The sequence below is a fragment of the Ipomoea nil genome, unplaced genomic scaffold (genome assembly GCF_001879475.1).
Source record: "Ipomoea nil cultivar Tokyo-kokei standard unplaced genomic scaffold, Asagao_1.1 scaffold2792, whole genome shotgun sequence".
NCBI lineage: Eukaryota > Viridiplantae > Streptophyta > Magnoliopsida > Solanales > Convolvulaceae > Ipomoea > Ipomoea nil.
The window spans coordinates 1,569,439-1,641,527 of NW_017619220.1; the positions used below are offsets into that span (position 1 = coordinate 1,569,439).

Consider the following 72,089-nt stretch of genomic DNA (forward strand, 5'->3'; position numbering starts at 1 on the left):
TGCTATGTTATTTGGATTTATTGAGTTAGTTCCATCCTCTATGCAATCACCGTGGAGATGTGGTTGTGGCGGTGACATTTCCCACTAGTTTATTATTTAAGTTATTTACCCGCTGCTTAGTTTATGTTAATTTTGGTATTAGAACTGTAATTAGGTATAAGAAAAGTGGGGTGTTACAATCATGCCTTAACTCATCAAGGAAATGTAGAATACAAGATTGGCATAATAACACAACAAGATACTCAAGATTCAACATCAAACCAAGCATTTAAACAACAAAATATGCTCAGAGAATCACAACAACATAGTGAACTTTATAAATGGAGTGAAAATAGGTTTTAAGGACATGGAGTTACCTTTTAGCTAGCAAAACACTTCCAAAACCTCACTATATCATCCTATCAAGCCCCATCTTCATGATCACCTTCAAAACCCCCCAAAACCCACATCCACTTAAGATTAGACTTAGAGAAAAGCAAGAATAGAGGATAGAAGAGGTGTTAGGGCTTAGAGTTTACCTCTTCCTAGCTTAGAAATTAGGAAAGTTACTAACTTGACTTGATTTCTTGAATAGGAGTTGAAGAGTAATTTTGGTAGGGAGAAGGGATGAAGTTGGCGTGAAATGCAAGAGAGTAGGAGTAGGGTTTTGATGTTGTCATGCTAAGGGAAATGAAGATAATATGCTGATATATACATTATACAAGAATAAGGGTATTATATGGGCTATGGGCTTTTATTTAATTCAAGGGATCCAATTGGGCTTTTAAAATTATAAGGAACATTAGTATATAACATGTATTATAAATTAGGCACACCTTTTAATATTTATAACAAGAGAAGGCTTGTATAAGTATAATAATGAATTTAGGAGATTTTGGGCTCGTAAGGGTTTATCATACTTAGACTTTTAAAAATAGGATTGGGTTTTTGTAAAATAATTTTTTCTTTACCAAAATATAAGTAGAAATTAGTTTAGGAAAATAAGGGTAATTTTCGGGGTGTCACAATCACCTTCACTAGCGATGACCTCTCTGAGGGACTATTGCCCCATCGGGATGTACTAGTGATCAATATGGACATCAATGACATGATAGTACATTGCGTACTAGTGGACACGTGGAACTCGGTTAATGTGTTGTACTACAACGCTTTCACAAACTTAGGGTTGGCAAGGAGCTAATTGAATTGAAAGATGAATGTATGCCCCTTTCTGGGTTTATTGGGGACTCGATAGAAACAATGGGGTATGTGGTCTTGCTGGTAGAGATGGACACCTACCCCAATGTCTGCAAGTTAGATGTGGAGTTTATCATTGTAAGGTTAACTTGTGCTCATAATGTCATTTTGGGATAACTGGTACTAGAGGACCTTAAAGCAATAGTGTCAATAGAGCACATGTGCATGAAGTTTCCCACTCTAAATGGGACATGTGTTGTTAGAGGAGACCAGAGAGCAGCCTGTAGATGTTAACTAACGGGGTGCAAGAGGATCAACAAGAAAGACTCCACACCATAGTAGAAAAATGTTTAAGGATTAAGAAGCTTGGCCACGCACCGAGCCCATGGCAGAGACGGAAAACATAACACTAGACCCCGCCTGCCCGAACTGAGTGGTAAAAATTGGCACTGGCTTAGCTCCCGAGTTGAGATCTTAGATAATGGATGTCATCTGTAGCTTTAGCATGGTGTTTGCATGGAAACCTGAGGACATATTGGGCAGAGATATCATAACCCACAAACTAGTCATAGATCCCACCAAGAAGCCAATACATCAAAGAAGAGTTACCTCTCGGCAGAACGACGAGACTTATGAAGAAGAAGGTGGTCGCACTGCTGCAGGTGAGACATATCAAAGAGATTTACTACCCCCAGTGGATGAGCAACGTAGTCCTAGCTCCTAAGGGTTTTACTTGTATGATGTGCTAAAAGTTGTAGTTTACGTGGGATGGAAAGAAAATATAAGGAAGATGGAACTTCCCCGGGATGTCGTTCTCTAAGGATGGCTAATGGGAATTGAACAATGCGCGGCTAAGTACAAGTGCGTAAGAGCCGTAGGAAGGAAGGTCTCAAGACTTAAACAAAGTACATTATCAAAGCATCAAGTAATTTTAAAGAAGCAATTAAGTGAATGGAGGGGACTAGGACTAGGTGTTCCTTGATTGGGTGTAATAGAATGACCCTAAGTATAGGAAGTAGTGTAATGCTTTGGTCATGATTCTTGGAAGATGTTTCCATTGCCAAGCCACTCTCGTGGTCTAATTGGCCTATCAAGTAGTAAAATCCTACTCTCATAACAACCTTACTACTTTAGACATTTAATTGAACATTTAGAGTCTATATCTTCTTCCGAGCTCTACCTCTTGGTACAAGGTGGGAAATGCAAGTGGATTAGGCTATAGTGTAGTCCCAATCTCTTGGCAACTACACATGTCCAATACCTATTCCATGATGTGGCCATCACCAAACAATAGTCTATACGAAGTCCACTTCCAACAAGGATCAAGTCAATACATCAAGTCATTTCCTACTTGCAATCAAAACATTCTAGCATCACATCAAGTAAACCTAATCTTAATTCCCTAAGAATTAGCTAAACATTGTCACAATTGAATAGCCAAGATGAAGAATCAATGGAAGCATTAAAAAAGGAAAAGTAAATTGCAATTAAATGACACTTAACTTTGATCATGGAAATTGAAGATTGAAAAGCAATTACAAGGCGAATTCTTCATCTAGATCTTCAACGATGTTGATGGATTATAATGTATAAGTGTTTGGGAGAGTTTCTATGGAAGAAGACCTAGAGGGAGGAACTCCGGGAACCAAAGATGAGTCAAAACAACCAATCCCAGCAATCTAAAGTCGAAGTTCGCCCCAAAATAACCGCCTCGGATTTGCTACAGGGCTTGTGGTCACGCTGGGGTTCACGCCTTGACCTTGACTGTGACCACCAACTCTGAACAGCAGCTCTGGTTTCTAAACCATTTTTCACCTTGTAGACGTCCGAAATAGCCTTTGTGGTTTGCATGAAAGTTGTAGCTCTTTGAGTTGTCATTCCAATTCCACTTAAATCACTTTATTTTGACACTCCTAACTAAAGATAGGCCCAACATACAGAGACATCGCCTGGCAGAGAAAAAAAGCGCAAAGCAGAATGGTGTCACGCTGGCAGTCACGGCATGACCAGCAGCTTGACCCATGTTCTTCACTTCAAAATGCATATTTCTTCATCTCCTTTGTTCAATTGGGTCCCCAGGTTATGTCATGATACTTCCACTTGCTCTTTTTCACTTTCTTGACCTCTCAAGACTCCCGGAACCCGACTTTGTGCCAAGATAACTTCAAAACACGTCCAATTGAGCTCCAATTTACATGATGTTACAATCAATGTCTCCAAATCACCTAAATAACACAAAGGAATCAAATATGCACATAATTAGCTTCCAGTTAACATGAAATAATATGAGTTTGATATCAATTATGCATATAAAAATACTAAGAATTAGCACTTATCAAATGCGTAGACTACACAAACCTTAACTGAGCTTGCCCCAACTGGTGGATGAGACAACAAACTGCGAGTTAATGAGTTTCATGGATGCCTGTTGTGGGTATCATCAGATATCCATGCATGAAGAGGACGTCGTGAAGACTGTTTTCACCACTCTAGAGGGAGTATTCTGCTACTTGGTCATGCCATTTGGCCTAAAATACTATAGGGCCACCTACACTCGCATGGTGGCAAAATTATTCAAGACGGTGCTTGGCTGGAACATAGAAGCTTATGTGAAAGACATGATCGTCAAGAGCCGCAAGACCATCTCTCAAGTCGAGGATCTCAATGAGGTATTTTCCATCATGAAAAAGTTTAACTTACATTTGAACCCAAAAAAGTGCACCTTTGCAGTCCAAGGGGGTAAGCTCTTGGGTTTTATGGTTACTAGGAATGAGATAGAGTCGAACCCGAAAAGGGTGAAAGTCATCCTTAACATGGAGGCCCCGCAGTCCATAAAGGAAGTCCAGAAGCTCAATGATCGACTAGCGGTCCTAGGTCAATTCTTATCTAAATCGGCCGAGCGATCCCTCCCTTTCTTCCAAACCTTAAAGAAAAGCAAGGGGTTCGAGTGGACCCTAGACTACTAGATGGTGTTCAAGGAGTTGAAGAAGTATTTGTTATCCCTGTCATTGCTTGCAAAGCCTAAGGTGGGCAATACCTTACTCTTGTATCTGGATGTGTCATAGGGTGTGATTAGCTCCGTGTTAGTCAAAGAGGAAGGAGGGATTCAACATCCAATCTACTATGTAAGCAAAGCCCTACATGAGGCTGAACTCCGGTACACCGCGGTGGAGAAAACTATATTTGCCGTGGTCACTTCATTAAATAGGTTGGCCCACTATTTCCAGGCTCACCCTATCCATGTGTTCTCACATCAGCTGTTAGGAAGCTTCTTGCGGAATATGAACACCTTAGTTAGGATGGCGAGATGGGACATGTACCTCAACCAATTCAACATTAAAGTCAAGCCACAACTAGCCATTAAAGACCAAGCTCTTGTAGACTTTATAGTGAAATGAACGGCCCGAGAAATGGTGGAGCAGGTTGAGATCGAAGACTAAGGGTGGTGGACTTTGTCCATAGATGATTCTTCTAACAACAAGGGCTGCAGTGGTGGGGTAGTGCTCATTACCCTTTAGGGGTTACGGGTCTATCATGCCCTACGGTTCTACTTCAAGTTATCTAATAACGAGGCAGAATACGAGGCCCTTCTCAATGGACTCCAACTAGCAACGGGGCTAAGGGCGGAAAGGATCTGCATATGGTGAAACTCCAAGTTGGTTGTAGGTCATGTAACTGGCGAATACGAAGCTAACGAATGTAACATGTAGAGGTATAGTGACGCGGTGTTGAAAGCTCTATGTACGTTCAAGAGGTACGAAATCCCTCATGTGTCTCATGACTAAAACGCTGACACCAACATGCTTTCCAAATTTAGTACTGGAGCCCCAAGTCACACACTTAAGAAGAGATTACATATTTACTTTGGCACCACCCTATTTAAGAAGAAGCAATTATGGTGAGGCCAGGTGCTCCATTATTATTATAGAGTCCGTTACGTTGAGTAAAGAGACGTTGTACGCATTAGTATAAATAGTAGACCCTGTAGAAACTAACAAGCATGGGACCGACTCAATATTATATTCATAATCATTAGACAATATTACGTGTTATTTATTATCCTTTCCAAATATACTTCGGTAACGTTCTTACCGTCACCCTTTTTTATTAATGGTGAAATTTAAACAAAAACCTAATTGTAACAAGCAAATGAAAGTTAATAATGTATGAAGCAAAATTAAAAGAGTAGAACAAATGCCGCAATGCTACATTAGTCGAAGACTAAATGTGAAATTTGGTCTTACACAAAACATCAACTGTATTTATAATAAAAAGGAGATTTTATAAACTCATTTTGATTGATTGAGGAATTTTTAAAGATAGAAGTATCATGATCCCTTGATGAATTTTTAACTTATTATGAATATTTTTTAACCATCCTATCATGTACACTAATATTTGTAAAAGTAAAAAAAGGAAAAAGTAGAATATATATATATATATATATATATATATATATATATATATATATATCTAAAAACATAATATATCTCAATGAAAGTTATATCCTTGATTTATGTCCCTCTCTTTGTATGCAAATAAATGTGTACATTTTACTTTAAATGTTGTACATTCCAATGTTATTAGACAAAACTACCCTTACACCGTTATGACACCGTTAGTTTTTAATTCTAACTTCAATAACACATCATTATTACCATACACCTATATCTATCATATCTTTTTTCTATTTTTAATTATCATTTTATTAAAATATATATTAATTTAATACTTAATTATATTTTAATTAAATTTCTATGAATGATAAATTATATATGTGTGTGTACAAAATATATATATTATTTGTATATATATATAATTCAAATTATAATTTTTAATTATTTGTATTTATCAATGTTTTAATATTGGGCATGAATTTTCGCGCATCGCGCGTACACAATGCTAGTATATATATATATATATATATATATATATATATATATATATATATATATATATATATATATATATATATATATATATATATATATATATATATATATATATATATATATATATATATATATATATATATGATTATATGAGAACACTTGCTTTGGTGATAACGTGAGAACAAATCGTGTGCATCCATTTAATATTTTTTAATGGTCTAGATTAGTTTGTGCGAACGCGAATTAAATATGTACAAACGCGATTAAGTGCATTTGCACACATTTAATTCGCATTCACACACACTTAATCTAATCTAGACCATTAAAAAATATTAGATGGATGCACACGATTTGTTCTCACGTTCTCACCTAAGCAAGTGTTCTCATTAGAACCTATATATATATATATATATATATATATATATATATATATATATATATATATATATATATATATATATATATATATATATATATTCAATCTTCGTCGTCATATATAAGTATAAATTTATGTTAAGTGGTCCCGAGACACATTTCAACTGATCAACAAACTCAAAATATTCAAAAGCTTAGATTTGTTAGAAATCACAAAGGATAGAGATAAAGGGTGTATAAATATGTACAAATATTTGGAACTATGTAGAAGTGATGATGAAGAGTTGTTAAGTTTGAACTTCAAATTTATAAATTGGTTCATGCTAGTTATTGGGTGATTAACTCCAATAGAGACAAACCGCAAATGCATATGAAACGATGATTACCCACATTTGGACGCAAATGAAAGTTCTTTTTTTTTTTTTTTTTTTTTTGAGTTAATACTCATTTTGGTCCCTCGACTATTAGGTAATGCACAGTTTAGTCCCAAACTATTAAAAGTATCCAATTTAGTCTTCTAACTTGTAAAATATACCCAATTTGGTCTTCCGTTACAATTGTCATCCATCCACTGTTAAAGAAAGGGACAAAAATGTCTTTTATCTAAAATCGAGAGACCAAAATGGGTATTAACTATTACTCCGTATTATCTAATAGTCGAGGGACCAAAATGGATAGTATTATTATTATTATTATTATTATTATTATTATTATTGTTGTTGTTGTTGTTGTTGTTATATTTGACATTGGGACAATGTCTCCCGCCACTATATTATTGCTTTTTTTGTGACGAGAAAAATTCGTAATCATTAGTTTATATGTGCACAAAAATCGAGAGAGTGTTGACAAAAATTGAACTCTATAACCCTAGATCTCGAACAAAAATCGAACTCTATAACAACAATTCGTAATTGCGCATGCTTTTTTTTTGTGTGGTACATTTTAGTTTAATTTTTAAAATAATAGGAAGTAATATAGTGGAGGAGACATTGTACCAATATCAAATATAATAATAATAATAATAATAATAATAATAATAATAATAATAATAATAATAATAATAATAATAATAATAATAATAATAATAATAAAAAAGTTAATACTCATTTTGGTCCCTCGACTATTAGATAATAATTTAATACCCATTTTGGTACCTCGACTTTAGATAAAAGGACATTTTTGCCCATCTTTATGATGGTGGATGAATGGCAATTGTAACGGATGATCAAATTGGGTATGATTTTACAACTTAAAGGACTAAATTAGATACTTTTAATAATTTGTGATTAAATTACGCATTACCTAATAGTCGAGGGATCAAAATGGGTATTAACTCTTTTTTTTTTTTACATAAATAATTTTAAGTGAGGGAAAGCTACAGAGTTTAGGGTTAGAGTATACCATATGCCACAAGTTTCAAAGAAGATTTATTATTCATTTTACATATTATTGTCTTCTAAACTTTAAAGTAATAGTATATATTATAAATCTTTCTAAAGAAAAAAATCCTACTTATTAATTAAATAAATTTCCTCTAATTGAAAACTTACGACAACAAAAAAATATCAAATACGTGAAGATTGGATACTATAAAATTTGAGACAAAATATTATTTATACTCAAATCAAATAAATTAATTTCCCTTTAGTAGTCAACCAATTTTTTATTTTTTATTTTTAAAGCAGCAGAATAAGTAGGACAAAATTAAATTAATAATAATAATAATATAATAATAATATATGGGGATAAGAATAATTAGGTTTGTGCAATAATTATGCATGTGGAATTATGGAACACCATTATTTGAAATAATGTGCTGGGGCGAAATTAGTGGCAACTCTGCTGCTCGCGTGCGCTTCATCTCCCCTCCTCATTATTTTTCTCCACAAATCCAATCCAAAAAAAAGTTTGCACTAATTATATATATATAAAATAAAAATTTATAAATAAAATATCACCCAACATTTAAAAATCTTTAAAACGTTTGAATTGAATACCTTAAATATTTTAAGTCTATAAAAATTTTAATAATTTACAAAAGTCTTGAATACGTACACCCCTTAATTTAACATTTATGTGTTTACGAGAATTTTTTTAATATAAATAAATGAACGATTGCATGTCACAGATCTTGTTTTTTTTTTTTTGAATGCTACTAGCTCTATTACTATGTAGTATCTGTTCATATACTTTCTCAACCTACTAAAACACAAAAAAAAAAAAACCAATAACACCCTTAGTGAGGCTTAAACTCACAATCTTCCACATAGAAGTCCAATCCGGGTACTATTAGACCATATAGTCTTGGTTGTCACAGATCTTGTTAATTTTGCTTAAATTGCACCTACAAATAAACTAATAACATAATATAAATCTTTTATGAGGGATATCGAAGGGAAAAAATTTGAAATAGTTGTAAAAATTTCGCACATTAATTATAATGAAATTGTAGTACCACAATTTAATTTGCAGCTATAAAATAAGCTAATAACATAATATAGATCTCGTTAACATCAAAGTATATATGCAACTTAATCTATGAGTGATTAAGATAAGAAGTAATATAATTCAATTTACACTCTTGGATTTTTATATTAGTGATGATACATTCATTGACATTCTATATTCATTGTTTATCATTTGCTCATTTAATTTGTCACAAATATAGATATCGGATTCTTTTCACAAATATTTTTACTTTCACGTCTATTTTGGGTGTTGATTGTCAAAAAATTTATTATACAATAGTATTAGTATGTATCTCTATATAAAACATTTTAATTCAATTTTCACCTTTCTCAAACTTATTAAAAAACTAGTTTTTTACGTGCATTGCGCGATTGGGATAATGCCCAATGTTTTTTTTTTTAAAATAAGTACTTTAAAGTATATTAAGGTAAGATTATATTGAAATTGTTCATGCATAGATAATTGAAGGTTGAATTTGCGTATTTAAATAGGTAATTCTTCTCGTAAAGGTTGAGTCCCCAACCCCAAGGGCCCCCCACACTCCGACCCGACAGAGCATTGTGGGAAGTTGTAAATCACGGTGACTCAATGGTTCAGCAGACAGGACCAAATGCCGGTGCGAACAAGGAATCTACCCACTTTGGACATAATTCCCGCACTGCCGCCGACGAGGTTCAAATTAAACCCTGGTCTCTTCTCCCAAATACTGCCCACTAAACTATTGAGCTAAGCTCGTGCGGGTTAAATAGGTAATTCTAAGTTTATAAATGCAAGTTAATATAGTCAAGATTGATTATAATTGTCAATAAAATAATTGTATAGGTACGGTTGAAACCAAATACGGGACATAAGGGAGAACAAATAAAAATTAGGGCATAAAATATTAAATATATACTAATATTGTTTGAGGAGATTTCGACATTAGGATTTGTGGTTAAGTTCTATTAAGACTTTAATATTAGAATTAGATTAATGGTGTAATTATAATTCTATATTAGACGTTAATATTAGAATTAGACTAACGGTGAATTAACGGTATTTAACGGAAAAGTTAAATGGATAATCATATAATTAAGGATAAATTAGAAAAACATTAAAAAAAAATTAAAACCTGAACAATTTGAACCATTCATTTGATTTAATAATTTGACGGTCATTTTTTCTACCCAATGTTAATAATTAAATAAATTCGTTGGTCAAATCCGCTAATTACTGATTGTCAAACAAGGACATTGCAAGGTAGTTCTCACTTCAATTTGTTGTGTGATTTGAATACTCTCTTTGTCACAAAATCTCTCAAGTAGTTAATATGGTTGGCTTTAATTAATTATATTTTTTTTTAATTTTTTCATGGTATTAATAAAATACTTGGTAAATAAATATATAGCATTATTTTGTATTATAACTTTGATATTTAATTAGAAAAATAGTGCACAAAAAAGATAATAGACAATGTAGTGAATGTAATCAATTGATGAATTTGAATGTAAAAATTTTTACATTTGAGAAAAATAAAGACAATATAACTAATGAAAATATTTCTCTTAATTAATTTATTGATAATGAATAATTTTTTTTCACTGAATTAAGACATTGTAAGGACAATGTAGCGAATATAATCAATTAATAAATTTGAATATAAAGAATTTTTATATTGTAGAAAAATAAAGACAATATAACTAATACAATTATTTCTCTTATTTAATTTTTTGATAATGAATAATTTTTTTTTGAATAAAGGCATTGTGGACACATAATTCTAAATTAAAGAAATGCATATCTATAATTTTTTGTTGTAGCTACTAAATTATTATTTATATAATTTAATAAGAGTAAAATAGAGTACTAATTATGCCAACTTTGATTGGGATGAGGTTCGAACCTAAGACCTTTTTTTTTTTTTTATTGAAATCAATGAGTAAGTTAACGGTGAACTAACGGCAATTCTTAAAATTTTAACGGAATTAGTAATGGTGTGTGGGTATTTTAGAAAATTTTTGTGTAAAATTTGAATCTTATCAATCTTTTAATCAATCTGAGCCATTCATTTGATTAAAATCTGTGACCGCCATTTTTTCTACCCATTATAGGCCTAACTCACTTGGGCTCTTATTAGTATAGTAGATATCTTACTTAGAAAAAGTTTCTTTGTTATTGTTTAGTTAAGCCTCCCGGACTATCAAAGTACAATGAAAATTGAAGATTGACTTTGAGCACACTGAACACTCACTACTGGAAATTCTAAAATTTCCGACCAACTGAAAATGATCTTAAATCAAGTTGAAAGCCTTGTTTCCGACCACATTTGGTATCCGGAAAAACCTTTGCTGCTATTTCCGACCACTTTTTACTTTCAATTTGATTTAAGATCACTTTCAGGTGGTCGAAAATTCCATAATTTCCAGTAGTGACTAACCTAATCTTTCAAGAAATCAAGCTAATCAAGGATCTTCATCACAAGGGGATTGGCTTAACCAGACCATTTCAATTTACTCGTAGCTAAGCTCTACTGGGCACAAATTACTTGATCGACTATTAGAGCTTGAATTTCATTTATGATATGGATGTAGTCTTATCCTTGTATACGAAACTTATCAAATTATATACTTTATTTCAATTTCAAGTAAGAATATGAAGTAGATTTCATTTAAGTGGATTGTGGTTTGTGGTGTAAAAAAGAAGAATAATTTGTTTGATTAATGTATGTAACATTGTTCCCACCCTAGCTTAACACTTACTAGTTCACGTTTACCCTGACTTAGAAGAATTCAATTCTCATAATAAGGATACCCCCCCCCCTCCCCCCCCCCCCCCTTTTCTTTTCCAATTCCTTCTTTTCATTCTACTTTAGTGGAGCAATCCAAACTCTCAACAGAATATAAAAGAGGTCGCAGGCCTGTGTAAACACCTCAACAAACTCATGTTGACACTCCTCAGTCCGAGGACAATCACTCAAATACACATTTGAATGTTGTTGACCCATTTTTCTTTTCTTTGCTGATTCCTCTCAATTAAATTTGCCATGTTGCACTAAGTTACTTATGGATGTATGTATGCGGTCAGGGAACACTTTGGGGTGAACATCCATCCGAACAAGTAGCGTCAATAGTTCATCATTTAGGTCATAACATGCATTCAGCAACAAAAAAATCTTTAACTCAACAAGTGCTCTCTGAACCAAGCTCGATAGTCTCATATCACTAGGCTCACCAACCAACCTGGACTTTTCGTTTAATTATTCCTACCGTCGGATATTAAAACAAACCATAAGGATTGTTTCCAACCATGAGTTCATGTATGACATAAACGCTCTTGGGTGGGGTGGGCCATCATTCACTAAGTCATTGAGTGCTCGTCGTACCGCGTGGTTGGTGCACTGGGCTGATCGAGGCTCGACTTTTTGGATCTGGAACCTGCGCCCGACCCGGTTTGCCAGCTCTTAGTAACTCTACGTCAAATTGTGCATGGTATGTTCGCGATTCGTACAAATGGAACGCATTGCGTACTATAACCTTCCTTTTTTGGACTGGGTCATTCCATCAAATATTTGAGAAAGGAACCTTATCTCATATTTGATGGTTGGTGTGACGATAGGCTTCGTTTCGTAGACTGTCTTCCCACCCTTTGAAACACTGAGTGAGAACGATAAGGGGCGCACAACCAAACAGTGTTGTTGTGCAGGGATGCGATTCACAAAGCAGGGGCAAACAAAGTCGTCCGACCCTTCCTAATTAGGAATGTGAATACCTCTCTTTCGAAATGAGACCAAGAAAGAAAGAGCTATGTTATTGATTGTACGCTTTATTCTCATTTTGTTTAAAGCCGACCAAATAGAAAATGAAATGAAAAAATAAAATAGGTTCCAATTTTATTTTTTTATTTTATTTTATTTTATTTTATTTTATTTTATTTTATTTTTGTTTAAGGACTGCTCGCCTTACCGAAGTACCAAAGGCTTTCGAGGCTTACATCTCCCTATTACACAACCTAAAAAAGGGCTTTCAGTAGCGCCCTTGGGATATAAGCCTTTTGAAGCGCCAGTAGTTGTAGATGTGGCCACACCAACCCTTTCGTTCTTATCGCTCCGGATTCCGATCTATATGGTGGTATAAAGTAAACCTCTACTGTATAAGCAGGTAGTAACATAACCTTTAAGAATTTGTTCAAGGGAGCCTCTTATCTATCAATGGAAGGTTCTCTATGTGTGTGTGGCGTGATAAGGAATCTTAAAAAAGATCGATTGAGACTCCGTCGACGGTCCCACGAAGATCTCTATGTACTTGTCTAGTCCAGGACAAGCGAGATCTGTTGGTCTACGTGTTTGGGAGTAACTCAAACAAAGAAGAGTCTGGTCCTGTCTGAATTAAGGCACGACCCCCACCCCGTTTGCTGCTAGCTCCGAGAATGGCGCCAGGCAAGGGCATCTCTATGCCCCTTAATGAATCGAATAGCCCTTCGACCTTTGATTGATTCATTAAGGTGAAAATAGGGTTAAATCTTAGCGATTGATTAAGTCCAAATCAATCATCTAGAATGAAAAACATTTAAAAAGAACACGTGGTGTTATGGTAATTTTGGGTAAGTTCATATTCTTTTGTCTGAGTGCATTATTTTTCTTTTTCCAGTGCACATTTTTCCTTCTTTTGAGTGCATATTTTTGTCTCTTTGAGAGCATAATTTCTCCCTTAGAGTGCATATTGTTGTACCTTGTAGTGCACATTGTTGCCTTCTAGTGCGCATTATTGCCTTCTAGTGCACATTGTTGTGTCTTTGCCGTGCATATTGTTGGGTCTTCCAGTACACATTGTTAACAGGCTGGTTTAGCAAGTTCAACAAACACGTTTCTAAGTCCCGTGAAAGAGGAAGGAAAGTGACTAGTTCAAGAAATGGGTTTAATAATCCCGTGAAGAAGAATGAACATTTTGTGTTTTCCAATGGACATTGTTGTGCCTTCTAAGATTTGAACAGAATGCAAAGATAATAGATTAGACGCGTAATTTTTTTTATAGAGCCGTTTATCTGGATTTATCAACGGCTTGAACAAATCAACAACTCAGATTTATCCGCACACACACACACACATTAGTGATCATATGAGAACCACCCTCCCTATGAGTACATGAGATGGAGCATGTGTGTGTGCATATCCTATGTTTGCACACAACTATATATATATATATATATATATATATATATATATATATATATATATATATATATATATATATATATATATATATATATATATATATATAAAATTTCAATTTTGGTCACATGACTATAGGGGCATTGTTAATTTCAACACCTGACTTTTAAAAGTGTCAATTTAGTACCTTGACTATGTAATTTTTGTCAATTTTTGTCACTTCGGCCAAATTGACGGTCAAATTTGGCCGGAAAAATTTAATCAAACATTTAGTCTATAATCTGAGGGGCAAAATCGTCTTTTGATCCTTTCTAGACTAAATGTTGGATTAAATTTTTTTGGCCAAATTTGACCGTCAATTTGGCCGGTGTGACCAAAATTGACAAAAATTACATAGTCAAGGTACTAAATTGACACTTTTAAAAGTCAGTTGTTGAAATTAACAATGCCCCTATAGCATGTGACCAAAATTAAAAATTTCTCTCTCTCTCTCTCTCTCTCTATATATATATATATATATATATATATATATATATATATATATGGTGTACTAAAAAACAGATCTATGAATGAGATTAGTTGGAGGAATTCAACATTCGCGTGTGCATATGGAGCATGTGTCGTGTGCATATCCTATGTTTGCACACAACACATGCTTAATATGCACACATGACTAATTATGCACGCAGGAGGCTCTATATGTACACGCGAATGTTAAATTCCCCAAACTAATCTTATCCATAAATCTGTTTTTTAAATGCACCTTATTGGTTCTCATGTACTCATGAGGAGGGTGATTCTCAAAGGATCATCACCCTATATATATGTGTGTGCGCGCGCACGATTATTTATTAATTTATTTATTTTTATTTTTGGTTATGAAGTTTCTATAGTGCTAAACAATTGCATTTGAATATAAATGTATCATTATATTTCAATCTAAATATTTGTTAAAAATTTGTACCATGATATACTGAACAGAAAAATAATTCCTAGTATATATTGTACACAATGCAAGTATTATAGTGAATTTAATTTGTCACAAGTGGAGTGTAATAGGGGCCCACATCAAACAGGGTATGGAATTTTTGTCTGAAATCTTTAACACCCACTAAGGTAGCATATCTATGCTTTCAGATTGAGATTTGAGTTATCTGATCAACCAAACGCATAGAAAGACAAACCCTAGAGAATACAAAAAAGAGAAAAATTAAAGCCAGAGAGACAAATTTCAAAGCTCATTTTATTCACACCCACACTCATATGTATGTGTATATATATATATATATATATATATATATATATATATATATATATATATATATATATATATATATGTTGTATGCATGCTTTTCTGTATCTAATGATCTAATTCAATACTTTCTACCCGAAAATAAAACTAGCTATCACCTCATATTTTGATTCGTATCAAGTAAATCAAAAGTTTAAGGGTGAACCCTAGACCTCTGTTAAGTTAGAAGAAATTCACGTTATCTGATCTCATCTAAATCTTTATAGATAACATAACAGATTAGTATAATACGAAGTAATCTTGAGTAAAAAGTTAAAATGACATGTAATATAACTTTGAATGTTACATATATAATGTTGATGATGGAGTACACTTTACACTAGTTGGTAAAACAAAAAGAAAAAGTGAGGAAAAAAAGAGTGACTTTAGGGGCTGATTGATGTATTGAATTGAATGGGAAACATTGGTCTACAATTTTCTCATATTTTATCTTTCATTGTATTACTTCGAGGAGATCATATAAGTCCAAAGATTTTTTTTAAAAAGTAAGAATAGAAAGGATGTGAGCTTGCTTCTTTATGTATTACATACAATTCCTTTTAGTCTTACCGTTCTTAATTACTCTACTAATTAATAAACACTATATAAATGTGTATATATAGGTATGTATTTATTTATTTAAAAAAAATGTGCAAAAATCTGAAATATATTATTCATTTTTTTATGCCGTACTCCTTTAATCTCAACCATTCATTCTTTTTTTTTTCTTTTACATGAATAATAAAAACTACTCCTTTCGTCCCACTTTATATGTATTGATTAGCTAACGAGGCTAGACCGAAGTTATTTTTAATTTAATTTTTCATAATATTAAGTTTAGTATTAGTATATAAAATTTATATATTTAGAAACTACATTAAAAGTAATATTAAACACACAAAAAAATACTAAATAAAATAAACAAACAAGAAAGAATTAATTTGATTAGTGAATAGTAAACATTACAGGTAAGATAGGTCAGAGAGAATAATTTTTTTAATAACCGTAAAAATCTGTAATTACTATCCAACTATGTACACTAAGTAATAATCTTTATATATGTGAATTATTCTTCATTTACTCGTTTCTTCGGGACAAAAACATTACTCCATCTGTCCCATTTTAGCTATATTGTTTATTACTATTCATTAATCAAACTAATTCTTTCTTTCTTACTTATTTTCTTTAATAATTTTAATTAATTTTAAATTTGATTTTTTGTGATTAATAGTACTTTTAATGTAGTTTTTAAATATATAATTTTTATATACTAATACTAGATTTAATAATATGAAAAATTGAATTTAAAGTAACTTCAGTCAAGATCCGTTACCCTAATCAGACACATAAAAGAGCTTTTTGCACTTTTGGTCCCACGACTATGTTGTCACTAACAACTTTGATCCATGACTTTTAAAACTTGTAGAATTGGTCCACGACTATAGCTTCTTAGCAATTTTGGTCCTTTCGGTGCATTTTCCGTTCAATTTTTGTCGAAAAATTTTACTCCTATTTTAACACGGATAATATTGTCTTTTCTATCTCAACAGGTTTGGATCTCACCCTTTATTTATTTCATTAGTTTGTGAGATAGAAAAGACAATATTACCCATGTTAAAATGGGGAGTAAAATTTTTAGGCAAAAATTGAACGAAAAATGCACCGAAATGACCAAATTTACTAAGAAAGTCATAATCGTTGACTAATTCTACAAGTTTTAAAAGTTGTGAATCAAAATTGTTAGTGACATCATAGTCGTGGGACCAAAAGTGCAAAAAACTCCACATAAAATGAGACCTATGCTTGAGGGAGTAGTTGTATTCTCTAAAGATTATGTCATTTTCTTTAACGAATCCCAAGAGGGGACACATTTTGGAGTCATAAGACAACCCCTCAAATAATTTTAAGATTTGAGTTTTCTTTCACCAAAATTAAACAAAGGCTGCAATAGCACAGCGTTTGGAAAACCAAAATGGTATGCATTCGTCACGTATCTATACCCCTCAAATAAGGCTGTAAGTTACAGAAAAAGAGAGACAACAATACATTAGAAATAAAAGACCAAAAAGAAAGAAAGAAAAATTAAAGCCAACAAAAGGAAAAGCAAAGAAAACGAAATGAGATGTAAAGATGGTGAAGCATGCGTGGCATCTTTTGCTTTTTATTTATTTATTTACTTGTTTGTTTATTTATTTATTTTTATATCCTCCTAGTCCTGTGGGAATCTTTGAAAATCAATGTGTATTTAAACTAATATTGAAATCAACTGTGCGATTGTGTGAAGCTTCCACACTATTCGACGTTGTGGATTAACTTGTAAGAATAATTATTTGAAAGAGCATTTTGGTTATTCATGAAGTTTAAAGTTTAGAGTGGCCAGACATTGTACTCAGATAACATGTAGTGATTTTTTCATATGGGAGGTCATTAGATCGAGTCTCAGTGGAGACGGTATTGACTTTTGTGATTCAACAGGCTGAGAAAGTATGTATGAACAGATACTACAATGTAACAAAGTCAATATATTTAAAAAAAATAATGAAGTGGTGGGTTTTAATACTATTATTATCATCTCTAATCAAGTGGTGGGTTTTAATACTATTATTATCATCTCTAATCAAATGTACTCTAGTTAATGTCATCTGATCCTTCGAATATAGTGATTTTTTCACATTTTTTCTTAAACTGATAATCACCCATGATCTTTTAACTTTCAAGTTATTAACTACTAGTGGTTCCAAATACTATAATGGACCATTGTGAAGATTCCAAATAATTACTAATCCCTAATGCATCATTTTTTTTTATTGAATAGGTTAATTATTTATTAACTCATGGTAGGATCACTCAATTTACCAGTAATTTATGAAAATAAATGATTTTTTAAAATTTAATTCAGAATTGACTAATTGGGAGTGATAATTGTAGGGGTTGGATGTATTTTACTAGTATAATATGATTGAAATAATGAGAATTGATTTATTAGAAACAAAAAATAGAATTCTTAATGTAGTTAACAATTACTCTACTTTAAAAAAAAAAAAATAGTGTCTCACCTAATAAAGTATTGAAAAATTTTATAATATTGAATTGTAAAAATGCTTACTATTATAAATAAAAAGTCACAATAACATAATTATAAGTAGCTAATGAAATCTTTTTATTTCATTTACAAAATATCACCATTCTTTTTTATTCATAACAACTTATATCCATATATACTTTTACAACTTGTTTTGTTCATTACAAAAGAAGAAGAATTAAGAATGATCTGAATTTAAACTCTATATAAAAAAATTACTTGAAATATTAATTTTATTATTTGGTTGGTGGAACATAGAATAGTTAGTATGAAGATTAAAATACCCTTACATAATAAAGATATGCCAACATAATATAAGAATTCGATCATGTCGTATCTTTGTTTTCGAAAAATGTGAAAATTAATATAAGATATGCGAACATAATATAAGAATTTATGTTGTATCTTTGTTTTCAAAAAGTGTGAAAGCTAAAATACATAGGGGAAACTATGAAATTCATTTCAATGAAATAAATTCTCTAATCAACCAAATGAAATAAAATCTATTTTTATTCAAAATTGAGAAATAAATAAGTTCTCTTAACAACTTATATTTTTCTATATAAGTTGATAATAAAGAAGGATGAGATGTATTAGATATTATTTAAAGTGGATAATACAGGATGAAATATATTTTGAGGGAATAATCTATATTCTCCCACAAAAAGAATATTAGGGTGTGTTCAGGGTAATGCTTGAAAAAATAAAATCATGAAAAATCAATTGTCAAAGGCAATCAGTGGTCGCCTTCTCTGATAAAAAGCGACCAATCGGTCGCGTTCCATCTCTGGTAGAAGATAATCGTCGTCGATTTTGTCTTCGGAGTTAGCAGATAAAATTTAGAATATTTGATCCTTTTCTTTTCTGCTTATTTTTTGAAAAGTGAATCAAATACACCAATATAATTTTTTAAAATACAAAAAAAAAACATTATAAATAAAAATATTTTCTGAAAAATAATTGATTTTTTAAAAAAATATTTTCAAAGTTTCCAAACACGTTCGAATTTGGATGAGCCAAACAATCCCTATGCAGGGCGAAGGTGAGCGTTCATATTTGAGTTGATATGTATGTATATTTCTTCTTTTACTCGCTCTCTACATCATTTATTAGTTTATTCCCTTCTTTCTTTCTTTCTTTCTTGTTCCAAATTTACAAATCCTCTCCAGAATTTGTGAAGCCAGCAAATTCTTGGCTTTCTCTTTGTGTTTTGATTAGTTGATTCATAGGTTGAAGATTGAAGATTGTGAGTGGAACATGAACACACTGGGCATTGCACTTGTTCGTCCTCACCACCGGCGGGTATGAATCCCACCACTGCGGATCCAACTCAACCGCCGCCGCCGCTCCCTCCATCTCAGCCGCCGCGCTCCTCCTTCAGCTGCGACCGCCACCCAGATGAGAAGTTCTCCGGTTTCTGCCCCGAGTGCCTCTGCGAACGCCTCACCACCTTAGACCAATCCTCCTCCTCTAACAACCCTTCCTCCTCTTCTCGCCGCAACTCCACCTCCTCCGCCGCCGCCGCCCTCAAATCCCTCTTCTCCAAACCCTCCTCCGCTGCTCCCCCTCCTCCTCCTCCTCCTAAGCCGTCCAGGCCCTCCTCCACATTCCTCCCGGAGCTCCGCCGTACCAAGTCATTCTCCGCTTCAAAGAACGAGTCTTTGAGCTTCTCCACCGCCGCATTTGAGCCCCAGCGCAAGTCCTGTGACGTTAGGGTCCGTAATACCCTCTTCTCCCTCGACGAGGGGATCAAACCCCCTTGCTCCCAAAACCCTCATTCCAAAGGCATTGCCGATACTTTTACCAGTAGACCCGTTCTTGAATTCGAAGAAGAAGAAGAAGAAGAAAGAGAGGATCCCGGAAACGAGCAATACTCCAGTGGGCACAGAAATGAAGCCGATGTGATTGAAGAAATCACTGAGCTTCCGGAACCCCTAGTTGAAAACGCTGCTAGAAGTGTGGAGATTGTGGGAGAAGATATATTAAAGCCTATGAAGGATCATATAGATCTTGATTCACAGACCAAAAAACCCTCTGGGGGAGGACTTGCAGGGAGCATTTTGTCTAGGAAATGGCAGAAATGGAGGAAAAAGCAGAAGCTGAAGAAGCAAGAAAATGGCAAAACTTCAGCTGCTTTGCCTGCTGAGAAGCCTACCTCAAAGCAAAACAGAGAGATCCAACCGGAGATGACAGATTATGGGTTTGGGAGGAGATCTTGTGACACAGACCCTCGATTCTCGCTCGATGTTGGGAGAATTAGCTTTGATGGTCCGAGGTACTCCCTGGACGAGCCTCGGGCTTCCTGGGATGGGTATTTGATTGGAAGAAGCTTTCCAAGAATGGCACCCATGGTTTCTGTAGTGGAGGATGCTCCGGTGGTGCACGTTACCCGGACCGATACTCAAATCCCTGTCGAGGAGCCTCCTGTTATGATGAATTTCAGCAATGATGATGAGACCGTGCCGGGGGGTTCTGCCCAGACTAGGGAGTACTACTTGGATTCTTCCTCCAGGAGGAGGAAGAGTCTTGATAGGTCTAGCTCTATTAGGAAGGCTGCAGCAGCTGTGGTAGCCGAAATCGATGAGACCAAAACCGTCTCTAATGCTAAAGTGTTGCCCTCTTCGGATTCCTTTCACAGGGCAAAGGATTCAATTTCGCATTCCAATTCTCTGAGGGATGATTTCTCCGAGACTTTCGAATTGACTAGCTTTAAGGATAATGCTTCCATGGTTGGGATTGGGAATGGGAATGTGAATGGGAATGGGAATGGGGAGAGGAAGAATTTGAAGAAGCCAAAGAGATGGGCTTGGAACATTTTTGGTTTTATATCCCGGGGGCGAGGGGGTGGGAGCAAAGACGAGGATGACGATAGGTATAGCAGAGCAAACGGGACAGAGATTTCGTTTTCGGAGTCGTGGCAAGACCTGGGGAGGGATAATAATGGCGATGCGAGAGGGGGGCTTAATAGGAAGCTTTTCCGAAGTAACAGCAGTGTGAGCTGGAGGAATGTGAGCAATAACAATGGACCATTCGAGGCTGCCAGGAAATCTAGTGTCGAGATGAATGGGAATGGAAAAGAGAGGAGGGATGAGTTCGTGTTGGGAAGGAACCGGAGTGCGTGTTATTTCCCTAACCGGATCGACAATGGACTCTTGCGTTTTAGCTTGACACCGGTGAGAGGAAGCCGATGAAAAGCAGGTCACACTCCATTGGAAGCAGCAGAATTCAAGTATAGTGAGATCCCGATCCCCCCGGCCTTGCCTTTTAGTTGTTCTTTGGTTTAACTCTAGTTTCCTGTGCTTACTATGTATTCATACAAAAATGTTTTCTTGATGTTTGGTTGCTGATCCTGATCAGACTTATTGGGTTTCAATCTGCTTGCCTCTTTTAGTTTTCCTAATAACAGGAAACTTCTTTATTTTATCTCTTTATGCCAATTCCTTTCACTCTGGATTCAGTATTTCAATCATGAATTTGTTTCTGTTCTAGGTAAATAGGAGAATTGAAGCACGTACTCCATCTCAACTAAAAGTCTAAACTGATAGTTGGATTGCACATTTATGTTTATGTTATATTATATGCTCAACAAGGAGGACCCCTCTCTCTAGGGTCTAGCTCCCATGAAAACCATGCCTCAGGTGAGAACATGCGAATTACGGAACGAATGCACCGCAACTACTCAAAGAATGCACCGCAACAGACGGAAAAGCTGGAGTAGTTGCAGTGCATTCTTTCAGTTCACAGGTTTTCACCTAAGGAAAGATTCTCAGAACTGGGATAGTTTTTGAGGAGTGGTATGGTTGGGTGTTGGAGTAAAAGAAGTGATTTTTTTGACATAAATGAAGAAGTGAGAGATTGAATAGGGGTGTGCACAAGATTGATGATGTTATGATAAGTGTACCTAAAGCAGTAATGAAGACCCACCATCTAATTTGAGCTTTCTCAGTAGTTGGTATGAAGGGGTTGTAGTTTAGACTGCTAAAGCTGCTTCACATACAACTGCCACAACTTCAATCTTTTTTCCTATACTGACTTTACTGAATCAGAGGGTGTAGACTGTAGTAGTGCCATCATGCCATAATGTTTGCTTGCTAAATGCTATTCATGAAAATATGAGAAATGACATCAGTTTTTCTTCTTTTCTGACTTGGTCTGTGTAGTAAAATGCTTAGAATAATGATTTGGTATCTTAGCAATACTATATGCTTCTTTATTAATTGTGACACACCATTCTTTTTTTTTTTTTTTTTCTTTTGACTTATTGATAGCCGTGAGATAGCCGTGAGCTGACCTTAATGGTAGGAGGCACCTTGGCTCAATTAAGGGATAAAGTGCTAGCTAAATTAGTTTTTGGCTCAATTAAGGAAAATTGACACTTTTGGTTTTTAGTTATACTTTTGCGTTTTCAAAAAAAAAAAAAAAAAAAAAAAAAAAAAAAAAAAAAAAGGTAATACTTTGGTGTAGATTAAATTCTTTAGTAATTTAAGGTGTAGATTTCGTCTCACACATTTTCTCATAGTGACATTTTTAGCCCATCACTAATAGATTTCCTCATTATCTAATAAAATTTTTGAAAGCATTAATTTTGCAAGATTAATTTTTTTTTTAATACTATTAACTCTATTAAAAGATAGTATTTGTTCTATATTTTATCTATTGCAATCTAAAAAGTCAAGATTAATTTGGTTATTTAAGCATAACCTTCTCCTTATCAAGTTTGTCTAAAATTTGTGATCCATTGAGTTGGAAATGGCGTAGTGAATTTATGGGGTACATAGAAGGAAAGTTGATATTTAAATAATAAAAACTAATCTTATAAATTAAGAGCATCTACATTAATATGAGTTTTTTGTTGATTTTTTTTAGATACATGTAGGAGAGAGAATAAAATAGGGAAGAGAAAAAAGAAAAAAATATATAAATTGATATCTAAAAAAGGAAAAAGGGTTAAATTGACCCCCTAAGTCAATCGGATGGTGTAATTGGATGTCTTACGAAAAAAAAGAGTTTTTTGCACTTTTGGTCCCACGACTATAGTGGCACTAGCAGAATTGATCAACGACTTTTGAACCTTGCAATTCTAGTCCACGACTATTGATTTTTTTGCAAAAATGGTCCTTCCGGCCACTTTTCCGTCAAAATTCCATCGGAAAAAAAATTCTCCATTTTTAACAGGGCTAAAATTGACATTTTACTTATCTCAACAAAAAAAAAAATATAAGCGATTGCATTTGAGAATCTCCGCCGCTTCTCTCGCCGAAAATCTATACAGCGAAGCTTTTCCGATGTCTTCGAATGATCCGGCATGCGTGCTGGCTTCGCCTCCAATGCTGCTGCTGGATAACCCAACTAGCCCGGTGAATGCCACTGCCGCTCCGTAGCTTACTGACAGCCCTGCCTGCTCCAAGAACTCCGCCGCCTGGGGCAGTAGTATGTAGCCCAGTAATATTGTATGTAGTCAAAGGTTAATTTTTTTCTTTTATTTTTTGAGATAAGTCAAATGTCAATTTTAACCCTGTTAAAAATGAAGAATTTTTCCTCCGGTGAAATTTTGACAAAAAAGTGCCCGTAAGGACCATTTTTGCAAAAAAAACAATAGTCGTAGACTAAAATTGCAAGGTTAGAAAGTCATGGATCAATTCTGCTAGTGCTACTATAGTCGTGGGACCAAAAGTGCAAAAAACTCCAAAAAAAAACTCTATTCAAATTCTCTAAATCCGTAAAAATTGTTCAATTGAGTTTAAATTGACTTGTATAACAGGTTAATTCTTCCTAAATCTGTCTTTTTTGTTTTTGTTTTTTAAAAAACTTTTTATTTATTTATTAAAATTAATAATTTAAAAAAAAAAAAAAAAAAAAAAAAAAAACAAACAAAAACTACAGCCACCGTTGTTTCTGCCTCTCCGTCATTCCTCTATAATCTACGGTCATGGAAATTTTCTAACTTCAATTTCTTCTTATTTTTATTGTTTTAATTTTCTAGAATCATCCAGTAAGTTAGGCAATTGTTCTTCCATGAATGCCATAGCCCGCTGCAACACTGTCCTGACTTGGTTCCTCGACGACGCAGCAGTCTAACCGCTCGGAAACTATCCTAACGAGTAACGACCTAACGCATTACTCAATCTCGATAACCACCTAATAAAAACTTGAAATTCAATATTGCATTGAATTTATATTTGGATTTTGATCTACTTTAATTTATTGGGTAATTTATAGTTCTGTTTCTTCTTCTTCTTCTTCGCTGTAATCAAAGTCTTTAGTCACATTGTCGAAATACCAGATGTTGTCCGCGTTCAGCTGCGATTGAAGATTTTTCGGTCGCTTTCATCTTCCAGTCTGCAAGTTGTTTGCTATGGTGGTCGGAGATCATGTCTCAAATTTGGGTCATGGGTTAGGGTGTTTGATTTTGAGATTTTTCCTGCAAGTTTTCTCTCAGGTTAGGTTGTATTTTTTAAAATTATTAGTAATTTTTAATAAATAAATAATGTTTTCAAAAATAAATAAATAAAGTTTTTTTTTTTTCTTCTAAAAGACACATGCATGTCTGGGAAGAATTAACCTGCTAAATAAGTTAATTTGAATTTTTTTTTGAAGGAAAGTTAATTTGGATTTAATTGATGAATTTTACCAATTTAGGAGATTTGAATGTAGTTTTATTTTTTTATTTTTTTATTTTTATTTAGATGACCCAATTGCACTATCCGATTGATTTATGAGGCTAATTTAATCATTTTGCCTCTAAAAGAAAAGCATAAATGGATTCCCTGACACGCTGCTGGGCACAGTCATCCCTGCCACGCGATTTTTCTCCATTTGCTTTGTTTTCTTTTCCAATGCAATGGATCCCACAAAAGTTTATCATTTGCAAGAGAAAAAAAAATGAAAAAAAAAAATCCCACTCCACATTAGTTAAAAATCAACACACAAATTTTTTATTAGAGGAAATTTCAATTTTGGTCCTATGACTATAGGAGTCTTGTTAATTTTAGTCAATGACTTTCAAATGTGTCAATTTAGTACCTTGACTATGCAATTTTTTTTTCAATTTTGGTCACCCCGACCAAATTGCCGGTCAAATTTCGCCGGAAAATATTAAGGGTTACAAAATTGAGGGTGTTTTTGTCTTTTTACCTGTATTGTTTTTTTTTTTTTCTCCCCATTTCTTTCCAATATCCGACCTTCAATCTGAACCAACTTGTCGTGGAATCTCTGAAACGCTTCTCGCGGTTCCGCGTCCGAAGTCCAGTAGGGGGTGTCTCTTTGCCCAAGGTAGATTTCGTCACTGGAATGCCGGGATAGTATCTCTATAAGAGAGACGCCCAGAAGGGTCTGCAACTGGGGTGTGATGGTTTTGAGGAAGGCGAGGTCCGGGTTCGAGTGGAGCTCGGCGTGCTCCGATGTGCCTTGCTCCGGCATGAACCGGCGGCTCACGGTGGGGCGATTAGGGAGGTAGCCTGTGTAGGGATATTGGCCGAAGTTAACCGCAGCATGAAAAGCAGAAGCTACCCATATGATGATGGTGCAGGTTTGGATGAGTTGGAGTCGTGTCTGCATTTGCGGCCACCATGCTTCATCTTTCAAGTCGCCATGTCCTACTTGTCGAATCTCCGTCCACCATGACTGGAGCTCATAGTCACATTGGACCATGTAATCTGAGTGGTAATACAAGTGGCAATATTCTTCCACCCAGGCTTCAATTGCAGCCCAGATTTGGATACCTTCAACGGCAAAATAATGGGGAGAAAAAGATAATACATGAAAAAGACTAAAATACCCTCAATTTTTTTATCATTAATATTTTCCGGCGAAATTTGACCGGTAATCTGGCCGGAGTGACCAAAATTGATAAAAATTACATAGTCAAGGTACTAAATTGACACTTTTAAAAGTTAGGAACTGAAATTAACAAGACCCCTATAGTCATAGGACCAAAATTGAAATTTTCTCTTTTTTATTATTTTAAAAACCAAGAAATTAAAAAACTTCTAGTGTAAGGGACTAAAAATGTCATTTCAAAAAAATAAAATAAAAAAAAAATCGAGAAACAAATTTACACTTCTAGAAAAGATTAGTTATGGTGTTATTTTAATAATACAAAAGAAAAAAGGGAGAAGTGTCAAATAGGCCCATGTACTATTGTCAAGTGCTCAATTCCCACCCTGAACTAAATTAAAGGTTAATTAACCACACTTACCTACTAAATTTGTTCAATTAGCTTTTTTTGCAGGTAATTGACTTTTTTTTTTTGCAGGTTACCAATTCAATTATTAAAAAAAATAATTTCAAAATAATTTAAAAATTATTAAAAAAAAAAAAAAGAATACAGCCTTCCCCTTTTCAACTTGTTTCCTTTCCCTTTTCCATCCATAGTTTCGTGGAGAAATAGTGGTTCTCGCTTTCTGTTTCCAGATCCTGTTGCAAATCCTGTTTTTAATTGTGCCATTATTTAAAACTGACTAGTAACCTTAAAAAAATAAACACTTGCAAAAATATTTGAGCAGGAATTTTTGAGGGGTTAATGTTCTGTCTAGGCTGTTTGTGATTTGAAGTTATTTGGTGTGATTGAATTTTTATGTCAATGTTTTGTTTAACATAGTTGTGTGCTCATATATGACTCTGTTGTGGTTTGGATAACATGCAGCAGCTTGTGCCAAGCTTACCAGACTGGATGAGTGGAGGTTGTGGCATCAATAGGGTACTGGAATTGGTAACTTTGAAATTTACGAGCCTGTACCTGGTTGAATTGTTATGCACAAGGGATCAGATGAGATTTTGATGGATAGCTGGTTGGCAGCCACCGGTTGTCCGGCGAGGACAGCCCGTGGCTGTATTCTTTTTTCTTTTTTTTTTTTTATTTTTTATTTTTATTTTATTTTATTTATTTATTTTAATAATTAAATTGGTAACTTGTTATTAACCTGTAAAAAAAGTCAATTGAACAAATTTAACTTGTAGATGGATCTATTTGACACTTAATTTAGTTCGTGGTGGAAATTGAGCACTTCGCAGTAGTAGGTGGGCCTATTTGACACTTGTGCCAAGAAAAAATAAAAAAAATCAAAATAATAATCTTAAAATATAACATGACATTAACCTGTAAATAACTTGCAAAAACAAGTAAAAAGGGGTTAATTGCTTAATTTTTGTGAGTTCAAGAATCTAATTTAAACTGTTTAAAGTTTAAGGTTTAATTGTACATTTTATATAATTTGAGGGCTTATTTGACCTTTATCTATACTTTTAAATCAAAATGTAAAAGTATTACATTTCCTCATATAAGTAATAAATTAAATACTTTATTCTTAAATAGTACTCCGTATTTATAAGTATTACTTTTTGAAATTAGTAACATAGAACTTTTCTAAAAATGTTTCTTTCTAGTATCTACAAGAAATTTTCTAAAAATGTAACTAGTAGGCATAAATTGTAACTATTAGGGTTGTAATTTTTTTTTTTTAATCCAAAAACAGTTTTCTTATAGAATAACTTTTTTTTTTAGTACTATTGACTCTGCTACAATGTAATATTTAAGAGTCACAATCATATCGCTTGACCACAAGGTCTTTGACTCTTGCAGAATAACTTAATTTTTGAGGTTATATCAACTCAACGTTTCAAGTTAGTCAAAAAAAAAAAAAAAAAAAAAAAACACTATAGAAGGTGGTCTAATATATGGAATAATTTGCTGGCATAAATTCGATGCATTTAGCTATAAAGGTGGTATGTGGAAAAGAAAGGTAATGATTGTTATCTATCTTCTACTCCCAAAGGTTATCTGTCAAGTGTGAGAGGTGAGTTTTTGTTGTGAATGTGAAGTTGAAGGAATCAAAGCGTAGCTACCAAACAGACTAATTTCTTTCTTCGAGTTTGGATTGTTGATAATCTGTTTCTCTTTTTCCCAACCTTGCAACAATATATGCAAAATTTCTTATCATATATGTCGGGAAGTAAGAAGAGACCTTAACAAACAATTAAATATTAATCCTCGTTCACTCCGGAAGGTATGAGAACTGACCACCTGACCCAAAGAAAATTGTCACTTGTGAGAATCGAACCCTTCGGGAGGCATGGGAGCTGACCGCCTGACCTAAAGGTAATTATCACTTGTAAGAACTGAACCCGAATTATATCTCTAGGAATTTAAGATTGTCCCACAAAAAAGCTCCTTTGTCACTTAAGGCTTGAGCTACGTCTTTGGGATATATAAGTGTTTCTTTCTACAAATATGCATGTGAAAACGGCATAAAATATTTCACAACTTTAAATAAATTAAAAATATTTTTTTTTAAAAATAAATGTAGTAAATAATTACTATTTATGCATATTTGAAAAAAATATTTGTAAAGATACATTTATATTTTTATATAATTATATTAATATTTTTTTCATACATTTTATGTCCTGTATTTTTCATTTTTCAATTTTCTGGTTTTCCATTTTCATGCAATCTTACTTGGGGTAACTAAAAACACTAAGAATGAAAGCATTAATAAGAATATATTCTTCAAAAGGCTGAACCCCAACCCTAAGGACCCCCACACCCCGGCCCGACAGAGCATTTGGGAGGATGTAAATCATGGTGACTCAACTGAACATGATAACACTGATGAGTTCATTGAATTTCATAGTTAAGTCACTAGTGTGTTAATTAATCAGGAAAATTTTCTATTTTTTTTTTAGATAAATTAAAAATTTTAAAAAAGAAAAAATAGAGAATATATTTACTTATAAGTGTTTTTTTTTAAAAAAATTTTATAAATAAAGGATAAAAATGAAAACTTAAGTATTGAAGTAAACGTTTAGCTTAATATAATCTTAAAGTATTGAAGTAAACTTAATCTTGAAGGCCATGCATTTTCCTTGATTATATATACTTACAGCTTTTATCCTTGAAAGTAAACATCTAATTAAATCACTTAAGTCTAAAATTATTGACAATTTTATATTCACTTTATTTAAAGTTTACAGTGTGTACGTATAAAACTAAACTAAACGAGAAAACAAAGAAAAAGGAGGCACGCATTAAAGTCAAAAAGTGAACAAAGACAAGAAAACATCCCAACATGCTCCTCCAATTCAATTCATGAGTAGAAAAAAGATGAATTAAAAAAAGAAAACAAATAAAAGAAAAGTAGGAATGTGTAATTGGTTAACCGTTAATCGAAGTGAACTTTGTATTATCGAATTAACTAAATTGAAGTTTTTTTTTTTTTCGATTAATCGGTCGATTAAGTGAAGTTGTTTAAGCTAAAGTTTTAAATTTTTAAAATAATACCTATAATAATAAATTCAATTAAAATAATCTATAATAATAAATCCATCAAAAAATATACAAACACAATACCGTAACAGCACTACAAGCATAAAAGTACAAATTATGGGACACACTTGCTTATTTGATGAGATAATTAAGAAATTTGTTACATGCTCAAAAATTGGTCTCCATGATTTACAACCACCACTTTCTTCATCCCATATATATAATTAGGCTGCTTCAATATTACATACTGCAGACAAATGGACCAACACAATATGCCAACAAAAACACTCAGGGGGTGTTTGGTTGACATGAATTGCATTGAAATTGAATTGCATGAAATGATAAACTACGTTGTTTGGTTGGAGGGAATTGCAATTCTCTCAATTCATTGGAATTGCAATTCTCTCAATTCATTGATTGCAATTCATAGGTCCCCCTATGAATTGCAATTCAATGAATTCATCCAAAGGGAAAGGGAAGGAAAAAATATATTTGTCTTTTAATGTTATTATTAATATTATTACACAAAGGGTATTTTAGTATTTATATCACTTCTCCCATTTTCATTATTCCTCTCTACCGAACAATGTAATTCCAATTCTTACTTTATTCCCACCGAATTACAATTCCTTTCCATCTTAATTCATTCCTTCCAACCAAACGCCTTGTAACATGTCCATAAAAACAAAATTAATATTTTCATATTAATTATGTACTAACAAAGACTTATAGTTTTCCCTTGCACTGAATTTTTGTTTTGTTGCAAAACAATTAATTTAATAAAATTGCAAGAAAAATTTGTGCCGTGGCAATGTATTTCGTTGCAAAGCAATTTAATTTTAGTAGTGATGAGTAGGAATAAAATTGTATTGATCACAGTAATTTGATACTAATTATTTCATTTGCAACAGATTGTATAAAATAACCGTAAAGATTTCTCATAAAAATAACTAAAAAAATACATACAATCGATCTCTTCAACCATGAAACTTTGTTTCTTCTTTTGATACATAACTTGAAACTTAGTGAAAATGAATTGTTAAAGAATTACATTAAATACAAACGCATGAACAGTTCGTTTTTTTTTTTTTTTTTTTCCTGGAGAAAAAAATTTAGTTTTATTCTTTCACTCAACAAACAAATAAAATAAGTTGCTGTGCTCTATACTGTATTACATACACTCTTTATTGATTGCTTTCTCCCTTCGTTTTCTTGCACAACACAAATTAAAGGTTCTCACTTCTCAGTTCCTATAGACATCAGCTTCGAATGTAAGGTGATTGATCGAGTATCAAGGTTGTCTAATGAAGAGGTTTTCTTCAATTCAGAATGTTGTTGTGATAGATCTTAGCACTTTGGAAGATCCTTGGGAGGTGGCAGAAGAGATTCATTTGGACCTTTTCCATTGTCCACAAGGAATGCCATTTTTAGTCCCCATGTTGTGTGTATCTCTAGATGGCAATGCATAAACCAAACTCCTGCAATTCCATGCAAGAGATCAGAGAAAATTATTGTTAGGATCAAACACTTACCACTAAGGCCAAAAGCTATAGCTAGTAGCAAAGACGCAATTCTGTTTCTATTTTATTTCTTAATAGAGGGCGACGCTGGGTGCTGAACTTGACCCTTTAAACCCTTAATTGGTCTTTGCTCAACAACCTCTCAACTATAGAGTGCTTGACTTGGTCCTTACCGGCCTCCGTCCAACAATGATCAATCAGATGAAAAAACAATTATCAATCAACATACCAGGATTGTCTGCACGGAATCGGATAGCGACCCATCCACCCGCCGGCACTCCGATGGTGTTCCTCTCCACAGGATCCACAAGATTGAACTTCTTAGGATCCGTCTTAGGATTAAAGTTCCCAATTCCTCGTCCAACCGCGAAGAAATTGAACCCGTGCAAGTGTATAGGATGGTTCTCTGGGGCAACAATTCCAGTATCCTGTAAAACTAACTGGACCGTCGCATTGTATGGCAACCGGTAAAGCTTTGTCCCCGTACTGGTCTGCAGGTTGGCCGGAGGAGTACTGCCGGTGTAGTTGAAAGCAAACGGCGGGTTCCCCGGAAAATCTGTGGTGAAAACTCCTTTTATACCAAAGAAATGAGCCTGCAAAAGGGCAGTGGTGGGCATAACAAACGTGACATTATTCACACTTGCCACCACCCGGCTGCCGTTAGCCGGTTTGCAAGAGGGGCAGGGGTTAATTCCAAGCCCCACCGTGAATAACAGCGAATGATCAACCGTTTGTGGGACCTTAGCGGGAAATGTTTTGGAATTTAGGCTTCTAAGAGAATCAACAAAATTGTTAGCCACAGGGGTGGCGTTCTGGGATGGGATGCGAGTGAGGGTGGTGGCGAGAGTGGTTTGTACGCCGGTGTAGTGGAGCGTGGCGGTGCCGGTTTGGTTGTCGACGGCAATGGGAGCATCCATGAAGGGGGAGGCAGCCACCATGTACTGTCCGGCGGCTTGATCTGCGGTGATGATTACGTTTGTGGTCTGGCCGGGGGCGATGACAATTGTGTCAGTTTTGAATGGCTTCACGTACGTGGCGTCCACTTCCACGACGGTCATCTTGTGGCCGGCGATCTTGAAAAACAGTTCTTCATTGAGTGCAGCGTTGATCAGCCTTAACATGTAGGTTTTTCCCGGAGCAACACCCAATCTATATCCACCTATCACAATATAATCCCACTTGAGATGATTCCAAAAGATTACAAATTTTGGTCTATATATATAATATAGCCCATAGCACTACTGAAAATTATGCAATTTTCGACCACCTGAAAGTGATCATCAAGTCGAAAGCAAAAAGTGGTCGGAAATAGCAACAAAGATTTTTTCGAATGATCGGAACAAGACTTTTGAATTGATTTAAGGTGGTCGGAAATTTCATAATTTTCAGCAGTGTAGTGAGTAATGTACCTTGTTGGGGACAATTGGTGACCGGTCCAGGATGACCATTGATAGTATGAGCATCAGAGACATTTGGTGCCAAACCTGATTTTAGTGCTTCATTGATCACAGCTTCAGTATCAGATTTCCACCATTCAGCTGCGCCCATTTCACATAACTCATTATTATTATTTTTACTTTATCAATAATACTTACACAAATAAAATATTATGCATATATATGTTTTATTATATTAATTAGTTACCTAATAGGACAACAGCTTCGTGGTCGGGTTTTGGGAAGGGATAAGGAACACCAAGCTTAGGCAAAATGACCAAAGCACCATGGACAGTGGACCTTAGCCAAAGAACATGTGCATGCCAAAAAAGAGTGCCCCTTTGACCAGTTATGGTGAAGTTATATACATAGCTTTGTTCGGGCTGAATTGGACACTGAGTAATATAAGCTGGTCCGTCTGCCCAGCCAGTTCGAAGTTGTCTAATGCCATGCCTATAAACATAAAATAATATAAATATAAGAGGGAGGAATTGAATATATATAGGTACTAAATTTCGTTGAGTTAATATATAGTTACCAATGAATGGAGACGTTATATTTGACATGGTTGACGACTTTTATGAGCACGGTATCTTCTTCCCTGGCGTAAATGGTCGGCCCCGGAAACTTGCCATTGACGGTGACGGTAGGCTTAGTTGAACACAATCGGGTCATGTTCTTCATCACCACCTACAGACAAAGCTTCTATAAGAGTCATTTATATATAGGGACAAGATCGGGTACGTTTACTGCTTCCCATGCCGTCGTGCACTATGTAAGTACAAATGCATCACCACTTAGCACCACCCGGTTTGCAAACTGTATCACACAGCTTTGAACACCGTAGTGGTGCATTCGTGCATACATAGTGGTGCAAAGTCACATGATCACACGGGAAGAAGTCGAAGAGCTGGTTAGGCAGGGTGGCACTTACATTGAACTTGTAATGTCGCACCCGACATTCTACTATTGCCGGAAACAGAAGAGCCACGCCCACGAGGATGAAGATCCGAAACCAAGAAGACTCCATTGCATATACAAACGATTTCTCTATCTATCTATCTTCTTGTACTGTTTTTCAGTAATGGTTTTGTTTGATGTGAGTGATTATGAGCGAATGATATATAGAGGAGATGAGAGGTGAGAGTGGGAGCCAAGACGAGAGTTCTCTGCTGCGATGTCGTTTTTGTACGTTAGGTGAAATGGATTGGTTCTTCTACTCCTTTCCCATCCTTAGCTTTGAACAACAACAACTGCAATACTTCATATTTGGTCATTCTCGCAGCTCCAATATTATCATTTTTGCATGTTACGTTATATAGGGGTTGTTATATATGTTCTCCAATTAATATTTTTGTTCTTTTCTAATATATCCGTGGACCACATTTATTTTGTGACTTAAGCTATATTCATTGGCCTGCCAACTAGTAAATCCATCTAATTATTTTATAATACCTCCCGCAAATCATTCCAATTGTTATACCATGCTAGCCATGGACCAGGGTTCATATATTGCATTGTAAAAATTTTGGTTCAAAAATGATGTGTCTGCAGTTAATATATTCTATACTTGCACTTAATTATCAATATAATTTATGTACCTATAAACAAATTGAATGCACTTAACATGATAATTACATACACATAACATGATAATTACAGACACATAAATTGTTAAGTGCAGGTACATAATATGATAATTGCAGACACATAAGATAATGTTGCTTAACATGCTATGTGTCTCTTCTACTTGGAGTTAACAATTTATGTATTGTAATTATCATGTTATGCGTTTGTAATTACCATATGATGTGCTTTCAATTTGTTTACAAGTACAAAAATAGTTAATTGTTACAATCTGAATGTTATTTTTAAATGAGGGTCACCAATGCAAGGTAAACTCCGGTGTATGATATAATTCACCAAATCATTCATCGTTGGTTACAAGAATTAAACTTGATGAGTCCTACCAAAAACAAGAACAAATTAAATAATAATAGCAAATTAAATGATCTTGTGTTGCTAAGAAGCTAGCTAAGACTTCCTCGGCAAACACTCATAAAGATTAAAGATATACGGAGTATATATTAGTCAAGTTTAATTTGAATATACATGCAATGTGCATGACAGCTAGATTTTCAAAAAGAAATATTATGCATAAATAAATTGGAGAAGCAATAAATTCGAATCAAATATACCTTAGCTTAGATGAAATATGAATTTTGCACATAATTACCTATTTACCTCTATATTTTTAGTCATGAGTTCCAGGAAAGTACTCATTTCCTTCACCCAAAATGTCGAATCCCCAGCCCCAAGGGTCATACTCACTCCGGCCCGACAAAATATTTGTAAGGATTTAAAAGTAAATTATACCGTGCCCGGAGTGCACAATGCATTGTGCGCCTTGGCCCAAAACGACGTCGTTTTGGACATTTTCGCGTGTCTGCTGTTAACTCTTTTTAAAAAAAAATTTATGTTCGAGTGTACAGAATTGTATAATAGAATACACAGAATTTTATAACTGAAAATTCTCATGTTTAGAATGTACAGAATTATATAATAGAATGCACAGAATTTTATACCTGAAAACATAAAATTTTATAACTGAAAATTCCCATGTTTCGAATGTACAAAATTATATAATAGAATGCACAGAATTTTATACCTGAAAATACATAACTTACCAAAACGACGTTGTTTTGGGAGGCGCAGGGCGCACATTGCTATGTGCGCCCTGGTGCGCAATATAACGATTGGGATTTAAATCATGGTGACTCAATTTCTTAGCAAACAGGGTCAAATGTCAGTGTGCACAAAAAATCTACACACTTTAAATATAATCATCACATTGCTGTCGCCGAGGTTCAAGGAAAGTACTCATTTCCTTGATATTATTGCTTGCTCTAGCATGTTTAGTTTAAGAATAAAAATAATCTAGAAATAAAATATAAATCATATTTTATTATTTGATTCATTTATAGAACCAACTTTAACATTGCATATATGCATGGAAAAGCTAGGAATCACTACCCTCGACAAAATGAGGTTTATATATATATATATATATATATATATATATATATATATATATATATAGTTCAAATTTCATTAAAATAATACTCCGTACTATTAAGGTATTTAAATTTATTTTATTTAATTCACGTGTGATATTATAAATTGGTATAATAAATCATAATCATCATTTATCATATAATTCGACTATTTATTTGCATTTAGCATGCCGAGAAAGGGGATTTTAGTATTTCTTAAAACTTTATAAAAATGGGTTGTAAATTAAACTAATAATGAATCATAGAAATGAGGGGATAAGATGTACCAAATCCAACCAAGTTGGACTGGTTTTCAAGGTATGTATTGGTTACTACTTACTACTCTGATCCACATGTTAACAAGAGATAGATTTATATTGTTTCAAAGCTAAGATATGTTTATATTAATTAAGCCAACCGTGGGTTACTAACCACTATTTTCTTCATTATGTTTGTATATATTCACATTTGAATTCTCCATGTAACAAATATGAATAAAAAAATTAATTAATTCATCAATGTTGATGAATATATTATAGGTTTAATTTGTTGAAACTTGATTAGCCAACAGAATGCTCTTATAATTGACGAGATGTTGAGCTTAATTAGGTTGAATTGAAACATGTATTCCATCTCAAATAAAAACCTAAGCTGATAATAAGATTGTGTGAGGCAATTATTTTTGACGGGCTCCAAGCAACACGTAGACCATAGTCTCTTGACTTTTGGCATGATGTTAATTGGCTCTAATACCAAATTGAAGCAGGTGTTCCATCTCAATTAAAAGGTTAAGCTGATAGTTGGATTATACATTTATGTTTATGGGGCATCTAGTTGGAAGGAGTAAATTAGGGAAAAAAGAATTGTAATTTCGTTAGAAAAGAATAAGGTGAAAATTCATATTCCATTGTTCGGTAGACAGGAATAAAATTGCAAAGTGAAAGGGAAGAAGTGAATAAAGACGAAAATATCCTTTTGTCAACTACTATGTAATGTGATGGCACATCTGTTTCCATTCTGAATGAGTCATCACTCATCACAAGATCGAACCCCAACGGTTACCATTCCAAATAGTTCGTCACATGATCGAACCCCAGTTGTGGGGACATTGAGTCTTTGGGATGAAAATGATCTTGTACCAACAACTATATAGTGTGATAACACTTCTGTTATACTATTTTGTATAAAATCATGAATCTTTCAAAAAATAATACTACGTAATAATGAAAGTAAAGTTGTCATTTACGGTAAAATTCTAATTTTGAGGAACCTTAAGAATTGCAATTCCATGATTGACGAGGATTGTAATTCCTTCCTACCAAATACTGAAATTATAAATTCCATTGAATTTGGTGAGAACAGAATTACAATTCGATCCTACCAACACCCCATTATATATACACTATATGCTCAACACTCAATAGGTTGGGTGTTGCTAGCTTATCTTTCATTTTCTTCTGGATTACATATAGTAGCATATCTTTTCTCAAGTCGGCAGGAAATTCCACTTTCACCATATTTAACTTATGCAACAGTTCTGAGGAATGTAACAATTCACAATAAATGTGTACACCCAACTAATGCAGAAATGCAAGAGTTTTATCTATAACCTGATCCTTACAAAAATAATTCCCAAACTCAACAAAACAGAGCCAGCCAAATCACCTTAACTCTCGACCGTAAGTTGTGTCATTCCAAGCCCCACCAGCAATTTATTCAGGGACTCGGGCGAATGCACCCGATACTCGACTTTACCATTCGACAGGAATACCTCGGCCAGTTCAACCTTCTCGGACGTAAGACTTGTGCTATCCATCGTCTTGCTAAGCACCTTGAGAACGAGCTGAACGGCCTCCTCCCTCGTAAGCTCATCCTTGTACTCCTGTTTTAGCATTGATTGCGCGGCTTGATTGTTGGCTCCAATAGCAGCAGCCTTCCACCCGCCATAATTCCCGCTGGGGTCACTCATGTAAAGCTGGAACCCATAGTTCTTATCCCACCCGGCAAACAGAAAAGACACCCCGAATGGGCGCAGACCACCAAACTGCGTGTAACCTTGCTTGGTGTCGCAAAGAGATTGAACTAGCTGTTCCACGGGCATTGGTTCCTGATAAGCATACGTATATCGTTGAGCCTGAACCCGGGCCGTGTTAATAAGAATATTGGCATCAGACATTATTCCCGCCACAGCACATGCCACGTGGTCATCGATCTTGTACATCTTTTCAGTGGAAGTTGATGTCTGGAGAAGCTTGGAAGTCACCTTCTTTTCACCGACTAAAACAACACCGTCTTTTGATAATACTCCTATGGCACTGCCAGCATTTCCAATTGCCTCCATCGCATATTCAACCTGGTATAAACGACCTTCTGGAGAGAAGATAGTAGTGCGGCTATCATATCTTCGTGACATTGTTCTGCAGCTAGTGAACTAAACAAGTTCATTATAAGCACTATTTCCCAATGTATATCGCATCAATGAAAATTATGCCAACATACTACACAGTTACTTAGATCTAAAAAGCACGATTACTAAGAGCAACTAGTCTGACAAACACATTCAGAAAATCAGATATCTACTCTGAGCATGATTGTCAGAATTCCCAATATTCACTGCATCTATAAAAATTATGCATATGTACACTATTAAAGTATCCAAAAAGACACATGCCATATGAATCAAGGAGCACAATCACTCAAATTGCTCAGAGCAACTAGGCCAACAAACACATCCAGAGGTCTACTTTGAGTGTGGTTGTCAGAACTTATTTATTAAAAAAAAAAAAAAAAAAACTGGGAATTTCAGACAATTCAGAATGCATAAGAAATTCTTCTTCCATTGGAGACCAGGAATTTTGTATGATGAAAAGAATGGTCCCATTTGCACACATCTAAAATGCGTTTAGACAGGCATCATGAGTTACAGAAAGCTGATAATAAGTATTCCCTGCTTTAATTTGATGTTAATTTTGCCCAAAAAGCTTTTCTGCATGGCTGCTAAGCAACAGGGATTTACCCATCTATATTCTATACATAAGTATCTGAATTGCCAATTGTATGACAAAACAAGTACTCCCTCTGCCATTAATGGGAATATCATATTTCTAACATATTACCGATCTATATTTCATTTTCCTGAGCACTCTCCAATTTTACTTCGCACCATTTATACATTCGAATCCTGTGATTTTAGTACAAAACAGGAAGACATGTGATTTTATTACAGTTTTATTTCACTTTTCCGCTCACCACTCGTAGGATTTCTTAAACGTTAAATTTTATAAAGAAATTGTAAAATCTTCAGAAATCACGAAACCAAACTTGAAGTTAAAATTGAACCCTAAAATGTTCAAAATTGAAAGCACAAAATAGCGTGTGTGTGTTTGTGTGTACATATATACGTGTATACGTTTCAGTGACAGAGCGGAACCTGGAAAAGGGATGAACGAGGGAGAAGCCAAGAGACGCAATGTAACTATGGAGAAGGATTAGTAGTGTGTCGACCCAATCGTTATACCCTACACTACGGCGCGCGTAGCATTGTGCGCCGCGTGCCTCCTAAAACGACGTCGTTTTGCTGTGATTATGTATATTTGTTCACACAATTATGTATATTTGTTCATACAGTTATGTACATTTTTTATACAATTATGTACATTCTTTTTATACAATTATGTACATCCGAATCAGAAAATTTGTGTGTATTATGTTAAGAGTTGATATGTATTATGTTAAAAGTTTATGTTTATTATGTATTATGTTAGATTATGTGTATTATCTTTTAAAAAGAGTATGTATATTTTGTTATATAATTATGTACATTCATGTATACAATTATGTGTATTCTAGTATAACATAATGTACATCTTTGAACATGGGTCTTTTTTTTAAAGAAAAATTAACTGCCATACACTGGGGCGGGAAATTTCAAAAAATAAAAATAAAAAATTAAAACGACGTCGTTTTGCATCTGAACGCACAGTGCAACGCGCGCCGTGGTGTAGGATATAAATTGCCGTGTCGACCAGGTAACCGAAACTGAATATAGTTTTAAGTTTTGAGCCGGATAAAAAGAATCGTTATATCGGGCACCAGGGCACAATGCATTGTGAGCCTGGCCCAAAATGACGGACAATGTTCCGTCCGTCTAATCCTGTTACAGTTATATATATATATATATATATATATATATATATATATATATATATATATATATATATAACATTTGTGTTTATGTGTATTATGTTAAGAGTTTATATGTATTATATATTATGTTAGATTATGCGAAGTTTATGTGTATTCTCCTATATATACGAAACATGAAATTTTCTCTTAGAAGTTAACGATAGAAACGGAAAAATTATTCAGGACGCACAATGCATTATACGTCCTGGTGCACAATATAATTTGCTGGATAAAAAACAAGAATCATATGTAATGCCCACAAAATGAGGCCCAAACAGCATTTCTAGGCAAATTATGTCCTGGACCTGTGTCCACAATTACAATGAATTGTGTAATTGTGGACACGGGCACAAAACGATGTCGTTTTTCAAAAAAAACGCGTCATTTAGTTAAAAAAAAAATTCGCACGTGTTTTGCCGTTAATGGCGTTAACGGCGTTATTTTTTTGGATTATGAATGTACAGTTATACCGTTATGAATGTACAGTTATGCAATTATGAACACAGAACTCTAACATTATGAACTTACAATTATGAACATATAGTGATAAAATTATGATCATAGAGCTCTAAAATTGTGAATATAGAGCTTCGAAGATTATGAATGTACAGTAATGGAGTTATGAATTTACAGTTATGAATCTACAATTATGAGATTATGAATCTACAGTTATGGAATTATGAATGTACAATTATTGATCGAATTATGAACAAAGAGCTCTGACATTATGAACTTACAATTATGAACATATAGTGATAAAATTATGAACATAGAGCTCTAAAATTGTGAACATAGAGCTTCGAAAATTATGAATGTACAATTATGGAGTTATGAATGTACAGTTATGGAGTTATGAATGTACAGTTATGGAGTTATGAATGTACAGTTATTAACATATAGTAATAAAATTATGAACATATACTCCTATAACGAAGCGGTCTGAAATTTAAAAAAAAAAAAAATGAGATAACGGCACGGGTCCATAGCATAACGATTGGCATTTCTAGGCAATTTACTTCATGGACCAGGGTCAACATAGTACTATGGATCATGGATTGAAACAATAGTATTATGGGACATGAATTGAAATAATATGGTACAGAATTGATACTCGTAAGGTACAGAATTTTATAACGAACACACAAAAAATTACAACATAAGATGCATAACATAGCATTTTGGACTTAGCTGAATTGAAAAGACGAGGTATAGAATTCATACTTGTAAGGTACATAATTTCATAATACAAGACACAAAAAATCACGACACAATACGCATACACATGTTATATATTTAGTTATTTTTCAAATATGATTTAAGTACACAATTTGTGTTCATAGGCACAAAATGTTACAACACAAAGACGCAGAAATTCGTAACTTAAGACACAATTACTAATTTGTTCCAGGTACAAAATTCATACTCATAATGTACAGAATTTCATAACGCAAAACATAAAAGTCATAACACAAAACACAAAACACAAAAATACATAAACTAGGATTCATATTGCAGTGTGAACCATGTTCCATGGTATAAGAATTGGAATTTTTGGGCAATTAATATCACGGAGCAGGGTCCACATAGCACTATGGACCCTGGATCGAAACGATGAGGTACATAATTCATACTTGTAAGGTAAAAAATTTCATAACACAAGATACAAGACAAATACACTTGCCATAAAAGCCGATTGTTGCGCTCATATCGATATTCATCATGTATTACTTGGATTTCTTCAATGAACATGAAGCTGAGGAGAGTAGTTCGGATCTACGATCATGTCTAAGTTCTTAGATGGACCTTAATAAGACTTCTCCGCGGGGGGGGGGGGGGGGGGGGGTACCTCCGGCTTTGAACGTGATCAATCACAAGCCGACATTTCCAGCTACTCCCGGCCAAATTCCTTACCAATTTCCAATGAATCTTGCTAGGGTACCAGACTCGACCTTCCAATGGTGGCAGAATTCACCACGATTCTATACTTCAACTTATCCATATCAGCCTATGTTGGCCATGTATACGCAACGGATGTATATGCCGGCCCCAACTGCACCAGAAGCGGTGCCCGCAAGCAGGGGAAGGAAACCCGAGCTTCGCCGAGCACACTCACAGTGCAGAGAGCCTACAAGCCATCACGAGCATTTTCCCCAACTTCGTCGCCCTGTTCAGACCCAATTGGGTTCAGGAGAGGAGTCTCAGACGAATTCCAGCTCAATTCAGAGTTCCTTCGATTGGGTTTAGCCGCCTATGCGGGATCGTTTGGGTACGAACAGAGAGGCGAATGTCAATCAATCACCTGTTTGTTGGTTGGCGAGGAAATTATGAAGAAATCAGTGCATCCAATCCTCATCGACATAGAAATTCTCGGAGGGAAGGGCAAGCTGAGCTTCCCAAGGGAATCTTGGATCAAGTCGGACTTGAGTTCAACCTATGGAAACGGGAACAGATGTCCTGACCATCCGAAGCAAGAACTTCGTTGTTAACGACACCAGTCACAGCGGAGATCATGCACCAGCCATACCTGATTAACTTATGGGTACTCGGGAACAAGAATTACAATGGCAAGACTGACCTCAAGGAAAATGTTAACTCTTATTACAGCAACATGTTGAGGATGGAGGTGTTTGATGCGGTTATTTCCCGAGCCTTCTTTTACGCTCTGTTCGGGAGGGCAACTGAGTGGTTCAAATCACTTGAGCCTGGATCTGTCGGGAGTTTTCCCGAGCTGGAGATATTGTTTATCCAGAAATTCGCTACTTCCAAGACAGTGAGACGACACTTCACTCATCTAAATGGTATTCGCCAAGGAGAGGGTGAACCGCTGACTAACCTAGTGGAAGAACGAAATTGGAGAGGTCAAGCCAATGGATGATCGAACGATTATCAACATTCTCCACTCCTCACTCCAATAAGGGAGCTTGTATGAAGACTTTATTTTGCGTCTGCCCTAGACATATGAGGAAGCCCTCCACTAGGTTACCGATTGTGCAAATGCAATAGAGGCCAATATGACCAAGCAAAGAGAAGAGACGGGATCAAGCCGGAGAGAACGACGTCCCGATTAGAAACAGGGTGACCAATCGGTAAAGGGACGAGACAAGGCCGCCGCGTATACTCCACTGAACTGACTAGCAATGGAGGTCTTTAATTACACCCAATCTTGCAACCTGGTCCAAATTCCGGACCCTGCCTGAGATGGGAGGATAAGTCCAAATTTTGTAAATATCATCTAAACAGGGGACACGACACTGAGGAGTGCCATACTTTGAGAAAAGTCATGAAAGAATTGATGCGCTCGGATGAGTTAACCCAGTTCGTGAAGAAGGAAACGGAGAAGAAGTCTTGGAAGAAAAATTTTCAAGAGGCCCGATAAGGACAAGAAAGTGAGAAACAGAAAGAACTCGAGCCAGATAATGAGCCGCCTCCGCCGCCAACTTCCAACCAGTCATTCATGTCATATTTGGACGATTGGAAGGTGGAAGCAGTATGAAAGAGCGACGGCGATGGTCCCGAGAACTACGGGTCGGATTGATTAAGTCCGAGCTAAAAGAGAAAAGAAGAAGAGTTGAACCAATCGTGTCCACCAACAACGACCTCCCGATGAAATCTGAGCATAGTTCAGAGGCTTTGGTCGTCACAATAGATATCATGGGGTTCAATGTCGAGAGGGTCTTAGTAGACACGGGCAGTAGCGTGAACGTGTTCTACTTGGACGTTTTCAAAAAGCTCAAGCTAGAATAGGCAATGCCGACCTCGACCAGAACTCCCTTGCCTGGTTTCACGGGCAACATGATTCAACCGGAGGCAATGGTTTGGTTACCAATTGAAGTCAGAACTTACCCTTGGGTTTTGAAAATTGAGATGTAATTCATCATGGTTAAGTTGGATTGCGTGCACAACATAATACTCAACTGAACCAGCATTATGCAAATTGGAGTCATGATTTCCATGCCCCATCTGTGCATGAAATTTCAGACTCCGGAAGGTGTTGGAGTCTTAAGGAGTGATATCCGATCTGCTCTGAAATGTTATGACCGAGCAGTACAGAAGCAAGGCAGGAACCTCTCGGATGAGTACAATAAGTAAGAGGAAAGACGACTAGAAGAAAGAGCAACCCAAGACTTTAGAAGAAGTGGAGGAAGTTCTTCTAGATGAGAGCCGACCCAACTGGGTAATTAAATTGGAAGAACATTGAGCAGCGACTTGCGGGACGCATTGTTACTATGTTAGTTGTGCTGAAGGAGTATTTGAACATCTTTGCGTGGGGCCCGGGGATATGCCTGAGATTGATCGCTTAGTTATTTGTCATCGGTTGGTAGTAAGCTCGATCGCCAAGCCGGTACATGTTGGTCTTGATACCAAGAGGTGTGAGTCTAGAGAAGGGGGGAGGGGGGAGGGGGGGGTGAATAGACTCACAAGCGATTTTTGAAAACTTTAGCGAAAGGTTACACGAGAGATATGCACAACGGAAATGTTAATATCTTTTAGTTCTCTTTGCACACTTGTAAGTTTAAAGATTGTGACTTAGGTTTGATGAGGATGCAATGCACGTAAAAGTAAAAGGCAGTAAGTAAAGAGAGAGAGATTTTTATAGTGGTTCGGCTATTAACGAAGCCTACTCCACTCTTCCTTCACAACTATGAAAGGGTTTGCACTAATCACTCCTTAGTACAAACTATCTCGCCAAGATTGCTTCCTTGATCACTAAGCCGGACAGCAACTTTCGCCTTAGGTTTTTCAACTCCTCCGAGTTTACTCAGACTCTATCAACTTTGAGTTGAGTGTTGTTTAAGAAGGGTAAGAATTCTCCAACTGAAATCTTGACTTGATGAAGCTTGATCTTCGTATAGACTTGTGCAAACTTTCTTGAGGATGTGAAGATTCATGAAAACTAGATTATCTTTGAAAAAATCTTCACATACACACACGGGTCGTAAATAACTTGTAGCTTTGAGAGATTTTGAAAGCTTGTTAGCAATGAGTGATGACCAACACCTTCTTCAAGTATAGAAGAGGGGTATTTATAGGTGAGAAAAATTCATCCGTTAGAGGGAGATGAATATTCAAAACCTATTAACCAGTGTGTATGTCCGCTGCGTAAGGAGACTTTAATGCGGCTTGTACTTTGTAGCCTTTGGCTTCAAAAAAGTGACCTACCTTTTTGTCTTTTAGTACTGTCAAAAAGTACCAATCATTTAATGTTCCTTGAAATTTGAAATTTCATTCCTAGGACACCATTTGTCTAGGATGATTTTCCCAACATTGAGACTTGAACAGTTATGCTTCTGAGAGCATATTGACTTGTCCAAATGAGTCAGACTTGTGAACCGTGTTCTCGAGCTCTGGTAACGAATGATTGACCTTATCATTCGTTGTCTTTACGAATCAAATGATCTTTCTTTATCATTTGTGAATAAGTTACCTGAGAGATAGACCCTTCCACGATTTGGTCTAAGCTAGTTTATCTCTCAGTATTCTTTCAGTCTTTTCTTCTCTTGATCTTGACGCTAGCTTACAAAGGTTACACTGATTCGGGTTAACACGAATCTTGAGCACGAATCATCTTTAATTTCATGCTATGAGCAAAGGCTCTTTCAAGGATGATTCGTTCTACTAGAAAGCTTGAAACAACGAGAGTAAAAAGAGGGGTCTAAATTCCTAAGTAGTTTAATTTGGTATTATCAAAATCTAAATACAAGTGTTCCTAACAATATAAAAAATAAAAAAATAAAAACAGCGATACCATTCATTTGACCGACGTGAGTTCGTCAAGACAAAAGTCCGGACTCTAGCCGCTATTGGACATGTTCGGGAAGTGATATACCCCAATTGGGTAGCCAATTTGGTGCTCATTAATTCCCAAGCCACCGGCATAGAAAATGTGCATCGGCTACACTGACCTTAACAAGGCTGCTTGTCCATTGGATCCTTGTCCTTTGCCGAGCATCCATCAAATGGTCGATGAAACCGCCGACGCCGAATTTAAGAGTTTTATGGATGCTTTCAAAGGGTACCACCAAATAATGATGGCGGAAGAAGATGAGAGTAAGACCTACTTTATGACTGCATATCTTCATGTACTTTGTAGATTAAACTTATCAACAATAAAATTCTTCACATAATTATCGTTTTCTATCCCCAATGATATAATATATCTTGAGTTATTATAGTCGTGAACAAAAAATTTAAATGATGGGAGCATTTATTAAATGCACCAATTTTTGGGCCATAAAAGGTTAACTAGAGTTTTACCTATATGCATAGAATGAATTATGAAAAAAAAATAAAAATTAGTTAAGTGATTAACAAACAAGGTCGGCAGGTCAATAAGTATAGCTTAAGTTATAAAAGAATTGAAAAGAAATATTATATTGAAGATAACACCCCTAAATATGTAAAGTAACATGCAAGGAATGATTGGAGCTGCCAGAATGAGCAAATATGAAGTTTTGCAGTTGTTGTTGTTCAAAGGATGCGAAAGGAGTAGAAGAACCAATCCATTTCACCTAACGTACAAAAACGACATTGCAGCAGAGCTCTCTTCTCCTCTATATATCACTTGCTTTGCATTTCCCATGCACCTCATTCGCTCTCAGATCAAACAAAACCATTACTAAACTCAAAACATAAAATAAACAAACTGAAAAGCAAGCAGAGAAATCATCGTATACTATGGAGTCTTCTTGGCTTCGAATCTTCATCCTAGTGGGCGTGGCTCTTCTGTTTCCAGCAATAGTAGAATGTCGGATACGACATTACAAGTTCAATGTAAGTGCCTTTATGCCTAACCAGCTCTTCTCCATCTCCTTCTTTTTGTGTGTGTATATATATATATATTAATATATATACATATGACCATAACATAACCTTTGTCTCTATAGGTGGTGATGAAGAACATGACCCGATTGTGTTCAACTAAGCCTACCGTCACTGTCAATGGCAAGTTTCCAGGACCGACCATCTACGCTAGGGAAGAAGATACGGTGCTCATAAAAGTCGTCAACCATGTCAAATATAACGTCTCCATTCATTGGTAACTATATTAACTCAATGAAATTTAGTACGTATATCTATTCAATTCCTTCCACTTATATTTATATTTTATGTTTATAGGCATGGCATTAGACAACTTCGGACTGGTTGGACAGACGGACCAGCTTATATTACTCAGTGTCCAATTCAGTCCGGACAAAGCTATGTATATAACTTCACCATAACTGGTCAAAGGGGCACTCTTTTTTGGCATGCACATGTTCTTTGGCTAAGGTCCACTGTCCATGGTGCTTTGGTCATTTTGCCTAAGCTTGGTGTTCCTTATCCCTTCCCAAAACCCGACCACGAAGCTGTTGTCCTATTAGGTAACTAATTAATATAATAAAACATATATATGCATAATATTTTATTTGTGTAAGTATTATTGATAAAGTAAAAATAATAATAATGAGTTATGTGAAATGGGCGCAGCTGAATGGTGGAAATCTGATACTGAAGCTGTGATCAATGAAGCACTAAAATCAGGTTTGGCACCAAATGTCTCTGATGCTCATACTATCAATGGTCATCCTGGACCGGTCACCAATTGTCCCCAACAAGGTACATTACTCACTACACTGCTGAAAATTATGAAATTTCCGACCACCTTAAATCAATTCAAAAGTCTTGTTCCGATCATTCGAAAAAATCTTTGTTGCTATTTCCGACCACTTTTTGCTTTCGACTTGATGATCACTTTCAGGTGGTCGAAAATTGCATAATTTTCAGTAGTGCTATGGGCTATATTATATATATAGACCAAAATTTGTAATCTTTTGGAATCATCTCAAGTGGGATTATATTGTGATAGGTGGATATAGATTGGGTGTTGCTCCGGGAAAAACCTACATGTTAAGGCTGATCAACGCTGCACTCAATGAAGAACTGTTTTTCAAGATCGCCGGCCACAAGATGACCGTCGTGGAAGTGGACGCCACGTACGTGAAGCCATTCAAAACTGACACAATTGTCATCGCCCCCGGCCAGACCACAAACGTAATCATCACCGCAGATCAAGCCGCCGGACAGTACATGGTGGCTGCCTCCCCCTTCATGGATGCTCCCATTGCCGTCGACAACCAAACCGGCACCGCCACGCTCCACTACACCGGCGTACAAACCACTCTCGCCACCACCCTCACTCGCATCCCATCCCAGAACGCCACCCCTGTGGCTAACAATTTTGTTGATTCTCTTAGAAGCCTAAATTCCAAAACATTTCCCGCTAAGGTCCCACAAACGGTTGATCATTCGCTGTTATTCACGGTGGGGCTTGGAATTAACCCCTGCCCCTCTTGCAAACCGGCTAACGGCAGCCGGGTGGTGGCAAGTGTGAATAATGTCACGTTTGTTATGCCCACCACTGCCCTTTTGCAGGCTCATTTCTTTGGTATAAAAGGAGTTTTCACCACAGATTTTCCGGGGAACCCGCCGTTTGCTTTCAACTACACCGGCAGTACTCCTCCGGCCAACCTGCAGACCAGTACGGGGACAAAGCTTTACCGGTTGCCATACAATGCGACGGTCCAGTTAGTTTTACAGGATACTGGAATTGTTGCCCCAGAGAACCATCCTATACACTTGCACGGGTTCAATTTCTTCGCGGTTGGACGAGGAATTGGGAACTTTAATCCTAAGACGGATCCTAAGAAGTTCAATCTTGTGGATCCTGTGGAGAGGAACACCATCGGAGTGCCGGCGGGTGGATGGGTCGCTATCCGATTCCGTGCAGACAATCCCGGTATGTTACTAAATCTTCATTGTCACCCCAATTCTATTTTCTTAAAATAATTAGTTTATCAGTTAATTTTGACTTATTTATCATTATTAACTGTTTGACTTTAAACAATCAATATCAGTGTTTAATTAATTAATTTTTCGTAACAACTTATTGCTCCAAAATGTTAAAATTCAAAATGCTACTTTTTTCAATTAGCTTTTTTAGAATGTTATTTTGTATAATAAGCTATTAGTTAACAACTAATTTACAAAACACTTCCTTACAATCAGCTAATGTTATCAACTAATTAAACCTACTAACTCAATCAACTAACAGCTTTTACCAAACACCCCATTATATTTTCATGGGATTGATAATTTTCTGGGATCCCTTGCATGAAATTGCAGGAGTTTGGTTTATGCATTGCCATCTAGAGATACACACAACATGGGGACTGAAAATGGCATTCCTTGTGGACAATGGAAAAGGTCCAAATGAATCTCTTCTGCCACCTCCAAAGGATCTTCCAAAGTGCTAAAATCTATCACAACAACATTCTGAAGATTCATCGTCAGTATACAACCTTGACAGAGCCACAGGAACAGAGAACCTTTATGTTGTGCCATACAACATTGTTGTGCGTAGGAACAGAGAACCTTTATGTTGTGCAAGACAACAAAGGTAAAACAGGAACTTATTTGTTTGTTGAGTGAAAGAATAAGAGAAATTTCTCAATCAAAAACGAATTGATTACATGCATGTTTGTATTTAATGTAATTCTTTTGCAATTAATCACTGAGTTTCAAGTTATGTACCATAAGAAGAAACAAATTAAAGTTTCAACGGATTGCATGCATTTTACAATTATTTTATTAGAAACTGTTGGGAATTGTTGGGCAAAGATCGCTAAAAGATCAAGTCTAATACTCGGTGACTGGAGATTGTTGGGCGAAGACCGATAAAAAGGCTTAAAAGGCCAAAAATGTGAACAATATAAAAAAATAAGAGGCTATCACTCCAAGTCAACTGTCCCACCCAAAAAATGTGCTTACAATTCAACGAAGGGATTAGTCATTATGTTCAACGGTGAAAACCCTAAGTACACCCAAAAAAATAAAGAAATAAAGTAGCGTCGCTCCAACAATTTAAGATTTGTTGGTTTTGAGAGGGGAGAATTGTTGGGAGGAAGCCGGTAAATGCCAAGTCTAGCACCTGGTGACTGGAGGATTGAAAGGCCAAGTCCAGCCCCCAACCTAAAAAATAAACTTTTTGACGTAATAATAAGCATTTGATCCTAACAGGAGCCTTTATTTCTTACAAGTTGCTAAAATCATAACTTAGATTTACCAATTCAATCGAATCACTAAGAGGCTAAAAGCACAATGGACCTAAAATTCTACAGTTCACACCAATGGTGCAAGCAAACAGCAATATAATGCAGAAATCTCATAGCACACTGGTCTGGTAGAGCATAGATTGTTGCTGGAGAAGAATCCGAGAAGGCGAGAAATACATCACCTATATTCAATTTGCGGTGGCTGGAACACTCGCTTAAACAGCCATTGGAATGGCCTCAACAGCTGGGCTCTCTTCTTCCTCCAAAACCAGATGGCAGCGTTGTATTGTTCATTACGAATCATTTTAGTGGCCGCCCTCCAGTCATACTTCTCCATTTCTTGGCGTGCTGCTTTGCCCATTGTTTCTCTCAGGTCACGATCACGCAAAAGAGGCCCCAGTTTACTCAAGCAGTCATCGAGGTCCCCGGGATTAAACAGGTAGCTAATCTTGCCATCCTGGTCATCTGGAATGATATCGGGAATTCCTCCTGCACGAGCAGCCACCACGGGAATTCCAGAAGACATGGCCTCTAGAACAACGAGGCCAAGTGTCTCGGATTCTGAAGGCATTACGAAAACGTCCCCACTGGCGTATGCCCGAGATAGCTCCTCCCCTTGTAGCGTACCCGTGAACACAGCAGGCATGCCAGAGAACAATTCCTCCAGTTCCTCCCTACCACAATCAAACGACAAATTAAAGTGAAGTTTTCATGTTGACTTAGATTTATCCATTCCTGGCAGTGTTGCAAAAATCGCGCCTAGGCGCTAGACGGCCAGCCTCCTAGGCGCCCTAGACGCCCACCTAGGCACTCTAGGCGGTCCCCAGGCGCCTAGAGGGAGCCTAGCGATTTTTTCAACATTGATTCCTGGTATGAACGGGGATTAGTCTGAGTATGGTACGGGCGTAAAGATGTCTCCTATAGTTAGGGTTTTTCTCAGAACACCTTGTGGTCTAACCAAAAAATATATTTTATTTAAAAAAAAAAAAAAAAAAAAAAAAAAGAATACTAGGTTTTGTAATTCCGGGAAATAATAGCAAGCTTTCAGATGCTATTGCCCCTCACCTGTATGGTCCATCGCCTATGAAAGCTATCCGAGCTTCAGGAAGTCTATCCATAACCCTGTTTCAAACATGAATCTCAAGTCTCAAAACCCAGATGCAGAGTGATAATATAAAATGAGACACGCATTCAGTGTAAAAAGTGAGAGCAATTATTGTTTCTCCGTAAGAATAGAAGGCATTATATTACCTTTTAAGGAAATCCAAGCTCTTCTCAACCCCAATCCGCCCAACATGGACTATCAACGGCTTGTCAGGTTCGTTATTGCTAATCAACAGCAGAAAGAAAAAGGAAACAATGTTTAATCAAGGATTATATTAAACACAAAGTGTTTAACATAAAATTGCCTCACAAGGAAAGGCCCCTACCTTAGTCTTAATCGCATTTCATGTGAGCGGAATCGAGGGTTAAAGCTTTCAGAATCCACACCCTTATTCCAGAGACGAATTCTGTTAGCTGAAAAGAAGCATAGGTAGAAATTTCAATTTAGTATACTCAGAAAGATCATGACGGTTAATGGGCTTTGTGATCAAAATAAATTTCATAAAACGAGATAATCAAGAAATTTTGACAAGGATAACAAAAAATTAGAAAGAACGGTAATATGAAAAGTAACCCAACTCCGATTGACATAAAAGTTTTCACCTGCTGTTACCCTATAAGCTTCCAGATCTTTTGCTATAGCAGCAGATGGTACAAGCGTAAGATCAGCAGCTCTGTGAAGAAATTCTGGAGGACAATGAATATTTGCAGATCAGCAATAAAGAAATGAGATGTGAAATGCATAATAAATTATCAAGGCAAGCAGAAATTAACTTACTTATAACTAACCACATAGGTTGGACCAGCCAACTAAAAGTGTATCTTGGAATGTATCTGCAGAAGAATAAGATAAGCTTAGCGTTAATGTTCCAACACATGAGAAGCAACAAACTTCTTTGGCTCATGTTAAGAGTCCCACATTGAAAAAATAAGAGAGAACATATGAGTTTATAAGACCATTGGTTAGATTTAGTTTTTTAGTGTGGTTTGACCCATGTGCATCATAACATCTGGTATCAAAGCTTGTTCGGTTCACTTTGTGTCCCGGGTGGTTATCCACCCGCTATAAAACTTTTCCATTCGAAAATATCATTGGTGTGATGAGAAGGGGAGCATACACTGGAACATGGGTGTGATAAGACATCACTAAAGGGACACATAGCAGTTTTGCGATAATGAGGGCTCCAAAAACCTACAAAAAGATTTTAAAAATGCAACGTCAATAATATGAATGGAGAACACCTTCCGCTTAAGCTTTTCAAATGCAAAACCGAAGTCTATACGTCAAATAATAATAGAAGAAAAAGAAGCACATGAAAACATACCATTATACCAGGAGATGATGCATGTATTATGTCAGGCTTAAATTGGGCAACTTCTGAGATTATTCTTGGGCTGAGAGCCAATGAAAGGGGCACTTTGTTGTACCAAGGGCAGGGAAAGCTAAAAAAAGAAAACCATATTATACATTAGAAGAGTGCAATCTTTTGAAAGCCTATTGGAGCAAGGAAAGACATAGGCCCTATTTGGTAAAATAGTTAGCCTATCAGCCAATTTTCGCTTTTTTGACCACTATTAGCTGTTTGACTTGGTTAAACAACCAGAGTGTTTGATTAATTAGCTTTTTATAACAACTTATTGCTCCAAAACACTAAAATTCAAAAAGCTGCTTAAAGCAGCTTTTTCTATTAGCTTTTTGAAAAAGTCATTTTGTATGTAATTAGCTATCAGCTAACACCTAATTTACCAAACACCTTTCTCCAATCAGCTAATGTTATCAACTAGTCAAACTCACTAACCCAATCAGCTAACAACTATTATAATATAATAAACAATATAAGGCACATAGTATGATAATGGACCATCTACACATTCTTCAAACCCACTGTAATACGGAGTAATATACTTACATATCAGCACATTCGACACACGTACATAAGTTCAGAAAATAAGAAAGAATGTACAAATCAAGCAATTACTACCTCCGAGACCCTATCAATTTTGCTCCATAAAATTCTTCGGGCACCCCTTCATGAGTTGTCACAACCATAACCTACATTACACATTTAACATGTATACTCAGCAATTGATTAGTTCAATTAAGTTTCGAATTATATATGTTTCAGTCCACAATCTTACTTAAGGAATTAAAATTTGATCAATAAATAGTCATGACATGCCACCATGGAGGAAGATAACAATGAAATTACAAAACTCAGCCCGGTGAACTAATAGCATTGAAACAAGAGAAAGAATATACCTCATCTCCCATTTCCCGCAGATACTTGATGAAATTCTGGAACCGGTTCTTATATCCAGACACATAACTGCATGTTTGCCAAAGAACACACAAGTGGGCAGATATAGTCATATAGTCAATACGCGAACCAAATTTCGGTAACAAATATAACTGAAAACGAGAAACAACATGATTATATCCTGCTTTCCTTTCTTAGCCAAAACATTAGAGATACACAATACAGAATTACATGTATTCCAGAAATTTCAATCTTTTTTCTGCTACACATATCAGAAGCATCCTACACGATTTTATGCTATTGCCATTGTATGAGCCTATAGCACTACACACATAAGCAAACAAGGTTCAAAACACAATCCCTGTTTGGTAAAATAGTTAGCCTATCAGCCAATTTTGGCTTATTTGACCACTATTAGTTGTTTGACTTAGTTAAACAATCAATATGAGTGTTTGATTAATTAGCTTTTTGTAACAACTTATTGCTCCAAAGTGCTAAAATTCAAAAAGCTGCTCAAAATAGTTTTTTTAACCAGCTTTTTGAGAAAGTCATTTTGTATATAATCAACTATAGCTAATGGCTAATTTACCAAACACTTATCTAGAATCAACTAATGCTATCAACTAGTCAAACTTACTAATCCTATAAGCTAAACAGCTATCAGCTAACAACTATTTACCAAACACCCCCAACACGCTTGTGATTGCAAATGTTAGGATTGCATAAATATAATGGCAAATGTGATTGCAATATACCTACAAGAGATGAATAAAGCAGAACTATACTAATAGATACTATTTGAAAGGTAATTCAATCAAACATAAAGGGATAATCCGGCAATTCATCACCAATTCCCTTGCCTAATATCCTACTGTGCATATAATCAAAGTTAACTCATACCCAAACCCAAACCCAAACAGCATTGCATTTGACCAATTTAGAAAAAACTAATGTGTAAAAGTAGAATTAAACACTCACGCGAAAGGGGAGGGCTCAACAAAGAGAGCAATGCGTCTAGGTTTTGAAGTCACCTCTGATTCAATCACGGGAGGAGGGCTCTCCTCCTCTTCTTCTCTGTACTCTGTAATGGTCATATTGCTAGAGGCGGCAACAAAGAAGGGTCTTTGCCTATTCTTCAAAGACCCAGACTTTATGCAAAAGGGTTTTGCTCTTGAAGCAGAAAAGCAAGAAAATTTAAGGGAATGGGTAGGTATAGATAAAGAACATGAAGAAGAAGCCGAAGAAGAAGAAGAGGTAGATTGGGAACAGAAAGGGGAAGAGAAAGAAGGATTTACATACAGAGAAGCGGACATGATGGTGGGTTGTCTGAATGGTGTTAAATATAAAGTAGTATATCAACTAGTGAAATGTTGGAGAAGAGACCGGCTCTGAGGGGCCATGGAAGGGACTCTCCGAATGGATATTCTCTTACAGAGGGGGTGCAAACAGAGAATCGGACTATTGGAGGGAGTATATGCTTGCACAGTGGGGTCTTGCCGTCTTGGGGTGCATCTCAGCGTATATTCTCGTCCATTCATTCGCGGACCTATGTTATTCTTGACTATTTGATCATCTATTCGCCCCAATTTATACAAGAAATCTCTTATCCAAATTATATTGGTCTGGTTTGCAACATAGTTAGTTTATCAGTCAATTTTTACTTGTTTGACGACTATTAATTGTTTGACTTAATTAAACAATCAATATAAGTGTTTAATTAATTAGCTTGTTGTAACAGTTTATTGTTCCAAAACGCTAAAATTTAAAAAGATGTTCAAATAATTTTTTCAAGAGGAAATACCCAAAATGGTCCCTCGATTATAGCTAAATTCACAAATTGGTCATTGACTTTCAATTTCAACCAATTAAGTCCTTAACTTTGCAATTTTAACACGATTTGATCCTCCGTCTATTTGACCGTTTGTTGACTGTGATTTTTGAGGATATATATGTAATTTCATGATTCATCGTCGGTTTTTTAAGATTCCGGTTGCATTTTCAGACCGCACTCTAGTTGAGTTCATACCAGAGCGAAGAAGACGACGTATTTCCGAAACGGTGCAACGTCATCCTGGAGGCCTCCATGTGCTCCGACGAAAACTGCAGGTTCTTCTGGAGATCGTCGATGACGGCACAGCCGCCGGCGATGATGTAGAATCACGGCGAATGATGCAGAATCGTGAAATTACATATATATCCTCAAAGATCACGGTCAACAAACTGTCAAATAGACTGAGGACCAAATTGTGTTAAAATTGCAAAGTTAATGACTTAATTGGTTGAAATTGAAAGTCAAGGATCAATTTGTGAATTTAGCAATAGTCGAGGGACCATTTTGGATATTAACTCTTTTTTCAATTAGTTTTTTGAGAGGAAGTTATTTTGCATGTAATTAACTATCACCTAACAACTGATTTACCAAACATCTTTCTACAATCAGCTAATAGTATCAACTAGTCAAACCCACAAACACAATCAACTAACAGTTATTTACCAAACACCTCTATTGTCTATTCTTGATATAACATATTTTTTTTTGGGAGATATAACATGTTGATCTAGTGTTTCTTTTTTTTTTTTTTTTTTTTTTTTTTTTTTCCTTTTTATACATAAGGTTTCCTAGTATTGGGCAAATTATACTATGGATCAGCGTCTGTTTTGCATTGTGGACTCTAGTTCAAAAATAAACTTCAGATTATGTACATGCAGTTAACACATTTTGTACCTACAATTAATTATTTTTGTACGATTGTACCTGTAAACAAATTAAAGGCACATTATATAGTAAAGAAACGGCACATGTTTCCCGTTGTTCCGCAAAAAATAACTCTGTTATTCAGTTTTATTTTGTATACACTGCAGTTTCAGTTCAACACAACTACAGTTTCATTTCGATATAACTACAGCTTCGTTGCAAAATTTACACTCAAATATGTGAAATGTTATTTAGTTTCATTTTATATACACTATAGTTTCATTTCAACACAATTACAGTATCATTTTGATATAACTACAGTTTTGCTGGGTAATATGCACTCAAATATGTAAAATTGTTATTCAGTTTCATTTTGTATACACTGCAGTTTCATTTCAATACAACTACAGTTTCATTTCATTTCAATTGCAGTTTCACTTGATAATATACAAATAATACGTGAGGCAGTGTCAGTTTAGATACAATGTAGTTTCAGTTGGTAATTAGTACACAAAAAATACACACTCCGTTAACGGCAACGGCGCACCGTTTTTGACCGTGCACTGCGGTCCACGATATAACGATTGAGACGGGTCACACTGTAACGGATCCGATTTTTCAATACATCTAACGTTACTCTGCTTCATTTTTTCCTTGTATATCTTTTCTCCTTTACTTAGTATTTTACGGTAGTGTTGGCCTGCCGACTGACTATTCCAGTAGCCTCGTAAAAAATCAACAATATTTAAAAAGGACAAAAGGTTAAATCTTGAAATTATGTAAATATAATTATTGTGTTAAACATATATGGAGTATTATATTTCACAAGTGATAAGCATGGTGACCATATGCTGATATGCAGAACATCTATACATGTAATATGATTCTCTTTATTCAACTAACTAAATATAACATTCCAATTCAATATACTATTTATAGAAAAACAATCATAAAGATAAATTGAAGAACAATGGAATTACAAAAAAAAAAAAAAAAAAAAAAAAACCAGAAAGATTCAAATGTAAGTATAAATTAAAGCAAATAAAACAACTTATTGTTATAAATATTATTGTTTTATGGCCATTATCTCCCAAAAACTCATGATCTTCCCCATTTATGATATTATTATATTGTAACTGTTATCCTTGTGATGTATATATGTTTGATTCAATGCTTAATGAGAATGAGGGTTATTCTGGAGTTGATTCATTCTTGATCTTTTTGCTCTTTCCCTTTCATGGATACCACCAAAATATAACACGTTATCATTACTCTGCTCTTCTGCAATCTGAACGCTCCAGGCCGGCGATACCACGACATCCTTGCATACTTGGGTCGCAGAGGCGTCCGTTTATCTCCATCGCTATCCATTGTTGTCCAAAATTGTTGGAGAATCCAACCACTGCGTACTACTAACTAGGAGCAAGTGGTATTACAAGTTATATCAAATTGGAATCTATAAACCACTTGCCACTGGGAAGTTAGGCCAAGCCATGTGGATTTTACAAAGGTGTCACCCAAGCGAGTTGAACGATTAAAGTATACTCCTTATCTTCGGCGAACGGTATTTTTCTTATATTCTTTTCTAATTTATAAATTTATAAATTAATGAGATATATCTTATCATGCTATGTTCTGTGCATATTGTATACGTGCCTCCATATTTATAATATATGTGCATGACTCAAAATAATCTCATGCTGATTAGAATATGAACTATTTTTTTATATTGATTCTTGGAATCTTTTGACCTTTTTTTTCGACTTTTTTTTTTTGTTATTAAACTGAGTTCTATCTATATTGTGACAATTATTTGCTATAGGTCGTAAATGTTGAGGTTATAAGTGAGATTATAACATGAATTCTCAACATGGCTTTAATTGTTAGGTTGCATATGTCGTTGTTAAACTGCCTAACTTCTAAACATATCTTTATCCAGAAGACAAATTCATAGCATTAATTATAAGATAACAACACTAAGGCAAACTATATGACTCAGATGTAGGCAAAAGTCCATGATTATTTGTTCAAAGGTATATTTATGGTGCTAGTTTTTATTGGACACGAGTCCTGAATAGTGAGGATATCAAATCTTAGTGCTTAAACAAAATGATAGTGTCAATTTTTTAATATAGTGTTGCCCAGAAGGTAAACCAAGAGCACTAATTTATCTGTCACTCGTTATCTTGCCGGTCATTTACAATAGTCACTTTGTACTCCAGTAGTAGTATATGACAAAATTATACTAAGTGTTTTGAATGTCATTAATTTTTTATAAGAAACCAAAAACTGTTTTTTGGAATAAACTCTCTGAGTTTTAAATCTTTCAATGTATTTAGTCTTTATTGGGCTACTTTCTAATAAGGTCTGGAAGACCTCAAATGGGATTGATCTTTAAGCTGCCTAATGGCTCATGAATGAAGTTTGCAATTTTTAATGCTATGCTACTCTCCAAAAGTCAAAATTGACTTACTTCATGTTGATTTGCCTGAAGCAAATAAATTGTGAATTTTTTTACACAGTAATCACTGCTTGAAAATTCTGATCGGCGCAGTTTGGAAATTAAATTCGTGAAAAATACTTCTTGAACTCCTTTTGGCATGAAATTTTTTTGGAGAACCTAGACCCGTGATATTTGATGTCTGTAAAAATATTTTGTTAAAAATATGCTTTGGTTATTCCAGAAAAATTTGTAAAGTTTTGACAGTATGCTGCCAATTATTTTTCTGCCTAGAGCAATGTTGGGAAAAATTTCGGAAAAAATACTTTCACACCTTGGATTGACATCAAAATTTTTATGTGTGTTCTAGACTTACTGAACTACATACCTGCAAAACTTTGTGTCAAAATGTGTTACCGTTTTCCCCAGAAAATTCTGCAATCCAAGTCAAAATTATGAAAATTTTCTGCCGTTTTCAGCTTGTATATCTTGGTTTTTTGTGATGTTTTCATACTTGTATGAAACTATGATATAAAATGAGAGCTTTATTGGAAAAGTACTATTTTTGACTCCCTGAAATAAGAATGAATGGGCCCGGCAGCGAATATGTGCTCACTATTCTTCGGCGAACGGTACTTCTCTCATTTTTCTAACTTATGAATTAATAAGAATATATCTTGTCATGTCATGCTTTGTGTGTACCAAATATGGTACCCTTTATTTAATGGATGTGCATGAATGACTCAATTGAGAGTTTGGTGTCCAAGACATAAGGGACAATTATATCACATGCTATTGCATGCTTCTCTTTAATTGACAACTTTTAGCATATAATCTCTTGATTAGGCTCATATACGAGCTTTTGTTATTTCTTGTTGGCAATTAATTATTTGCTATAGGCCATAGCTATTGAGATTCATCACCCAACTTATAAGTGGGAGAATAGCATGAATTCTCAATATGGTTAGGTTGCACCTGTTGTTGCTAAACCTTAGCTTGCATGTGATAACAATTGAAGGCTATGACATGTTTACGGTTCTAGTTTCTGCTATAGAAACTCTTTGACATGAGATTTGGGCATATGATATTTAAATTTATAGCCCTCATTTGTTTTGTATAATTATTTGCCCAGAAGGTAGATTAAGGATTTTAATTCTCTAAGTCACCCTTTTAGGATGAACCTTGACAATGGATTCTGGACCAAAAATGGCCAACCTATCCCATGAATCCCCAAAGGATTGCTTGACGTTACTATGAGTTAAGTTTTTTTACCAATTCTAACTCACTGCATATCACAAATCAATCCCTCAAGGATTCCTATACCCCCTTTTCACCTAGTACGTGATTTCAGAAGTAATATTTCCCTATTTGCGTTATTTTTAGTGCGCAGTCTATTTTTATATATCACCACCACAACGTACCTCTAAAAGGGCTATCAAAGAAGCCTTCGTCTATTGATTAAATATCGAAAGCCCATAATAGGGGATCAATACATATAATTGGTTACGTTGACTGCTTTCCTAATGAAGATTGTTTCTCGGCATTAGGGTGAGATAATATACTAGCCTTTAATGGAATGCCAAGAAATTTCATAAAATGAAAAAATCTTCATCCACGTACTAGTTGGTCTGAACTAGAAGTTCAAAAGATAATCTATTTGCGATATTAGCAAATAATCTGCCAAATACCCTACATCTATTGATCATACCGATCATAAAAGAGCGACTAGGTCCCATGTACCTTCCCCAACATGGACCAAATATATCTACTAATACTCCTTGACTCCAGAAGTGTAGGAGATCTAGTAAAGAAACATTGTCACTCTTGAAATAAGTTTGAACAATTATGTCATGCAGACGTTCGTACAGATGACGAAAAACCCTAGTAAAATTTATAGGTGCACCAAACAAACGTAATACTAGGGATGCGGAACGACCAGATCAAAATATCTTTGAGAAATATCTAGAATCTGGTTGTTTTAGAAATTGCCTTTACTTTTACAAATATGGGAGTTTTACAAAAAGGTTATAGTTGTCGACAACACAATTGCCATTACAAATTGCTCCTTATATGATAATCTGGATCCAGAGTTAGGCACCAGAAGTGCCATGATTATTTAATATATAAAGGAGAAATTAAGGCATAGCTCGACTCGCTAAAATGAATAAATTCTCTTTATAACAATATACCGTTAAGCGTTAACCCTGAAGGTTACAAATGAGTGTGTGCATGAAAGAGAAGTAAGAATAACAAGGTGATATGATATGCAGCGAGTTTGTAGCCTATGGGTCCACGCAGAGACCCTTAATTGATTTTAATCAAATATACTCTCCCAAGGTAAATGGCATTAAGTTCCGCTACATAATACAATTGGCAGAAAAATAAATTTAGATATGCAATTAAATTTATCTTGAGAAATCCATGATGGATTCATAATTCTCAAAATGAGGATTTATTTAAGTATTATTGTGACACCCCAAAAATCCACATTTCAACCCATGAATTAATTGAGTAATTAATTCTATTTCTTTTGAGGAATTGATTCCTAAAATCCTGATTTTTAATACTCAAGGACTAGTATTTGACTAGTCAACCTTTAAGTTGTGTTGTACCTTGTGCTTTGAGGGGAGTTCCCTTGTTCCTTACACTTTCTAAAGCTTAGTAAGGGTATTCTTGTCTTTTCACCAAGAGTTAGTATTGTAACCTAACCTAGAAGACTTCTTCATTTCATTCCTTACAATTCTTAGAAAATTAGCTCTACCTTCTCTCTAGAAAAGAAGTGTAGCTTATTCTCCAAGCCAAGTTGAGACCCTTGTCAAGATTCCAAGTTTTGCTTCCAAGATTCAACCTTTCACCTATTTGGACATCTAGGAGGGTAAGATCTAAGTTTATCTAGTCTTTTTGGTTCCATCTTAGTTGTCTTTTTCTTAAAGGTAGGATCTTTATGATCTTTTGGTTTGATCTTGAAGTGGGTTTGAGAAGTAAGCCTTGTGGGGAGCTTGTGGTGGTGTTAAGTGAAGTCTTTTGGTCTACAAGAGGTAACCCATGCTCTACAAAACCTATTTTGCTTACCTATATGTGATTTCTTGGATTCTACTTGTGTTTTGCTATGAAATGTGAGGGTTTATGCATTTATCTTGTGATATTGCATATCTAGAGCTTGTGTTTAGGGTTCCCTTGTGCCATTGCTTGGCATTTTCCATGGTTCAAGTCATTTTGTTGTATTTGGTGAGATTTGGCATGTTTTGGACTTGAATTTGTGTTTGGAGAAGAAAATCCCTGAATGGATTTATTGTGGAACAGGAATGTTCCCGCGGGCGGAACGGCGGGCGGGGCACCACCCGCCGGCCTACCCGCGGATACAGGCCTCGTGGGATGATGTTCCCGCGGGCGGAACCACGGGTGGGGCACTACCCGTGGGTCCACCCGCGGGTACACGGTGGTGTTTGGTTCGGGATTTGTTCCCCGTGATTCGTTGTCTCGGTATTTGATCTTTTGACTTCCCGTTGTTCTTTTGTGAAACTATTTGAGCGTCTTCTTGATATTTCGTAGGTCTAGAACTATATGGTAGGTACCCATGTAGGACTTTGGTGTCTTGAATCGTGCTAAGTGTTCAACATTGTGTTTCGTTGGACCAAGAGGTGTCTTGTGAGTTCCTCGGAACTATCTTGAGTTTCTCCGTTGTTAAGCATGCTAGATTATTGTCTTAATGCTAGCGTGTGTGTTATTCGTACCTTTTGTGTGGTTGATGTTAACTTGTGTCATACATCGTTGTTGTCGTTGGGTGGTGACCCATTCCTTGATTGAGTATGGTTTCATACCTTCGTTGTAATCCGTTGCTTGACTCGTGTGAGTGGTGGTGCGTGTGTGGCTTTACCTGGATTGCACGATTAGTGGTATGGGACGCTAGTCACCAAGGTATTACAGCGGTCCTCGTGGTGGCCGTGACGTGATTATGGAGGTGTGTTCCTTCGAGAAAGGTTCACGTGATTGGGGGATAACATGTGTTATCTGGGCATGTGTTTCGCCATGTACGGTACCTTGTGTACTATGAAATTGGTGGTCTTGTAGGCGAGTTGTTGGTGGGGGACGACGGTCCCAGGAGGGAAAAGGTTGGACTAAGAAGTACAGGGGTCCTGGAGGTAATGGTTGGCATGAAGGTACAAGGTTGGGGGTAGCCATAAGGTTGGAACAGGGCATAAGGAAGGCATATCAACTCGTGATGGGTGATGTCACGAGGGCTTGTGTAGCCGTTGTGGTGAGTTCTCTTTCTTGTGACGTGTGTAGTCACAAGGGCATGTGTTGCTATGGGTGAGTCTTATTCCTTTTGTGTTGTGGTTAACCTTTGTGGTTTGGGATGTGTTCCCGGTGTTATCTTTGAGAGTGATGAGTCTTGTGTTGTCTACTGATCTTGGCTTTTGACTTATATACTTATGTATTCCGTTTCGAAAATGGTTTTATAACTTATATCTATCTACATATGATACTTAACGGTATTGGTGGGTTACCAGCAATTATCGCTGACCGGGCGTCGTCTCAATGTTTATCTTTGTATCTTTCAGGTGATGTTTAGACGAGCGCGATGTCTAGAGCTTGGTAGCTTAGCACCTTTATCCTTGTTTTTGTGGCCTGTGCGCCAATGTAGTTAGACTGATGTTTTGGGTTAGATGTTTACACTTGCAGATTGTTCGCCTTAGCGTTTACCGGGTTCGGTAGACGTGGCATAACACCCCTTGACTTGGATTTTCTTTTATCCAGTTTCTGTTTTATCTTCCGTTGTGCTAGTTTGTTGTTTAATCTGCATGTGTTAGGGCTTTCTTGTGGGCCTTGTTTGGGGGGGGGGGGTGTTACAATTATTAATTATTTGCCATTATTTACTCTTTAAAGAGTTGCAAATGGGGTTATTATCCTCGTATAGAAGGAATAATATGTACCATTATGTGCTCAATAAAGAATTGATAATGGACTTATTTATTATCTCAGTTAATATTGATGGTGTAAACATCAATGAAATATATAAAGAGCTTGATGATGTCAGTTCATGTTTAAAGACTGAGATTTTTGAAATAAAAAGCTTTGTGAAAGATATAAGTATTATCTCGACTTGAAAATCAAGTTCCCTTGAATAAATTATTTTTATATACACCAGTTAGCCTACATCTAAAAATGTCTTTTTCACATGTCTATGCGCATAAGTGTCATGTTTTTATTAAACTAAATGGTTCCTAAAGATAAGGAACCGTTTGGACTTGAAGTCCCTTACTTCATTATCGTTGGACCACCATTTTTAGAACCAGAAGTTCCATAATCGCAACAGGCATGATATTTGTGATCAAATTGCTAGCAAAATCTAGTGCCCCCTACAAATGAAGTACTTGTAATGATTAACATATCCTCTGATATCTTCGAGATACAAAGACATGCCATTTATGTAAGAAATCATGATACAATTTTAATAGGCTACTTGGGCACTGGCTATTTTGTTTGATCCCCGCAATGTCAAGTCCAAACGTGTTATACAATGAATTTCCCTAAATGTTCAAAATGAGGACAATAACACTTGTGTTGCACAAATGTTATTAGATATTTACTCTAGTGACAATCCAAAAGATTTGTCCAATCAATTTCTTCAAATTTTGAAATATATGTAGAACTTGAAGATTGTTATCTTCAGGGGGAAACAGGAAGTACATTTACTCGAATCAATCCAGAAGATTGGACGTATAATCCTGAAGATTAAGTCACAAAAAATTAACAGTTGCGCACTATTTGCGACACATCATGTACTCTTTTCCTCACTAGTTTTCTCCCATTGAGTTTTTCTAGTGTGGTTTTTAACGAGGCATGAGTATGATGTAATGATGTAAATGGGGAAATGTTGCAAAATAATTGCTTAAATGGACAAACCCCAAAATCCTGAAGATTATGCAGTTTGCGCCCTGAAGGCTTATGGTTGTACTCTTTTTCCCTTAACTAAGTTTTTCCCACAAGGTTTTCTTGAGTTAAGGTTTTTAATGAGGCGACCAATACAATATATGTTTTTACATATATCATGTACTCTTTTCTTCAACTAGGTTTTTCCCACGTGGTTTTCCTAGTGAAGTTTTTAATGAGGCATGGATATATTTTCTATTATACTCTTTTCTTGTCTAGGTTTTTCCCACAGGGTTTTCCTAGCAAGTTTGTATGAAAGCAAGATTGTAGACAAATAATGTTCAAGGAGAGTGTTATAAATATTATTGTTTTATGGCCATTATCTCCCAAAAACCCATGATCTTCCCCATATATGATATTATTATATTGTAACTGTTATCCTTGTGATGTATATATGTTTGATTCAATGCTTAATGATAATGAAGGTTATTTTGGAGTTGATTCATTCTTGATCTTTTTGCTCTTTCCCTTTCATGGATACCACCAAAATATAACACCTACATATTTTTGTATAGATTTAAAATGTCACAAGTAGAACCGTAATTGCACAATAAATAAATGCATCAAAAATGAAAACAACATACTCCGTATCATTTATACACACATAAGAGACAGTGACACCATATAATTAGAAACACGTATCAGACTCGTGGAGCTTAACTCATGGTTCAACACTGCTGGAATTCTCGCTGTTTCCGTCCAACATTTCCGTCCAACTATAAATTGGTCGGTATTTTAATAAAAATTTCAACTTTCTATCGCTAAAGATGGATGGACGGAATGTTGGTTGGAATTTCAGTCCAACACACTAATGTTGGACGGAAATTCCGTCCAACATCAGGTGTTGGAAAGAAATTCTATCCAATGTATAGTGTTGGTTGGTAAACACAAATGGACTGATAGGTAAAAATAAAAAAATGGTAAGTATTTTTATTTCGGGCTTTCTCTTCCTTTTCTCAATCAAGTCTCTCAGACTTTCCCTCCCATCCAAATCAAGTCTCTCAGACTTTCCCTCCCATCCAAGACTACTGCCAAATGGATGCCATCGCCTGCAAGTCGGCAGCCACGACTGCTTCCGCCGTCCAAGCTCAGCAGACCGCCGATGGCTCCTCAAGTCGCGCGTGTGTTCAGTTTTGCGGCGGATCTGCGGGCTTTGCTCAACATCGCAGAGGATTTCACCGTGCTCTTCCCCTTCTCTTCTCTGGAAGCTGCAGCTGAGAGGTACGTTTTATTTTTTATTTTTTCAACTCTTCTCCTTCATTCTTTAGATCTGTACAAAAAGAGCACATTTTCAGAGAGTCCTATTTCGGATCTACGCTGGCAACTCAGATCTACGTTGAGAATGGAGGAGACGAGGACAGACTGAGAAATGTCGCGGCTGCTTTGTACGTTGCCTTCGTTGCTACAGGTTTGTTCCATTACTCTAAATCTCAATCCCTAATCCCTAAATTCTTAATTTTATAAATTTCTAATTTCATTTATATCTTTGATGCCCTAGTATGAGATATTCTCATCATCATTTGTTGTTGCAATGTATTTGAAGGTTCGCAACTTTCCCACTAACAACAAGGTTAGTGAATCTGCTGTTCAAGTTTTTACATTTGTCTTGCAGGGATGGTAGTTAGTTTAGGCAAACTGATGATACCATATTTAAAGGCAATTGTTTTCAGTATAGAAGTGTAGAATTAAAATTGCTTATAGTTAATCCACTCTAAAATAAAGAAGTGAAAGTAGAGATCAATGGTACTGAGGTGTTTTAAATATTTTGGCACAAATGATCTTTGTGGATTTAGTGATTTGCTTCCATATCATTTTAAATTTGCTTGCTGTGAATATTGTAAACTGTGAATAAGTTATAACTCTTTACCAGTTCATTTATTCATATACTAATTTGGTTTCATTGTGCATCTATTTCTATAAAAGTTTGCAATAGTTATAACACGTGAAGTGAGTGAGTTGTTGCAGAGTTGCAACTAGCAGTGTAGGCTGCAAGAGAAGAATTGTAATATTGTAATCATGGCTTCAATCCTTGTGTTTCTGCTGCTATTGTTTTTGGCTCCAACATTTTCATTTTCACATTAGGTAGTTGACATCTTACCTGGTTTCCCAGAAAACTGCCATTCAAACTCCAAACTGGGTAACACCTTCTATCTTTCTTTCTGCAGTGTCTGGTTATACCTACGATTTGATGATGATGTTATTGTTGTTGTCGGTATGAGAGGAGCCCAGAAAACGATCCACTCTGGCTATGGCTCACTGGAGGCTCTGCTCTCTCCGCTCTCCTCTATGAGATTGGTATAATATAATCTCCATCTGATTTTTGTTTAATTTATGTGCTACTTACCTTAATTACATTATTAAACCTCAACCCCCCTTAATTAGGTTTATGATGTTTTGTTGAAGCTAGGTCCTTTCACCTTTAATTATGTAAATTCCACTGGGGACATTCCATCTTAGGTACAGATCTACAGAAGGACATTTCAATACGCCCTTTCTTGAAAACTGCATTGTGGTTTTAACTTTCTTATACCACTGATATGATTGGAATTAACTAGCAAACTAAAACTTAATGATGTAAATATGTAATAGTCGATATCATATTGCGTGCTCTTTTTTATGGATGTTTTTGAAGGCAAATACTTAGTCTCTGCAGTTGAAGATGTTTTTTATGGATGCTTTTAAAGGTAAATACTTAGTCTCTGTAGTTGAAGATGTTGTCTCAACAAGAATAGGATATGGAGTTGTGAAGCTTGATTATGTTTTGTAGTCTCTCCCCAAGGAAATACAAATCACTGAATTTGCTTCTTTAAACGTTACTTTCATTGATCATCACTATATTTTAAACTTAAAAACTCAGTTCTGATGTTTATTATTTGGCTTAATACACTCAATATATGTGCATTTGACTATGGGATATTCAATTTGTCTTAATACACTCAACACATGTGATTAACTCAGAAACAGTGGTGGAGAAGTTGTAGAAAGTTTTGCAGAACTTACATTCATCTATACCATCAAGAAAGTAAGGTCATTTTTTGCTAGAAATCACTTTAGAAATGCATGAGAAAAATGTTTATTTGATCAAAGCCATCGTCTTAAATTAGTTGCATTTGCAGATATACCCATCATCTACACTTGATCAAAGGCATTGAAGTAGAAGATTGTGGATGCTGCATTGATCAAAGCCATAGAAGAAGTGCCGGATTTGAAGGCTTATTTGGGTGCATCGAGCATACTTAAGTAGTATTGATTAAGTAGTATATTTTCTTTTTGAAAATTGATTAAGTAGTATATATTTTCATGATTTCTTCTTTTTTGTGTATGGTATTAATAGTCTATTGTTGGAAGTACTATGAACATGACTATTTTTGTAGTAAATATTTTTATGTTTAAATATATTTTTAATTTGAAATTTAGTGTGTTCATTAATTTGTTGATGACATATAATTTATTAGCAATAGGTATAAATAAAATTATGGTAATATAAAAATAATAAAAACATTTCATATGATTTAGAATTTTCCTACCAACAGTTGGAAGGAAAATAACAAAATATAATATGTGAGTTTTCCGTCCAACGTTGGTCGGAATTTCCGACCAACACATGTAGTTGGACGGAAATTTCAACGTTTTAAGAATGGTGGGTTATTGTCCGGAAGTTCCATCCATTTGTATATGTTGGACGCTATTTCCGACCAAAAATTAGAGTTGGACGAAATTTCCGACAAGCGTTTTTCCGAACGTTCAATTTGGTCGGTATGTTGGACGGAAACCTCGTTTCCGACCAATATATCGCGTTTTCCGTCCAACGAATGTTGGACGGAAAACGCGAGATTTCCAGCAGTGCAAGGATCACTTTCAAAATTTTACTACAATACTACCAATTGTTATAGTATCAACCAGAGTTCATATTGCATTGTGAATCTTAATCCAAAAATTATGTTTCTACAGTTAACACATTTTGTACTTGCAATTAACAATTTTTGTACTTGTAAACAAATTCAAGACACATAACATGATAGTTACAAACGCATAACATGATAACTATAAACATAAATTGTTAATTGCAAGTACAGAATATATTAGTTGCAAACACATAAGATGTTGGTTAACATGTTTGTGTTTTTAGTTATCATGTTAGGTGCTTCTCATTTGGAAGAGGCACAAAGAGTCAATGTTCCTACTGGGGTCTAAACTTGTGACCTCCCATTTGGGAGAGGCACAAAGGTGCCATTGAATTACAAGCTACTTGACTTATTGTTTTAATTGTTTCAACTAAGTGATATATTCGCTAGTTACGTTATAGAATTTTTTTTTTGGTAAATTAACTTTATACTCTTAGCTGATTAAATATAAAATGATTTATAACAATGACATCACCATCAACATGTAATAATAAAATAAAAATAAGACTAAATAAATAAATAAATAAATAATACATAACTTTAAAATAAAAAGGAGACAAAGGAGGGCCATGACTCCCTTTGTGATGTGTGATCAAATCGAAAAATGAAGGAAGTTGGGTTATTGGAGATTCAATACATCCTATGTTATCAATCAATCATCTCTATTTGTGTGAAGTAGAAAGAGACAAAATAACAAGGGTGATATTTACGAAAAACTTAAAAGCTTAAGACCGGTTTTGTGATCAAGGCTAAGTTCTTGTATTGTACTAAGATTGATAGTGCAATTCTCTATAAAAATCTATTTCTCTCCCTCTCTTTACTTACAACATTTACTTTCCAGCTTAACAATCAAACCTAAAATTTTAATAAGACTACAATACGTGCTAAATATTTAAAAGTGGTTAACTTTCCACTGCATACTCTATTTCTCGAAAAGTTATTTAGTGTTCAAGCTTGTCTTGGACTTAAGTTTTCAATTTTTTTTTTTTAAACTATACAAGTCTATTCAATCCCCCTCCCTCCCTACCCCTTCTCCTCTCTTCCCTCTCTAGACTTGTAACTCATACATAGTACTTCGCATTCAATAACTATAAATTATAGATATACATATAAAATTAAATGATATCTTATGACTATAAATGACAAAGAAATACAATATACAGTATATGTTTCAATAAAACTAATATTTTATTATAAGTAAATCTAATATAGATTAAAGTATAAATTTTAAAAATAAAATTATTATGCAGACATTACAAAAAAAAAAAAAAAAAAAAAAAAGTAACACTTGTGTGAGACCGCCTCACGGGTCTCAATCCGTGAGACGGATCGGATCTTTGATTAATGGATATGATCTTTGACATCATTAATCAAAGATCCGACCCGCCTCGCGAATTGAGACCCGTTAAATTGTCTCACACAAATTTTTGAAAAAAAAAAAAAAAACAGGTTAGCCAATAATATTAAAACTAATATTTGATTATTAGAAAATATAAAAGCTAATATACAAACAATATACATTTTTAAAAACCAACCTATATTAGGTGACTAGTATTACATTTCTGTAGTAGTAAAAGTAGTGTTAAAACAAATTAAGAAATGAAAGGAAATTAAAAATAGAATTAAAGGGCAGGGTGTTCTTCTAAAAAATTGGTCAAAATTTATTGTTTCATAAGCATAAATTCAGGCGTGGCCACGTCTAAACCTGTGCCTACTTAGTAGAATGCAACCACTTATTCCAGTACAACTATTTTGTTTTCTAGGCTATTTTTTACCATTAAAACGTAGGTAAATAGCCTTTATAGTCTGCATAGTAATGGTAGATTTTAAGTTAGCTTTTCAATTCTACTAAAACCACTCAAATTGGATCTTTCTACATCAAGTTACGATTGAAATACCAAGCAGACGACAATTTAGGCGAGAAATACAATCTGTCCATATCATCAAGATCATTAAAGCACCAATATTTATCACATGAAAGAGTGTTGCATCAATCTCATTTACTTCATTTTGCCTTGGAAAACAAAATAGTTGCCCATAAAGTATGTATCATTTTAAATTCATAATCTAATAACAGAAAATTCATAATTTAATAAATGTAAATTCATAATCTGAACATAAAATGCAAAACACCGTTAACAGCACATTAACTAATTTTTTTTCGTAAAAACAAAGTCGTTTTGGAACGTGTTCACAAAGCATGGTAAACATGTTTTCACGGCATAATTTGCGACTACATAGATCATGGTCCACACTAAAATTTGTCACGTCAATATGCTTGGGCCAGTGGATCATCCGGTACAAAATTTAATTGCAAATCGGTTTGGGCTGAGACCATTATCCTCTCAGCTCTCTGAACGCGTCTCAAGGCAAGTGTGTAAGATGTGGACTGAACTGTCATGTTGCTTGGGCCGGTAATCATAATCATTTCTTTGTGCATTTTGTGGCAGAGTGTTTGTGGGCTGGAATCTCTTCAATACGAATTGCTTGTGTTTTGGACCCTTAGATTTATTTTTGGGTTTTAGGAAGTTCAAGTTAAGTTTAAAGATTGGGCTGGTGGTCCATCATCCAAATTATACGGTGGACCGCGATCTACAAAGCATTGTGGACCATGATTCCTTTGTTTGCATTGTGGACCGCGATTATAAATATTTAATATGTAAATTGTGAACATTCAGTATGTAAGGTGGATCCGGGTCAATAGTATAACTGCTAAAAGTTTGTTAGCTCAGTATTTTTTTGGCCATTTGGCCGGAACCTCCAGTGAGGTTACCTCTTTTAGGTAGTACTCCCTGGTGTATGCCCCGGTGTTTTTGTACAGTTATGTTTGGTTAATTGGTTCTAATAAATTTACATTTCCCAAAAAAAAAAAAAATCCTCGTGCTATATTGACTTAAAAATTCCTAAAAACTTGATCAAATTGTTCAATATTTGGCTCAAAATCATTCTAATGTCAAGCCACCTGAACAAAAACGATGGTTCAATAAATGATAAAATTGACTCATTAGGATAATGAGTAACATGCAAGAACACTAAATATATTAAAATAAAAGTAACAGTTTAGAATCAGTACTGGCTTTTCACATGTTCATAGATCGAAAGTAGGAGTGAGCGTTTCGGGTTTCGGTTCGATTTTTTCGATTTCAGTTTTAAAAAAATTAAACCATTCAGTTTAACAATAGAGTTTGGTTCAGTTTCGTTTTGGTTCGGTTTTAGTGGAAGTCAATTATTTGAACATTTCATTTTTTGCTTGACCGATTGTTCAATTGGCTCACTTGGAGTGTCATTTTAAGTGTTTTGTTGATCAAAAGATGAAGAATCATTCATCTGCATAGTTAATATTTGAAAAATAAGAATTATTAAAACACCAAATGTTGGGACTTACAATTTAGAAGAGTTGAAGTTATTAATTATTATAATATTTATATATAATACTAGCATTTTGTTCGCGCGATGCGCGAAAATTTATGCTCAACATTAAAAAAAATTGATAAATGCAAATAATTACAAGTTATAGTTCAAATTATATTTCGCAATTCCTTAAAGTAGTAAATTTTAATTATCGCATTTGAAAACTATAAAGATGAACAAAATTTATATTTTGTTTATTAATAATGTAAATAATTTGATATAATTTATATTTTGTTTTTACAATAAATAAATAAAATATCTATAATACTAATTTAGTACCCGGTCACATATATTGGTGCGTGTGCGTGCCTATATATATATATATATATATACACACACACACACACACACACACACACACAC

General features: G+C 35.3%; 6 protein-coding genes across 9 annotated transcripts; 2 read left to right on the forward strand and 4 right to left on the reverse strand.

Annotated features, from left to right (window-relative positions):
* Positions 1 to 3,473: 3,473 nt before the first annotated feature.
* Positions 3,474 to 26,222, reverse strand: LOC109157777 (probable linoleate 9S-lipoxygenase 5). Its single transcript, XM_019305618.1, has 3 exons — positions 25,566 to 26,222; positions 4,758 to 4,763; positions 3,474 to 3,494 (listed from the first exon to the last, which is right to left on the reverse strand). The coding sequence occupies exons 1-3, from the start codon at positions 26,079 to 26,081 to the stop codon at positions 3,474 to 3,476; spliced, it is 543 nt and encodes a 180-aa protein (XP_019161163.1). The 5' UTR covers positions 26,082 to 26,222.
* LOC109157829 (UPF0503 protein At3g09070, chloroplastic) lies at positions 19,521 to 21,854 on the forward strand. Its single transcript, XM_019305663.1, has one exon. The coding sequence runs from the start codon at positions 19,736 to 19,738 to the stop codon at positions 21,620 to 21,622; it is 1,887 nt and encodes a 628-aa protein (XP_019161208.1). The 5' UTR covers positions 19,521 to 19,735; the 3' UTR covers positions 21,623 to 21,854.
* A 4,415-nt stretch (positions 26,223 to 30,637) lies between the features above and the next one.
* On the reverse strand, positions 30,638 to 33,751 carry LOC109157830 (laccase-4-like). 2 transcript variants are annotated; one of them, XR_002050292.1, is made up of 7 exons: positions 33,585 to 33,751; positions 33,189 to 33,340; positions 32,859 to 33,103; positions 32,624 to 32,752; positions 31,444 to 32,373; positions 30,989 to 31,172; positions 30,638 to 30,956 (listed from the first exon to the last, which is right to left on the reverse strand). XR_002050292.1 is itself a non-coding variant. In XM_019305664.1 (6 exons), exons 1-6 carry the CDS (start codon positions 33,678 to 33,680, stop codon positions 31,042 to 31,044), a joined length of 1,683 nt encoding a protein of 560 aa, XP_019161209.1. In that variant the 5' UTR covers positions 33,681 to 33,751; the 3' UTR covers positions 30,638 to 31,041. The 2 variants fall into 2 exon arrangements, 1 of the variants encoding a protein (XP_019161209.1); XM_019305664.1 differs by having other exon boundaries at positions 30,638 to 31,172.
* A 3,433-nt stretch (positions 33,752 to 37,184) lies between these two features.
* Positions 37,185 to 39,745, reverse strand: LOC109157833 (proteasome subunit alpha type-4-like). Of its 3 annotated transcripts, XM_019305669.1 has the most exons (3): positions 39,729 to 39,745; positions 39,134 to 39,207; positions 37,185 to 38,126 (listed from the first exon to the last, which is right to left on the reverse strand). In XM_019305669.1, exon 3 carries the CDS (start codon positions 38,114 to 38,116, stop codon positions 37,370 to 37,372), a length of 747 nt encoding a protein of 248 aa, XP_019161214.1. In that variant the 5' UTR covers positions 38,117 to 38,126; positions 39,134 to 39,207; positions 39,729 to 39,745; the 3' UTR covers positions 37,185 to 37,369. The 3 variants fall into 3 exon arrangements, with proteins under 3 accessions (XP_019161214.1, XP_019161212.1, XP_019161213.1); XM_019305667.1 differs by lacking the exon at positions 39,729 to 39,745 and having other exon boundaries at positions 37,185 to 38,134; positions 39,134 to 39,208; XM_019305668.1 differs by lacking the exon at positions 39,729 to 39,745 and having other exon boundaries at positions 37,185 to 38,120.
* A 6,753-nt stretch (positions 39,746 to 46,498) lies between these two features.
* LOC109157831 (laccase-4-like) lies at positions 46,499 to 49,435 on the forward strand. The gene is made up of 6 exons (XM_019305665.1): positions 46,499 to 46,659; positions 46,773 to 46,924; positions 47,005 to 47,249; positions 47,356 to 47,484; positions 47,735 to 48,664; positions 49,051 to 49,435. The coding sequence occupies exons 1-6, from the start codon at positions 46,564 to 46,566 to the stop codon at positions 49,179 to 49,181; spliced, it is 1,683 nt and encodes a 560-aa protein (XP_019161210.1). The 5' UTR covers positions 46,499 to 46,563; the 3' UTR covers positions 49,182 to 49,435.
* Positions 49,436 to 49,870: 435 nt separating this feature from the next.
* LOC109157832 (sulfoquinovosyl transferase SQD2-like) lies at positions 49,871 to 54,841 on the reverse strand. The gene is made up of 11 exons (XM_019305666.1): positions 54,320 to 54,841; positions 53,344 to 53,410; positions 53,066 to 53,136; positions 52,409 to 52,526; positions 52,202 to 52,275; positions 51,862 to 51,917; positions 51,687 to 51,770; positions 51,410 to 51,497; positions 51,231 to 51,308; positions 51,045 to 51,101; positions 49,871 to 50,653 (listed from the first exon to the last, which is right to left on the reverse strand). The coding sequence occupies exons 1-11, from the start codon at positions 54,652 to 54,654 to the stop codon at positions 50,158 to 50,160; spliced, it is 1,524 nt and encodes a 507-aa protein (XP_019161211.1). The 5' UTR covers positions 54,655 to 54,841; the 3' UTR covers positions 49,871 to 50,157.
* Between the last annotated feature and the right edge of the window lie 17,248 nt (positions 54,842 to 72,089).

Excerpts from the sequence above, each read along its gene's own strand:
- LOC109157829 (XM_019305663.1), top strand. The coding sequence starts at position 19,736 with ATGAATCCCACCACTGCGGATCCAACTCAACCGCCGCCGCCGCTCCCT.
- LOC109157777 (XM_019305618.1), bottom strand. The coding sequence starts at position 26,081 with ATGGTCCAATGTGACTATGAGCTCCAGTCATGGTGGACGGAGATTCGA.
- LOC109157830 (XM_019305664.1), bottom strand. The coding sequence starts at position 33,680 with ATGGAGTCTTCTTGGTTTCGGATCTTCATCCTCGTGGGCGTGGCTCTT. Across the intron at positions 33,341-33,584 it reads TGCGACATTACAAGTTCAAT|GTGGTGATGAAGAACATGAC; the intron begins GTAAGTGCCACC and ends CTTTGTCTGTAG. Across the intron at positions 32,753-32,858 it reads CGAAGCTGTTGTCCTATTAG|CTGAATGGTGGAAATCTGAT; the intron begins GTAACTAATTAA and ends AAATGGGCGCAG.
- LOC109157833 (XM_019305669.1), bottom strand. The coding sequence starts at position 38,116 with ATGTCACGAAGATATGATAGCCGCACTACTATCTTCTCTCCAGAAGGT.
- LOC109157831 (XM_019305665.1), top strand. The coding sequence starts at position 46,564 with ATGGAGTCTTCTTGGCTTCGAATCTTCATCCTAGTGGGCGTGGCTCTT. Across the intron at positions 46,925-47,004 it reads TATAACGTCTCCATTCATTG|GCATGGCATTAGACAACTTC; the intron begins GTAACTATATTA and ends TTATGTTTATAG. Across the intron at positions 47,250-47,355 it reads CGAAGCTGTTGTCCTATTAG|CTGAATGGTGGAAATCTGAT; the intron begins GTAACTAATTAA and ends AAATGGGCGCAG.
- LOC109157832 (XM_019305666.1), bottom strand. The coding sequence starts at position 54,654 with ATGTCCGCTTCTCTGTATGTAAATCCTTCTTTCTCTTCCCCTTTCTGT. Across the intron at positions 53,411-54,319 it reads GTTGAGCCCTCCCCTTTCGC|TTATGTGTCTGGATATAAGA; the intron begins GTGAGTGTTTAA and ends GCAAACATGCAG. Across the intron at positions 51,498-51,686 it reads AGCTTATAGGGTAACAGCAG|CTAACAGAATTCGTCTCTGG; the intron begins GTGAAAACTTTT and ends GCTTCTTTTCAG.